Source organism: Kogia breviceps, chromosome 4 (genome assembly GCF_026419965.1).
Source record: "Kogia breviceps isolate mKogBre1 chromosome 4, mKogBre1 haplotype 1, whole genome shotgun sequence".
Taxonomy (NCBI): Eukaryota; Metazoa; Chordata; class Mammalia; order Artiodactyla; family Physeteridae; genus Kogia; species Kogia breviceps.
The window spans coordinates 113,314,360-113,386,448 of NC_081313.1; the positions used below are offsets into that span (position 1 = coordinate 113,314,360).

Here is a 72,089-nt window from a genome sequence, read left to right on the forward strand (position 1 = left end):
AAGGACACCATTAGAGGGTTTCAAGCAGAGGAGTGACAAGGCTGACCTGACATTCTCATAGGAGTCCTCTGGCTACCGTATTAAGAATGCATCGTAGCAGCAAGAGCAGAGGCAGGGAGGCCGTTAGGGGCCACCACATACTCAGGAGGGATGGTGGTGGCTTGGATCAGGATTGTGGCAGTCAAGGGGAGGAGAGGTATTCAGATCCTGGACATGTTTTGAAGTTAGAGCTGAGATTTGTTGACAGATTTTATGGAAAGAAAAGAGAGAATTCTAAAGTTTGGGGCCTTAACTGAAAACATGGTGTTGCTATTTACTGAGATAGGAAAACAGCAAGAGAAGCAGGTTTTGAAGAAGAGGATCTAGAAGTCACTCTGGGCACAAATTTGAGATGACTATCGGAAATCCAAGTCCAAGAGAGAACTGGATATAAAAGTCTGGGGTTCAGGAGAGAGGGGAGGACCGGAGATCTAGACATGGGAGTCAATAACATGTAGATTGAGCTTAAAGTCAGGAGAAGGGGTGATGTCACCAAGAACATCAGCATAAATAGAGAAAAAAGTGCTCCCAGAACTGAGCCGGGGCAGAGGTCCAGGAGCTGGGAGAGGAGGCGGCCAAGGAGAGGAGTGGCCATGTTAATGCAAGTTCACGTGCCCCCCACACAGTGAGGCCAGACAAACTGAAACGTTGGAGTTTGGAGCAGAGAAAGGCTTATGGCAAGGCCATGCAAGGAGAGGAGGCGGCTCATGCCCTGAAAAGCCTCAAGCTCCCCGAAGGGTCAGCAAAGCATTTTTAAAGGCCGGGAGATGGGGGGTGGGGGTCACAGGGTAAGTGATCAGCTTGTGCACAGTTCTCTCATTGGCTGATGGTGAGGCAGCAGGGTGCTGTCAGAGGGGTTAACATGATCAGTGCTTAGGCTCCAGGAGGCCTGGGGCTATGTGCTCCTGGTCTCCAAGTAGTTCTTCCATTTGGTGGTGGTGGTGTGGGGTTTCACATCCACAAAACAACTCGGGAAATTTGCATCAAATACTGTTATCTAGGCACTTCAGAGAAGAGCTAAAGCAAAGGATATGGGGGAAGGCCTGTCCCGGGAGGCCCCATAGGGTCCTGCTCAGTTACAGCCAGAGGAACCAAGGGAAAACCAGAGACTGCATCCATAGTCTTTGCCATGGAATAGGACATAATTAAATAGTGTACTCAAAACATCATTATACATTATTGTCCTATATTTAGAAAAGTGTCTGTGATTTGGGCTGGGAGTAGGACAAACCAAAGCTAAAAGAACAGGCTAATGTGATGTCTTCTGGTCAGAGAAAGGTGACGCCTTCCCATCATGTTTCCTGCTTTACAAGAGGCTGCATACCAAAGTTTAAAATTTGAAGCATTTGTTTTAAAAACTATTTGGGGATTTTTTTTTTTCTGCGTAATTCAGGAGTAAAGTAATTATAATTCTCAACATATTTCTATGGAATATTAGCCAAAAATTTTAAAGTTAAATTTAGGCTATTTGAAAATAGGTTTTATACAATATCCAGAATATAGGGCAATCTGAGTTTGTGAAAAGGAACTTTTACCCAAATCCTTTCCCTTTTATGGATAATGTTCTAACTCTGTGTTGAGAACATTTAGGAAGAGTGCTAGGGATGCCATGAATATTGCATAAGAAATGCTGTGATTTATTAATGTTTTTAGCATAATTTTCTAGGTAGTTAATTCAAGGAAATGCAACTGAATTATACTCAGAAGTCAGTGAAGTAGTTGCACATCATCACTGTCACTTGTCAAAGGTAACCTATATATGGCATTCTACAAGCTTGATATTTGTTATTTTTTCTGGATTCAAAATGAAAACTGTTCCAAAGGGAAATACATCAATATAATAAGAGTTTGACTCGGTTCTCCTCTGAAGTACCCATACAATTTTTCTGCTATAAAGAACGAGTCACTTTCAGGATATGATTCAACAGCAACTTGCTCTTAATGAAACACTCTTCATTCAATAGTGGATGCTGTCATGATTTCCTTTCAAAGATTTGAAAAGTTCCCTAAAGGCAAGAAAGTGTGATCGATGTTGATAAAGGAATATGAGTAACAGAATTTTCTCTGAAGAGAAAACGTATTTTATTAAACGTAAGGGCAAAAATGCTCAACAAGGATTTGAGGATCTAAAATATACTTTTTCACTATGATTTGACCCAAACTGAATACATATTCTGTGAATCACCATCAAGGGAAGAAAATAGCTCCAATTCTCACACATGAAATCTGCTGCCCGCTTCTGGAGGAAAATCGTTCCCCCTAAGCCCAAAGCTTTGTGCCTTCTCCAAAGCCTGGACTCCTCCTCAGAGACCATCTCAGAGCGCACACCACGCCACGTGCTGGGTACGCATGTGGTCCGGAAAGTGGTTTCACTTAGATTTTTATTTGACATGTTTTGCACACCTCACCCCATTTTTATAAGGCTCAAATAAGAATACTTAATTGAAAAATTTAAAGATATAACTCTCTCTCTAAGTGTTGAGCTTTATAATTTTACTCAACAGGGGGAGTCCACACAGGGAAATGTAAAAACGGGACATGCTGTGTTCTGTTTGAATGTCTACTGATGCACTAATTTAATTAATACCACCATCTAGGAGCCTTGGTGGTAGGTGTGTGATCAGCAGTGACGTGAGCAGTAGTGAACATTATTGTCGTGAGCATCTGGCTGTGTTGCACAGATGACTGTGTGGCTCAGTTTGTTCTTGCTGTGTTCTCTGTCCTGCACTGGTTACCATCCGTGTGGACTGGTGAACTCTGTTGATGTCTGTGAGCCTGTTTTTTCAGTGTCTCCTTATTACCTTGGTAACAAAGAGCTGCCCTATTTCTGTTTGGGTACTTGATTGGTGTGTTCGCTGCCAGTCTGCTGCTATGCTGTAGCATTTAAAATATTACTTCCCCTAAATATTATAGTATTTTTTCTATTTCCTCTGACAATTGTTCTACTTTTATGATCTAGTGTAATTGACTGGCAATATAGTATATCCCTTATGATAAAGAATAATAGTCATTAAGAAAAAAAAACCCTACTTTGGGGCATTTTCTCTTTTGTTGTTGTTTTTTAAAATTTTATTTATTTATTTTTGGCTGTATTGGGTCTTCGTTTCTGTGCAAGCGCTTTCTCCAGTTGCGGCGAGCGGGGGCTACTCTTCATCGCGGTGCGCTGGCCTCTCACTATCGCGGCCTCTCTTGTTGCGGAGCACAAGCTCCAGACGCGCAGGCTCAGTAGTTGTGGCTCACAGGCCTAGTTGCTCCGCATGTGGGATCTTCTCAGACCAGGGCTCGAACCCGTGTCCCCTGCATTGGCAGGCAGATTCTCAACCACTGGGCCACCAGGGGAAGCCCCTGGAGCATTTTCTTTTTAAAACCAGTAAGTCAGATTAAACTATTGTGTAGTTAATTTCCAATCTTAAGATGTGTTGTTTTTCAAAGATTTTAAATTAACATCGGAAAACGTCATAAACAAGAAAATTTAATACATTGAAAGTGTTTACTGCTCTATATAAGGAAAATATTTCAGCGTTAAATTTTTCCTCTTGTTAAAAAAGCTAAGACATTTTCATTCTTGCTAATGACTACTTTTGAAATGCTCTAGAAATGGCTGATCACCAGGACAGCTATAAAACATGACCTACTAACCTACTTTTATCAAATGATTTGAAATGGCTGACCCTGTTACTCTGTATAATCCCGGATTAGTGCTGACAATCAAATTAATAATATACATTTTGCCTTTCATAAATAAAGTGACTGCATAAAATTATCTCCAAATTAACAAAGTATTTCTATGAAATGTTTAGTTAAACATAGCAATAAATTAGTTTCTTTTTAAAACAAAGTATATTTGCAGAATCATTTTCTTGAGTTACAGCTTTTAAAACCAGGTAATCTACAAAGTTGAACATAATTCAAAGTTATACTTTATTTTAAAGACTTTGCATTATAAAAGCTTGACTAGAAAAGCATTCCTGAAAAGCAACAGGTTCAAAATCATTTTTCTTCTCTGTTTTAAGAAATGATAAGTTCAGATCCATGAGATGGTACAAAACAAGGCTACCTTACAGCAGATAGGACATGGTGTTTATGAAATCTTGAGCTCCATGCAATCCCCTTGATTTTATTCACTTTTCAAAACAGGATAGTGGCTTTGAATGAGTATTGTCAGTGATGACTAAACCTGACCCATTTAGAAATGCTCATTTCATAATTCCCTCTTTTTACAGGGGCTTCATACTGTGTTTGAATACAGTAAAAACAACAGCAAGTTCTTCCACATTTAGGGACACACAAACTGGCATTTCTGATTTTAAAATTAAAAGCCTTACTTTTTTCTTTACTAATTTTACCTTTACTAATTTCCTTTGGGGAAAGCTTAATTTAAAGGAATATGAAGTGAAATCAGAAAGTCTTAACCTATTTAGAAAATAGCTTTAAAAAAAAGAAAATAGCTTATATATCTTTTTAAATATTAAAAACCAAGTTCTTAAAAGGAAGGTAGGATAGATCTTCAGAGTATAATTATATGGATTTTAGGGTTCAATTGGGACAAACTGTAACAAAAACAACTTTTAGAGGGTCTTTTTATATAGATAATGTGTTTGGCAAATGTGACATTGTTTTTTCCCCTCACATTACCAAAAATAAAGACTTTTTATTCAGTAACAACTATTACTTATATAATTCACATATATTTTTCTTTCCAGTAGGATACAGAGACAATTTAATTGTAGAGTTCTGAAATGATGTTGAATCAAATATGATTTAACCCCTGTGTAGTACAGAATTATCCTCACCTGAAGAGAGGTCTGTCTCATCTTCACCCTCAGCTCCCATAATGTGATCTCTAAGTCCTTGGAATATTCTGCCTGATAAGAGTGTCTTTGTTTACGTGGGGCTTTGGGCCACACCAAACAGTCTAACAATGTGATTTATGGTGAGGGCTTTGGGCCATGTGGTATCATCTCTACCTCTGGAGGGGTTGGCGAGTAATCAGTCACACAGGCACTCAACCGTGTCTATGTGACCAAACCCCAATAAAAACTCTGCATACTAAGGCTTGCGTGAGCTTCCCTGGATGGCAATACTCCATATATATTGCCATACATTGTTGCTTGGAGAATTTAGTGTTGTCCATGACTCCACTGGGAGATGACAACTGCTGGCTTGCATGGGGAACTCTCGTGGTCTTTGCCCCATGCATCTCTTCCCTTGGCTGATTTGATCTGTATCCTATCACTAATTAACCATAACCATGAGTATAGCCACTTTCAGTGAGTTCTGTGAGTGTTTATAGCAAATTATCAATCTGAGGGTAGTCTTGAGGACTACTGAATGGTGTCAGAAGCAAGATGGTCTTGGGTATCCTTGATATCTGTAGTTGGTGTCAGAAGTGCCTGCAGTCTTGGGGACAGTCCTTTCCTGAACTTGATAATTCCCCAAAGTGAGACATTCTTTTATCCTCGAAAATATTTTTGGTGACATTTTGGTTGCACAGTTTTACTAATATGACAGTCCTTATGGCTGTTCCCAAATATTCCAGGTTTTTCCTTCTAGATTTGTGATAGAATTGCACTTTTTCACCCACCTAAATTTGAGTGTGGCCATTTTGATGAACTTTGACCAATGAAATGAGAATGGAATTGACGTGAGGTTAGATGCATGAGATACAATTATGCATCCCACTGTCTCGTCCCCTCTGCCACAGACTGATAACTTTCTAGATAGTACCTGTTCCATCATTCTTGGTCCCAGAATGAAGACAAGAGGGAGGGGAGCTCCCAACTGAATTATGAGCGAAACATAGCATGACTGAGAATTAAAACATTGTCGTGTTAAATCCTCATGGTTTGCAGTTATTTGTTATGCAGCATAACCTAGACTATCCTGATTCAAACCACCAGAATCACTATTTGTTCATAGCATGACAGTGACATTCCCTACAAAAGGACTAAACAGAGATGCTCTTTTTTTTTTTTTTTCAGCGCTCAGGCCTCTCACTGCTGTGGCCTCTCCCGTTGCGGAGCACAGGCTCCGGACGCGCAGGCTCAGCAGCCATGGCTCATGGGCCCAGCCACTTCGCGGCACGTGGGATCCTCCCAGACCAGCGTCTGGAGGAACCTGCGTCCCCTGCATCGGCAGGCAGACTCTCAACCACTGTGCCACCAGGGAAGCCCCAGAGATTCTCTTTTTAAAAATTATTATTGGCATAATTCTGTGGTCCTTAGCTTGAAATGAAGGATATCACAATTGTCTGTCCAGCATTATTTTAGATATGGCTGTATCTGTCAAAATCTAATGTAGTTGAACAAATAATTCCATATCTAAGAGGATTATTATTCAGTAATATCTGCAGAAGTGCACTAAGACATGATTTTCATAATAGTAAAAACTAAATTTCAGCAATAGGATAATAGTTAAAGGAATTGTGATTTTTCCATATAAGGGGAACTTCTCACTCATCCACTACAAAATATGATGAGGGGAGATCTCCTATTCCAACCACAATAAACAGGGACTAGATTTACCTTCTATGGAAAAAAAAAAAGTGGAGAGGAGACAAAATATTAGAAACAACAGCTTTCAAGACACAAGTCATCAGAAGCCCTATGAGTGCCCCCATTTTACTTCATCGAGAGCTTCTAGACTGCTATACAGGAAGGGGGAACCCAGGCTGAGTTTAGTGGACTCCCTGAACTTAGGTATTTGTGATATGCCACTAAAGCAGTACTTAGGGGGATAGTTATAGCACTAAATGCCTATATTAGAATAGAAGGAAAGTTCAAAATTAATGAACTCCACTTCCACCTTGAGAAAATAGAAAAAGTATATCAAATTAAACTCAAAGTAAACAAAGGAAATAATGATCAGAATAGAAATCAGGGAAATACAAAACAGAGAAAACAATTCAGAAAATCAATGAAACCAAAAGCTGGTTCTTGGAGAAAAACAATAAAATTGTTAATACTTTAGCCCAACTGAACCAGTGAAAAAAGAGTGTAGAGACAAATTACCAATATCAGGAATGAGAGAAGTGACATCATTACAGATACTACAGACATTAAAAGGATAATAAGAGAATATTATGAACAATATTATGCCAGTCAATTTAACAACTTAGATGAAACAGACAAATTTCTTAAAAAATGCAAACGTCCAAAGCTCACTCAGGAAGAAATAGATAACATGAGTAGCTCTATGTCTACTAAAGTAATTGAATTTGTAGATAGAAACCTTCCCACAAAATAAACTCCAGGCCCAGATGGTTTCACTGGTAAGTTCTACCAAATATTTAGGGATAAATAATCCATTTTAATACAAACTCTTCTAGAATATTGAAGAGGAGGAAGTACTTCCCAACTTGTTCTATGAGGCCAGCATTACTTGTTATCAAAATCTGAGAAGAATACTATAAGCAAAGAAAATTACAAGTCAATATACCCTATGAACATAGATGCAGAAATGCTAAACAAAATTTTAGCAAATTGAATTTAACAATAGATTAAAAGATAATAAATTATGACCAAGTCAAGTTTATCCCGGGAATGCAAATTGGTTTAACATTTGAAAAGGAATAATGTAATTCACCATTTTAACAAATTAAAAAAGAAAACTGTAAGACCGTCTCAATAGATATGTAGAAAGCATTTGACAAAATTGAACATCCCCTATTTATTAAAAAAAGAAGAAGGAAGCTCTCAGCAAAGTAAGAATGGAAGGGAGCTTCCTCAACCGATGAAGTGCATCTGTCAAAAGCCTATAAGTAACAACATACTTACTGATTAAAGATTGAATGCTTTCCCCCTAAGCTCAAGAACCAGCCAAGGGTGTCTGCTCTCACCAGTAATCTTCAACACTGTACTGTAGGTAAAGAGCAATCAGGCAAGGGAAAAAAATTAAAAGCATGTATTTTGGAAAGGAAGAAGTAAAATTGTCTTTATTCACAGACATGATTGTCTATGTAGAAAATCCAGTGGAATGTACTAGATTCCAATGGAAGCTTCTAGAACTAAAAAGTGATTTTTAGCAAGGTTGCAAGATATAAGATCAATGTACACAAATCAATTATATTTCTATATATTGGCAACAAATAATTAGAAATTTAAAATATAAAAAGAAATACTATTTACAACCACATTTTAAAAACTATAAAATACCTAGGGATATCTCTGGAAAAAAATGTGTGCGAGACCTGTATGAAAACTCAAGCACTGCTGGGAGAAATTAAGGAAGAGTTAAATAAGTGGAGTGATATATTGTGTTCATCAGTTTGAAAACCCAATGTTTTTAAGGTATCAGTTCCCACCAAATTGATTTCTAGATTCAATATTATCTCTGGCAAGATCCCAGCAAGATTTTCTGTAGATATTGACAAGCTGAGTCAAATGCAAAGAATATAGAATAGCCAAGACAGTCTTGAAAGAGAACAAGTTGTAGGGCTAAAACTACCTGATTTTAATAATTATTATAAAGTTACAGAAATCAAGACAGTGTGATATTGGCATAAAGATGGGCAAATATATCAATTAAACAGAATAGAGGGTCTAAAAATAGACCCACACATACACGGATAACTGATTTTCCACAAAGATGCAGAGGCAATTCAGTGGAGAAAAACACTAGTCTCTTCAAAAGCTAGTAATGAAATAACTGGATACACATATACAAAAAAAGTGAACTTTGACTCATATATAAAAGTTAACTCAAATGAATCAAACATCTACACGTAAAATCTAAAATTATAAACCATATAGGAGAAAATCTTTGTAAACTTGGCTTAGGCAAAGATTTCTTAGTTTGACATCATGATCCTTAGAAGATCAAATTGATAAACTGAACCTCAGCAAAATGAATATTTCTGCCCTTTTGAAGGAGTGTAGAAAGGCAAGTCACAGACTGGAAAAAAATGGTTATAAGTCATATATCTGAGAGGGAATTTGCATGCAGAATATATGAAGAATTCTCCAAGTTCAATGAGAAAACAGACAACCCAATTAAAATTAGGCAGAAGACTTTAACAGACACATCACCAAGGAAGTTGTACAGATGGCAAATAAGCACATGAAAAAATGCTCAACAGCATTATTCGCTAGGGAAATGTAAGTTAAAACTGCATTGTGATACCTCTAGACATCTATTAGATTAAAAAGTGTGGGTGAGAATGCAGAGGAAATGGAACTGTAATACATTTCTGGTGGGAATATAAAACAGCCTCATTGGAAAAGACATTGGCAGTCTTTTTTAGAAGCTAAACATACATCTATTATACATTGCAGCTCTTCCATACTAGGTGTTCACGCAAGAGAAATGAAAGCATATGTCCATAAAAAGATGTGTAATGTTCATACCAGCATTATTTATAATAACCAAAAACCAAAAACAACCCAAATATCCATCATCAGGTGAATGTATAAACAAACTGCATTATATCCATAAAATGGAATACTACATAGCAATAAAAAGAACTATGATACATGCAGCAACATGGATGAATCTCAAAACAATTATGCTGAGTGCAAATAACCAGACAAAAAAGAGTACACACTCTGATTCAATTTACAAAAAATTCTAGAAAATGCGAACTAATCTATAGTGTCAGAAAGCAGATGCGGGAGGGGTTGAAGGAGGGATTACAGAAGGGCATAAGGAAACTTTCAGGAGAAATTCATATGTTCATTACCTTCACTGCAGCAATGGTTTCAAGGTGTTCAAACTTATCAGATTGTACGTTTTAAGCATGTGCAGTTTATCTTGTCAGTTATACCTCAATAAAGATGTTTGTAAAAAAAAAAAAAAAACAAGAAGGGGGCTTCCCTGGTGGCGCGTGGTTGGGCGTCCGCCTGCCAATGCAGGGGACACGGGTTCCGGCCCTGGTCTGGGAGGATCCCACATGCCGTGGAGCAGCTGGGCCCGTGCACCACGACCACTGAGCCCATGTGACACAACTACTGAGGCCTGCGTGCCTGGAGCCTGTGCTCCGCAGCAAGAGAGGCCACCGCAATGAGAAGCCCCCGGCAACTAGAGAAAGCCCGCGCACAGCCACGGAAGACACAACGCAAACAATAAATAAATAAATAAATAAAATCTATTAAAAAAAAAAGTATGAGGGGCATCTATATGTGTTGATAGAGGACTGTCCCTGGTGTAGTAAGCAAAAGAAGTTCCAGAACATTATATACAATTTGATCTCAGATTTTTTTCAAACTAACAAATGAGTAATAAAATCCTTGCCTCTCACTGGATACTTTTGGGTATGTACCAAAGGTCTAGTAATTTACACAATGAACAGTGGTTATCCCCAGGGAATGAGATGTGGAGCAGGACAAGGAAGTGATATATACATATTTAACACTGAGCTGTTAACACTTTTGATATTTTAAGTTTCAATTATTTGTATACTAATAAAGGGTGCACTTTCCAGGGAGGTTTAAGTTCTAGAAACTGGAATTGCAAATTCACTCCCATTCGGAGAGGCTGGTCGTCAGTTTCAGTGCGCAGGTGGCCACAGCGATTTCGGTGCAGGCAGCGGACAGAAACTTCCCACTAACCAATTAAGGTGGTGCCCCTCGGAACTCCTGCGCAGGTGAGAGCTGGCGCGCACCGGCCTCCCGCGAAAAGTGGAGCTGCGCGCATGCGTGAACGCCGGGGGGCGGGCCTGGGGGGGACGCCCGTGGGCTCCGGGGTCTTCACCCTGCGCCCAGCGCAGCTCGCTCCAGTGTAGCGGCGTCGAGCTGGGACGCGGTGGGCTAGTCCCGCCGCCGCAGCCCGGCCCACGAACACCGGGGCGCGCGCGGAAACACACGCGGTTCTGTGTTGCCAGGTAGCCTTTCCTTCCGGGCGGGCGCGGTGGTCTGCGGGGATTGCGCCTCCGCTGGCTTTGGGAAAGCCGCGGGCCAGAACGCGGGTCCTGACTCGGGCGGGTTGTGGTTTGGGGACCGGGAGGCGCCCCGCCCAGCGCGCTTTCTCCGGGAACGAGGAGGTGTGACCTGGCCTTCGCAGCCGGGGTGCTGCCCACCGGGGGCCGCCCGAGGCGGGGAGAGGGGGGGGCAGCCCCTGGCTAACGACCCCATCCGGCCCCAGGCCAGGCCGCCTTGCCAACCTCCACCCCGCACTTGACTTGCCTTGAGGTCGGGTCTTCCGTCTGGTTTTACAGCCACAGGTGGTAAAGATTCTTCTCGTGATGGTTTTTCTGCAAGGCCCAGCTTGGGACCCAGGTTTTCCGAATTCAATCATTTTTTTCATCTTTGGAGGGTAAGCTCTGAAAGGATTGCATTCGTCTTAACCTCTCTTTCTCTCAAACGCTCATTACATGTTTCCAGTCCATGTAGTTGATGCGAATGCTAAGTGATAACTGATAAACGCGGTTGTTTTTGCATGACTACTTGAAGGGTTTTTCTTTATAGGAGGATCGTGTTAAGAGTTTAAATTTACAACGGCTTGTCTGGGAGAAAAGTAGACTCAAGCCTTTCCTGTGAGTTGGAAGAATCTCTACTCTTTAAGGTGTACTGGTTTTGTTTTTAGCACCTGTGCCCAGAAATTTTACCCAAAGTTGAAAAATTATGATTATTTCCTCAGAAAAATGTTGCAAAATGCCTTCCTGAACTTTTTGTATTAATTGTTGGATCTCTTGTACCCAGCGCTAAGATGGGGCCTTTTCCCACGTCAGAAGGCTTCCCCGTAGAGGGCCTGGCTTCCTGTGCTCGCTCCTTTTTCTCTTCCAGAGTTGGGAGGAGAGATGGGGAAGGTTAAGAGAGGAGAACAGCTGGGCTCCCCTTTCAAGGATTTTTAACAGATAGCTCAGTTCAAGTTCTGTTTAACCCTCTCCTTGCATCTCAAAAGGTGTTTTGAATCAACATGTATTTTGAAAACTTCAGTTTTCATATGAGTCATTTAAAAGCAAACATACCTATTTTAAAGTTAAAAGTTTTCCTGAATAATAAATGTATCTTAATACAACAGAGACTATTGAGAGTGTATAGAAAATTGCTAAATCAATGAATGAAAAAATACAACACCAAAAAGTTGGCAGTTACTGCTTTAGGAAAGATTTGTTTGACATAAATACTAATTATTTTTCTCCTGTTGAAACCTTGATGATATTGTAATTTGACTTTCATACTTTAAGAAATTGTAGGTTTTAGATTTAGAAGGGAACTTAGGGGTCATGTGGGCTGCAAAGAACATACATACTTTTGAAAATATCCCTAAAAAATTGTTTTGTCCTCTGTTTGGGGTATGTTTACTGGGAGGATTTTGCCCCTCAGCACAATTTGCTTCTGTTAGAATGCTGTGTGTTTCAAAGCTATATTTTGGAATAAATCTGCTCTCCTGCCAGGTCATGCCTCCCTGGTCATTGCACTGGTGACTGGGTTTTTAGACCCCTAGCAGAGGCCATGTGCCTGTGGTGGCAGCAACCTGATTTCTCAGTGTACCACCTTAGAAAAGTAGATTAAATAAAGGACATTTGCTCATTATTTCTGTTCATCTTCATCTTGCTGGTTCCAACAGATTTGTCTAACCTTTTAGATAGTTTTGAATTTTTATTCTTTATCTGTAGTATTTACACAATATTTCTACTGTTGCAAGTATTAAAAACTTGAAACTTTTAAAAGTGCCGTCTGTTTATTCATTTCACCAATCTGGAAGAATCTGGTGATGGTGCAGAAGATATGGCTTTGGATGTTTAGTTTTTCATCTAATCTGTCTTTGATTATCTTTTCCTCAAGCAGTATGCTGGTCACACAGCTTCTGTCCCTGCTATATCCCACTTCTCTACAGCTCATGTGTCCTGGGTGTCATCTGAACATTGTCACAGATCATTTGACTTTTTGTTAGAATTGTGCTCCAACTTAAGTAATGTCATGAAATTTATCCAGGAAGATTCACTGGACAATTTAATATAAAAACAATGACTGCAGCATATATTGAGCGCTTATTGTGTCCTGGCACTTAAGATACTTTAATCCTCTCAATAACCTTATGAGATTGGTACTGCAGTTCTCCCTGCTTTTCAGATGAGGAAACTGAGGCTTAAGTTAATTTGCTCAGACAAGATCCCATGGTTGGTTAATGGCAGAGCTGGGACTTACCCAGATCTATGCTTTTAATTATGTTTGACCGGCTCCCAGACCCCCTGGGAGTTCTTAGCACAGTTGCAGTGTGATAGCGAGAATACAGTCATTGACGAGGAATAAACCTGGCACTTACACTGCTTCATTGGACCTTTCCTCCTGGAAGCCTCCCCAACCACACTCCCTCCCACATACAAACTCAAATACATGCCCTTCCCTTAATCTTCCATTGCAACTTGTCCCCATTTCAGTGTTGGCATGTATCACTGTTTTTTGCCGTTTCACCATAGATCTTTGAGAGCAGGTCCCCTACTATTTATCTCTGTATCCCTAGCGCATAGTAGTACCTATCAACGCATGAAAGTGGAAGATTCTTGTCAAAATTGTCTTAAACTGTTTCTCATTTTCTAATGTTGTTATTCCATACAATTAAAACGAAATATATGATGGAAATGTGGGGAAAATGATCACTTAACATTGTTTAATGTTCACAGAATGAAGAGGAACAATTTTTCTGTTGTGAATAAAGTTGTCCAGTCTTCACCAGCAGTGAAACAGCCTAAACTTGGATTCTACTCTTCTCTCAACCAGACTCATACATACACTGTCCTTCTAGACTGGGGGAGTTTGCCTCACTATGTAGTGTTACGCATTTTTCAGTATCTTCCTCTAATGGATCGGGCCCGGGCATCTTCTGTATGTAGGAGATGGAATGAAGTTTTTCATATTCCTGACCTTTGGAGAATGTTTGAGGTTGAACTGAACAAGTCAGCTACTTCATATTTTAACTCCACTCATCCTGATCTCATTCAACAGATCATTAAAAAACATGCTGCCTATCTCCAGTATGTCAGCTTTAAGGTAAGAAAAATAAATATTAAATAAAAACAATGGGGGGCTTCCCTGGTGGCACAGTAGTTGAGAGTCCGCCTGCCCATGCAGGGAACACGGGTTCGTGCCTCGGTCTGGGAAGATCCCACATGCCGTGGAGCGGCTCTGCCCGTGAGCCATGGCCCCAGAGCCTGTGCGTCCGGAGCCTGCGCTCTGCAATGGGAGAGGCCACAACAGTGAGAGGCCTGTGTATCACAAAAAAACCCAAAAAACAAAAAAACAAACAAAAAAATGACTTGGGTTTTGTTGACATTTGTGTATAACTAGATCATTATATTGAAGCAATCAATGAATTTTGCAGAATTTTAATCCCAAACTATTTCCTATTTATCTGTTGTTACTTGCATAGATTTAGGTGTAGCACTTGAGCTATAATTGAATAATTTAAACTTCAGTTTCCTTCATGTAGATGCCATTATTAAAATTCAGGTAATTGTATTTGAAAGTATAAATACAATTTGAAAGTGTAAATAAGATTCGAAAGTTTAAAGTGCTTAGAAAATTCATTTGTCATCATTTTTATTTTTCATTTTTTATCCGAGATAATGTGTATAGAGAAAAAATTCTAATTTATTTTATAGCTTGAAGGGATAAGTATGGTTTTGCAATTGAATTCTGTTAAATAATTACATTGCCAATAACTTTTTGATAAGTTATATTCAGGAAATTAAGATTTTAAATTGTCTTTGTAGGTTGATAGTAGTACTGAATCAGCAGAAGCTGCCTGTGATATACTTTCTCAGCTGGTAAATTGTTCTATCCAGACTTTGGGCTTGATTTCAACGGCCAAGCCAAGTTTTATGAATGTGTCAAAGGTAAAGATGCTAGACATTTTTGTGAGATCTACTAAAATTCTTAAATATTGTCAAACTAGTCAAAAATAATTCTATTCCTAAAAAAAGACCATAACCCTGCTTGCACTCAAATAATTATTTAAAGCCATTTCCTGTTGACTAGCACTTACTTTTGATGAAATAGCTGATGCATGGTTTCATTCTTTAGATATATTCTGTAACTTTAGTAATTGTTTCACAGTAGATGTCATTTATATAAAAGTTAGATGTTATACTTAGAATTTTCAAGTGTCAGTTTACTTAGTTACTTTGAATGTAGTGTGTGTAGGGCCAGTAGTGGGTGTCTTTCCTGTAATTCTGTAGTCTCTCCATTGGAGGTGGAACAATATAATGTTTAACTAAATGTCCTATACTGATTAGGATGATCAGTATAGGATGATTTGTCCTTACAGTACAAATTCTAAAACAGCAGTGGCTTGAAAACATGACTGAGGTTTATTTCTCTTACACTAAAGAAATCCATAGATGCCACAGTCCATAGCTGGTATGAAGTTGTTTGGAACCCACGCCCCTTCTAGGCACTCCATTCTCTCCAAGGTGTTTTCTTCATTTTCATTGCCCAAGATGGCTTTGTCAGTTCCAGCCATCATGTCCTTGTTCTAGAGAGCTGGAGGGAAGAAATGGGGGGAGAAGGGTGTGCCCTCTCCTCTTTCAAGCTGTAAGCACCACAGGACTAGCCGTAAGTACCTCATGGTGCTTCTGTCAGCCAGCTTAGCTCTGTGGCCACACCACATTTCTGGGAGGCTAGGACCGTCTTTTAGCTGGGTGGCAATGTGCCCAGCTAAAAATTGGAACCAGATTACCAAAAAAAAAAAAAAAAGGATGGATGATTCCTAGGAAGCAACTAGCAGTCTCTGCCACAGAAACTGATGACTGTCTTCTCTTCATTCAATCTTCAACTTGAAGGCCATTTCCTCAGGGAGGCCCTCCTTGACCACTTTTGCTAAAACAACGCCCCCTCCTCTAGTTACTCACTACTGTATTACAGTATTTTATTTTCTTTATATCCTTCATCAGGGCTTGAAATCACTTTGTTTATTTAACATGTTTACTCTCTTCTCAGACAGAAAACATCAGCCAACTCCTTGAAGGCAGGGATTCTATTTTGCTTATTTACCATTATAAACCCAGAATTAGAATAGTGCCTGATAGGTAATGAGCACTAAACTATGGTTGTCAGTAAAACTGGCTAATGGAAACCTTCCTATGGAAGAGGACAGAGGAATAGTAGCATCTCCTTTCTCATTAACTGGGTCATGGCTCTCTTCTAGCAAGCATTTCTGCTAGCCTGAAAAGAATGAGTCTTTTGGTGATTCAAGTAATCTAAGTAACCAGATGAAAACTTACTGCTTCTAAATAGTTATTTCCTTGTTTATGAGGTAGGGAATAAGATCATCCTGAAATTCTTAGATTCTGGGCTGTCTCTCATGTTGCACATCAGCTTCCAGGGCTAGCTTCTGGGTTAGCTGATGCAGTCACCAGAGCGGAGCACCAGCGATTAGCAGGCTTCATTTCAAGCTCTGCCTCCACAGCAAAATGAGCTCTGTGGCTTCTGGCAAAGTTGTGGATCTCTCTGAGCCTCAGTTTTTTCATTTGTAAACTGAGGGAAAGTAATGTAAAGATACAGAATTTTGCTAGGCATAAGAAGTACTAAACTAATATATTGTTACTGTAATGAAATATGTACTCTAATGCTTAAATGTGTCCTTCAGTACTAAAAGAGTTGGGTGAGAGTTGATTAAAAGGAACATAAACCTTATATTTCTTAAGGAAAATGAGTGATCTATTTCTATTCCTCTAATAATTTTTGGCACCATAAAATTTAGTAAAGAGGTTTAGCTGTCCACCATTTAAAAATTTGTGTAAATCAGTTTACAATTAGTATAAACCAGTGTTTTCTTATAAATGAATTAAGATGTATAACCAGTTTGGTCATTCTGATAGAGACGATAGAGCCTTTGATAGAATCCAAGTTGATTTTGAAAAAGGAAAAATGATCATGCATGGATTTCGTTTCCAGACTTTCTGTCTGTGTCAAAAAATACTGGATCTGAAAATTTGGAAATTCCATCCATTTTGAAGTCAAACTGTAAATAAGCTTTAGTTTGTCAATCTTCAAAACAGAGAACGTTTTCAAACTGTATCTTTGTTTAGATAATTTGCTAGAAAAAAGTTTGGAAGAATATGACATCATTTATTCATTTATTCATCAACAATAAATTATGACCTTTTACTGTGTGCCAGATACTGTTTCAGGTGCTGGAAATACAGGAGTGAATAAAACAGATAAGATTTCTATTTCTTTTAGGCTAAGGGGTTGAATAGGTCCTGAAAGCACAATTTTAGGTTTTGTGGGTCATATAGTTCTGCTCACCTCTAGCGCTGTAGTGTGAAAGCAGACGAAGCATTACATAAATGAGGCAGCATGGCTGTATTACAGTCAGACTTTAATTATGGACACTGAAAGAGTTTCATATAATTTTCACATATCACAAAATATTACTCCTTAAAAATTTTCTTTCAGCCATTTGAAAATGTAAAAACCACGCTTAACTCATGAGTCATACAGTAACAAGCTGTGGACTGGATTTGGCTGGTGGACCATAACTTGCCAACCTCTATTCTAGGAAACAAATATGATTATATCATTTTAATATTGAAAGACAGATCCTTAAGATTGAAAATAATTGGAAGATGTGTTTATGAAATCTTTGAAATTTCTTCCTTTCTCACCATTCCATTTATTAATGGTAAAAGTATAAAGCTATACTTTGTTATAGAAATGTCTTCTACTGGCTAATGGCGCTGTGAAAAATAGTAATATGTTGATTACTTTTATTATGTTAGTGTAAGCACGTTGATATAAGTAGTTTTAATGAATTACTTAATTGAAGCTGTAGGTGTTTAAATAATGTTTTTGTAATTTTTTCTTATTGCCATGCTAGTCTCATTTTGTTTCAGCACTTAACAGTTGTTTTTGTCAACTCAAAATCATTATCATCAATCAAAATTGAAGACACACCAGTGGATGATTCTTCTTTGAAGATTCCTGTGGCCAATAATAGTGATACTCTAAGACGCCTCAAAATGAGTAGCTGTCCTCATGTTTCATCTGATGGTAGGTTATATTTTTGAAGCTTGCATGATGTTTTCTATTATAGTAGTAGTAATGATGCAATTTCCTATTGAAAGCTACATGCTTATGAGACGTAATTCATTAATCTTTTTTCAAAAGACCTCTTAATGTTACAAGCTATGTATAGTTTAAATTGCTTCTCCTAGGAGTATCTTAGTTATGGATATTTTTTATTACATGTATAATTATATATATCTTGGCATCCATCTCCTCAGAAATCATTACATCTATTTTAACAAATAATGAATAATATCAAATTTAAGTTCACAAAGTGTTATATTAGTATCCATATTCTTTGTGTTTAAGGATTTTTCCCCATTTCCTGCAGGAATCCTTTGTGTAGCTGACCATTGTCAAGGTCTTAGAGAACTGGCATTAAATTATTACATGCTAAGTGATGAACTTCTCCTGGCACTTTCAAGTGAGACCCATGTTAACCTTGAGCATCTTCGAATAGATGTTGTGAGTGAAAATCCTGGACAAATCAAATTTCTTTCTATTAAAAAACAAAGTTGGGATGTACTCATTAAACACTCCCCTGGAGTTAATGTTGTTATGTACTTCTTTTTATATGAAGAGGAATTGGAGACGTTCTTCAAAGAAGAAACCCCTGTTACTCACCTTTATTTTGGTCGTTCCATAAGCAAAGCAATTCTAGGACGCATAGGTCTTAACTGTCCACGACTAATAGAGTTAGTAGTATGTGCTAATGGTCTTCAGGCTCTTGATGATGAACTTATTTGTATTGCTGAACACTGTAAAAACTTAACAGCCTTGGGCCTCAGTGAATGTGAAGTTAGCTGCAGAGCATTCATTGAGTTTGTGAGACTATGTGGGACAAGGCTAACCCAGCTCTCTATCATGGAGGAAGTTTTGATCCCTGACGATGATTATAGCCTAGATGAAATTCATGCTGAAGTCTCCAAATACCTGGGAAGAGTGTGGTTCCCTGATGTCATGCCTCTCTGGTAATTGATTACCAAAGATTCTTAACTTTTTTTTTTAATCTATAAGATTAGCTTCTTTCTGTCTCTGCAAATGTAAATTTTAAGATGCATTGCTGAAATGTCTTAGGTAAAATATTTTATTGTTTGCAAACTGTCTTAATGGATTACAGAAGAAACATTTGAGAAAATAAGAGAAATTTGAATAGGCAGAAACCATATATAGGGCACAGACACTGTATTGTGTATTAGATAGTTGATAGAAACAGTTGGTTTCTAGATAAGTTCCTCAGCCTTCCTTGAAGGTACGTTTTGGCTTGCTAAATACATTTATAATATTGAGCTTTGGATCCCTTAAATTATGTCATTTACAACTTTATATTGTTAATCATTTTTGTTTCATCTTGGTATTGATATATTTTACAAAATATGTAGTATTTAAAACTAAGAGTACAATCAGAATATAGATACAGAGGCTGGCTTAATTGTACTCAATTTTTAGCACTATATAAGATCATATTATGAGTCAATAAATAACTTCTAATTTTCAGTGCACTTTGAATTCTACCTTATTATATTAACTTGGGAGAAAATGGGCATTACACTAAAATTAAATAATGCTAATTCATTTTCTAAAGATACTGTGATTGCTAATTGATTAAATACACTACTGAGATAAAAAGGTAAAATTTTCAGAGGGTGCTTGGGAGGGAATTAGCATTTACTGAATATATTTATTGTGTATCTGACACTATGCCAGAACCTTTGCAGAAGTGACCTTAGAATTTAATTAGTAACACAGCTAAAACTCTTTAACGGCTGTGTATTTGTTGCCTTTAAGGTGAACATATATCCTTAAAATGACCCACAAGACCCTACAAGGTCTGGCTTCTCCCTGCTTCTTTGACCTTGTTTTCTCCTACCAAGTGCCCTTTGCCCTTCTGCTCCCATTCTCTTTCAGTTCCTTTAGACTGCCATGAACCCTCTAGTCAGAGTGCATTTGTGCATATTCTTTCTACTTCAATTATTCTTTTTGTTCCCTCTTTCCTTTAGATGTCATTTCCTCAGGGAAGCCTCCGTGAGTCTCAGTGTTCTGTGATTTCCCTTTGTGGCGCTTATCCCCATTGTAACTTGCTCTTCACTTGTATGATTATTATCTGCTTCAACCAGATAATAAGCTCCATAGTTGCAAGCTCCATAGTTGTAAGCTCCATAGTTGCAAGATCAAGGTTGGGTTTTACTCTCTGTTGTATCCCCCGCATCTAGCATAGTGTTTATTAGCACATAGTAGGCATTCAGCAAGTTTTATATAAGTACTTTCTTTTTTTTTTTTTTTTTTGCGGTATTCGGGCCTCTCACTGTTGTGGCCTCTCCCATTGCGGAGCACAGGCTACAGACGTGCAGGCTCAGCAGCCATGGCTCACGGGCCCAGCCGCTCCGCGGCATGTGGGATCCTCCCGGACCGGGGCACGAACCCGTGTCCCCTGCATCGGCAGGCGGACTCTCAATCACTGCGCCACCAGGGAAGCCCCATAAGTACTTTCTTTTTCAGACTTCTTCCTCTAAGTCCTCTCTCCAATACCTTAAATTTCTAAGAAATCAATTAAACTAAAAAAAAAAAAAATGAAATAAGTTCATATTTTCCAGTTTTGAATATTTTTATAGGAAAAAAATTTTAAATATTCTCATCTATTAAGGAATTAAAATATATTGTTATTTCTAAATGATGATTTTAAAAAGTAGCACAGTTCATATCCCTTTATTTAGAGACTGTCCTTGTGTATACACTCTCACCACTGTACCACGGTCTTTGTTACTGTGACTCTGAGAACAGGCATTTCACTCACCTTTGTGTTTGAAAGTCTCAGAACACACTCAGTAAATGCTTGTGGGACTGATATTTCTGGTTCAAAAATAAAACCCATTTCTTAAAGATAGTTATTACTATTGCAGATCATGTAATTTATACTTTGAGATTTCAGGAGAGTGCAGAAGCAGAATATTATAGGGAACTTAAAGTCTGATTAGAACCACAGGACAAACAACCATAAAGGAAACGGCGTGAGATGGAGAGGTCAGTCTGATTAGAGATCAGAGTAGTGGTGGAAACACTGCAGAGATGAACCTCCAGTCTCACCTGGTGTTACTTTAAGTATCTACCTGAATGGTGAGGTAATAGAATGCCAGTGGTGTTTGCACTAGAGGATAAAAAAGCAAAACAGAGAGGGGCTAGAGAAGGGAGGTGAGCCCACTAGCATAGAGGGAGAATGAGTACCAGTGGCCTCTTTTGCATTGAATGAGCAGTTGCTGCTCTAAATAGTGGTCTTTAGTGGCCCAGTATTGAAACCTAGTTAGCTAAGTGCTATAGTGACTCTTAGAACAAAACTCAGAGTAAAATTGATCAGCTCAGTTAAATGACCCTGGTTGCTCTGGCTTACTTTTGATAAATTGAAGAGCAAAGCTTTTAGGATAGCCAAAAACAAGATGAAATAGAGTATTTTTTTGCTCCGTTGAATGAAAATGTCGCCACTACTTTGGAAGTCCATGAAAAGTACTGCTTACCTAAGAATAGAGGTTTCTAGGTAAATGAGTGAGTTCAATATTAGATGGATTTCAAGCATTAGCCTTTGAAAAATATTTTAGTTCTGTAAGCAAACTTGTTCTTTAAAATTTTTTTTTTTGCATGTATTAGAGGGTTCTGGAAAAGTTAGGATAATTTTGTGGGCAAATTGTAATTGGAGAAATGGGAGAAAAGGTTCTGTTGTAGGTTATGTTGAAGAGACAAAAATAGGATTCTCTTTGTTTTTTTTCCTTCCTTATAAACCTTGCTTGCCTCATTTGTATTTTACTAAATATTGGGGAGATAGGCAGATTTTAAAGTTATATGTATTGTTGTTAATATGCACTAAGTGTGATAAATGTTGTCACAAGGATGTAATAATTCTTCCCTCTCTAGCCTTGGCCTCTTAAATTGGCCACTTATCTTATTCTTACATTAAATTACTTTCTTTCAGAAAACTCAAAACATTTTCTAAATAAAAACGGATTTTATAGTCATTTAAGCTAATATCTGACACCAAAATTTTAAGTATATACTATAAGCACCTTCAGTAAAGGAAATTAAGTTACTCAGGGCTGTTACTTCTCTGTCATTTGAACCTTTACAATACTTTAACACTCAAACCTAAAGGAAAAGGAAATTAAAACAAAAAACAAACAAACAAAAAACCTCTGATATAATGCACCAGAGGGCACTGTATTCTAGTGATTCCTAGGGAAGAAGTCCTTTAGTCTAAAGTTTGCATTTCCATTCAACAGATAATGAGAGTGCTTGTGGAAAGCTAGGCAGCAAGGCAGTGTTCTCACTCTACCTTGGAGAAGCTCTCCGTTCCAGGTAATGAGTCTGGTTTTTAAAACAGTCACTTCAGAAGGTTGATTATTTAGAAGGCTAAGCATATATTTCATTGTTCAAACATGTTAGAGCTCCTTTTAAAATTGCCTTTGAAATCTGTATGCTATTTCCTGTTTTTGTGATCTCAATGGGAACACACACTTTGTCCTTTGAAAACAAATGTAATCTTTGGAAACAATCTAAAGTTATTTGGCACTAAGGAGATGAGTAAGGTAGATGATCAAACCAGACAGTGCTGGTGTTACAGTTTTCTTCTTTTTAACCAAAAATTAAAGTCTTAATTTGCTAGCCTTGTATAAGATGTTATGACACAGTAGAGAATAGTATCTAACTGGATATGAGAAAGTACTATTTGTGTTGTATAGACTCTAAATTGTCTGAGAGCCATCACTGACTCTTTCTTCTTCCTGGACACCCACCTGTAAGTCCTGTTGCCTCCATAACATCTTCTTCATAATAATAAATACTTATGAAATCACCTCCCAACCATAAAACTACAGCATTGATAGTAACTTAAATTTTTGTGTGGTCATTCCCTATCCAGTCCTGAGAATAACTAGTGTTCATTATTTGCTTGATTTCCTTTTTATATATTTTTATCACATATGTATATGTGTTCCTAAAAATTACATTTTGGCTTTAATTGTTTTGACTTTATAAAAAGAGTATCATGCTATATGTGATCCTTTGGGCTTTTTTTTTTTTAAACTCAGAATTATATTGCTGTGATTCATCTATTATGTTTAGCTGAGGTTCACTGTGGTATAATATTCCATCTATAACACAGTTTGTCCATCTTCCTATTGATGAGCGTTTGAGTTGTTCCAGGTTTTGCAATGACAAATAGTGATTCATGAACATTCTTATATGTATGTCCTAGTATACAAATGCAGCCACTTCTCTCCAGTAAAAAAGTTCAATTGCCTGCATTTCCTATAGCATATCTACACTAGGAATGGAGTCATTCTACTGGAGTTTTCTACATTCCAAAGAGTTTAAGCAAAAATTCATGAAGAAAGTTTCCAGAATGATGAATTCACCTTACTCATTTCTTACTGACTGCCTAAAATCTACAGAGCCATATTATTTCTGGTCCTTTAAACATTCATATGGTTTTATTTCTCCTTTGTACCTGTTGTCAGCATAGCCAGGAAAGAATAATAAGGATATACAATGATGTGTAAGAATCAGTAGGCATATGGCTAGATGAGGTTGACTGACTTGGTTCCATGAGATACTTCAGGTTAGGATAGACCTCTTTCTCTTTCTAGTACTCTCTGTAATGCAATCTTTCTGAAATCTAGAATATTCCATATTACCTTGGACTGCTGTCATTCATTACCTGGAAGATCAACTGCTTAGATAGAGCATGGGAATGTGGATATAAAGACCAGCAGACTCTGTCTTATCCGTGGAAACCCCTCACCCTCCAAGTACTTTGACAAACCTAAGACTATTGCTGAAATTCTTTTTTTTTTTTTTTTTTCCCGTGGTATGCGGGCCTCTCACTGCTGTGGCCTCTCCCGTTGCAGAGCACAGGCTACGGACGCGCAGACTTAGCGGCCGTGGCTCACGGGCCCAGCCGCTCCGCGGCATGTGGGATCTTCCCAGACCGGGGCACGAACCCGTGTCCCCTGCATTGGCAGGCAGACTCCCAACCACTGTGCCACCAGGGAAGCCCTGCTGAAATTCTTTACTGTCTTAACTCAAAAGAAGCCTCCAGTTTATTCGCCTAACATTTATCAGTTTTATGTGTCTAGCATTGTACAACATTCTATTCTTGTACCCTAAAAACATTTCAGGCTTTTTCTTATTTTTAAGCAGAGAGCTAGTTTTAGAAGTGTCAAAGATGCCGTCGGGACCAGTTTGAATTCATATGTTTATTTATCTTATGTATTCAGGACTGAGAAATCTTTGAGAGAAAACACACCCCAGATCCCATAGATTACAGATCAGACCTGAGAGATTAATTGACCCTCAAAACATCAACGTGGCAATGAGTTGAAATTAACATGCTTTTTTCTTTCTTGCATTCATCAAGTTTGTATTTGAACACAGGTTTCTTGAAAAGCAGAATATGAAACCAGGTTTTAAGAAGATGGCTCTCTCTTTAGAAGATCTGGTTATTTGTCTTCCATTTATAGGTACACAGTAGGATCACTCAGGTCACAGTTTTCAATGTGTACATGAGATTGTATGCCAGGATAAACTTTCTGCAAGGGCAATAGAGTGCCCAGCTTTTCTCCCTTCTTGATAGAACCTTTATATTTAATTGGCTTAATGTAGAACATTTTAATACAGAAACCTAAAAGAAAAGAAGTAGTAAAATTATTCATTATGTGGGTTTTAGTACCCTTAAATCAGAAATTGTAAAAAAAAATGAATTAAAAAAGACAAAAAGAAAAGAAGGTTGATTAAACTCAATGAGGGAGTAGAAGAAAATGACAAAATCGTATCAGAAATGAAGATTAAAATTACAAGATGCCAAAGGAAGAATAGACTCAGATGAGTATTTTAAAAGGCATTGAAGAATAGCAGAAAAACACCAGGTAACTGAGAAAATTGACCCAGAACAATGTCAACTCCAAGACAGATTCCAATAAAACTATTAGACTTTAAAGACAAAGAAAAATGGAAATAACAGGCACAAGAATACAAATCTTTTTAAATATCAAAAGAAAAATTTAAAACAAAGAACACCCATCAAATAGAGAAATAGAGATAATACCATTGTAATACCATAATTACAACATAAAATATTGACAGTGTTTGGACCAAATATATGAGTTGTATCTATAAATGTTAATTCATATAGTAAAAAGATTTTCCTATTGGCTTGGAAAGCAAAATGCAATTCTATGCTGTGTACAATAAAACAATAATTGAAAAAGGCTAAAAATTCAGGACTGGAAAAGATTTGCTATGTAAATGGAAGGAAAAAGGAAAGCAAGGATTATGATCCTGTTACCAGAGAGTGAAATTCAGGTCAAAAAGCATTGAAACAAGACAAAGGAGGACAATGTATAATGCTAAATCCAATGAAGATATAATTATCCATGCACTAAATAACACAGAAACCATCTATATAAAGGAGAGAATACAGGAGGTACAAGGATAAATAGATAGAAACAGCAGTGACAGAAGACTTCAACACACTTGTATCAGTGAAAACAGGTCAAGTGGACAGAAAACATAAGTAAGGCTATAGAATTGTCCTGTCCAACACAGTAGTTGCTACCCAAATGTGGCTAGTCAGTGCTTGAAATAGCTAATCTGAATTAGATGTGCTTTAAGTATAAGATACACACTGGATTTTGAAGACAGTACTCCCCCAAAAGTGAAATATTACTAATTTATATATTAATTGCATTTTGAAATAATAATTTGGGGGTATTAAGTTAAATATGTTGTTAAAATTAATTTCACTGTGTCTTTTTACTTAATGTGATTACTGAAAAGTAAAGATTGCATATGTGGCTTTTATTATACTTCTGTTGGACAGTACTGCTATAGAAGATCTAAGCAAAATTAATAAGGTGCATTTTATTTACATATATTAAACAAAAATATGTGCAAGACCTCTACATTGATAATAATACGACTCTAATTAAACTACTAATCCAACAGTGTAAGAAGATCTAAATAAATGGAAGATTTAACAAGTTCATTGATTGGATGACTTCCATTACTTTTAAGATATCAGTTCTTCTCAGTTTGATCCTGTATGATGAATGCACACCCAAAGTCCCAGCAAGATTTTTGGTGGACATCGACAAACAGATTCTGTAATTTATTTGGTAATGCAAATAACCCAAGAAATGCCAAGACAATCTGAAAGAAGATCAAAGTTGGAAGATTTATACTATTTATATCAAGATGTATTTTAAAGCTATGGTAATTAAGACAGTGCAGTATTTGTGGAAGATTGACAAACTGGCCAGTGAAACACAATAGAAAGACCATCAACAGACCTATGTATATTCAAACCCTGATCTATGACAAGAGATACTTCAGTGTGGTAAGGAAAAAATAGTCTTGGCAAGTTAATGGTACTGCATCAGATGTCAATATGGGGGAAAATTTTGATCCCTATCTCATTCCTTACACAAAAACCAATTCCAGATGGATTATAAATCTAAGTATGAATGATAAAGCCATAAAGCTTGTACACAGAAACATAGGGACAATACCTTTATGACTAGGGTGGGCAAATGTGTCTTAAACAGGTAATAATGTGTTAACAGTAAAGGAAAATATTACTAAATTGGACTGCATTAAAAATAAGAATTTTCATTTATTAAAAAACATTAGAAAAGTGAAAAGGAACCCATAAAGTGGGAGAAGATATTTATAATACATATATTGGACAAAGGACTCATATCCAAAAGACACAAAAAGCTCCCACATACCAATAAGAAAAAGGCAGAAAAGCCAGGGCAAAATAGGCACTTTGTGAAAGACAATATCCATGTTATCAGTAAATATGAGAAGGGGCTCAATATCATTAGCCATCATGGAAATGCAAATTAAATTTAAGTGAGATACCATTACATACTCATCAGAATGGCTGAAATGAGGAAGGTAGCTAGATAACACCGAGTATTGTGTATGGAGCAACTGGAACTTTCATACACTCCTGTTGGGGCTGTGAATTGGTAACACTGCTTTGGGAAACTGGGTGGCAGTACCTGCTAGCACTGCAGATACATATACCAAGTAACCCAGCAACTCCACTCCTCGAGCGTTCTGCCAGTTGCTGAGTATATTGATTCCAGTTATGCATTCTGGTACCGGCGAAATTACCACAGGGTGGATATGTGGATGCACTAGGTCAACTGTAAGATGGACCCTAGGAAAAAACTATGTTGATCACCTGACCCAAGAAGCCCCTAGTCTGATTGATGGACCACAGCGGCTTTTTGGGTCTTCAGGAATTACTGTCAGTTTTGAGCGAGTGTCTTCTTCCCCAGTATACAATCGTCCTGTTAAAGGCTGCAGGTCCTTTTGGGGATGGCTAGAAGTAAGGGTTACAGCGCAAATTTTTGGCATTGTAATAGGGCCCTTCCTCAGAAGGACTCAGCCTCCCTTTCATTCAAGGGGCTCTGGGACTGTGAACTGGCTCAAGTCTGGGAATTGGTTGATGGTGTTGGGAGGAAGGTTTTGAGACCCAGTATTGTCATGACTGAAGTCAGAATTCTGTTCATCAGACCTAGAGTGTTTCCATTTATACAAATAAGGCTTTAGTAGGCTGCCCATGTATTCAGTTCTGGGTCACCGTGATTAACTAGACAATGCCACAGGTCTCTGCTTCTGATGTATCTGATTACTGCTTCAGCTCTGCTCCCTGTTGGATAACCATGCCAGCCTTGGCTGCTGAGTGGACTCCATTCCATGGCAGTAGTTCCTCTTGTCATTTCAGGCCTAGAGAGGATAGCCACCAGATAGATAGCTCCTCAAGGATGTGGGCTCCCTCACAAAGTGTTTATCACAGCCTTAGTGAGAGGAGTGTCCTCCGGATCCACTCCCAACAGGAATGCTTGTTTATGTTCATGAAAAGAAATGTACAGAAAGTTCATAGCATTTTCATAATCGCCTAAAACTGGATACTGCCCAGATGTCCGTTTAGAGAAGAATGATTAAATAGGTGAAGATATATGCATACAATGGAATGCTCTACATCAATAAGGATGAAGGGACTTAAACTACATGCAAAAACATGAATGAATCTCACAGACCTTACGTGGAGTAAAAGAAGCCCCACTCAAAAGATTGCATGCTGTTTAATTCTATTTAAACCATTTTCAGACACAGGCAAAACTAATATGTGGTGGGATAGTTATCACCCTTGCTGGGAATTATGACTAAAAGGTAGCACAAGGGGTCTTTGGACTGCTGCTGATATTCTTTTTCTTGATCTGGTGTAACCAACAAGCTACACAGCTGTGCTCACTTTGTGACAATTCACGGAGCTGGCCATTTTTGCTTTGTGCACTTTGCTGTGTGTATGTTCTACGTCAATAGAATTAAAACAACCAAACAATAAGCCCAGTACCTGGAGTACCAGGAGACCCAGCTTTACCTAGAACATAGAGCATTTGAAAATAGTTCACATCAGCTCTTGCAGAAATGCCAACATTTTCGAATTGTGGGATTTTGGTGAATGAAAGAGTCTATTCATTACAGTTAATACTGTAATGCTGAAAGTGATTTTGCTTGTAGATTGTTAAGCAAAGCCACATGGGCCTCAGGAAGAAAGCCTTTCAGTCAACTATAGAGTTAGGTGGGGAGTGTGTGCATGAAGAAGATGACTTCAGGGAAAGTGGTGGAACATCTTTGAAAATGCATGGGCTCTTTTAGGTTGGTTCCCTTGTCCTTCAGGTCCTAGGTTTTGTCACTTTGAAGGGAGAATGAAACATCTTTGTATAGAATACACATTAAATAAATAAGCATCAAACATCTCCAGTATGTGCTCCAGGTATATACACCACCCCTTACCTCTTCCAGAGATCCGAACACCATTATTGATGGCATTTCTGTTTTTATAAGGTTTCTCCTGGCCCACAATCATTCCGGTGAAAGGTGCATACACGGTAGATCCGTCCGAGCACAAGACATCCACACCCCGGTGAAGCCTGTGATTTCCAGGATGTAAATAAGAATGAACAGACTGAGGAACTGCCCTGGGAATTTTATTGTCCAGGAACATGGTGTTAGCCCACTGTTCCCAGACCAGGATATCAAAAGTTGAAGTTGCTGGAACGTGTTGGAATGTCCCTGGTTTCCTCACTCTGTTTACCCATTTTTCACCTCCTTCTCTGCGGGTTGTAATAACCATGCTATAAAGGTTAAAACATTTAAGATAGTTAAACACAGGAAGCTTTTAAAAATGTTAGCCGTTATTATTATATGGCATTTTGGGGAAATGAGACAATCTGTGTAAGTAAATTTTATAGATACCTGAATCTTGACCCCTGCAAGACCACTAAGAAAAGAGATGACTTTTTTTTTTTTTTTTTTTTTTTTGCGGTACGCGGGCCTCTCACTGTTGTGGCCTCTCCCGTTGCGGAGCGCAGGCTCCGGACGCGCAGGCTCAGCGGCCATGGCTCACAGGCCCAGCCACTCCACGGCATGTGGGATCTTCCCGGACCGGGGCACGAACCCGTGTCCCCTGCATCGGCAGGCAGACTCTCAACCACTGTGCCACCAGGGAAGCCCAAGGGATGACTTTTTATGGGAACCTATTATAAAAGAATCATATGTTACCCTAGTCTTATTTTTCTCCCAGTGATCCATAAGTCATTATAAACATCATTTATTGTGTATGGTTTTAATATAGTGAGTGTCACCTCCTGCATTTATTAAAGTGTGTGGAGCACAAACACAAAATGATCCCAGGTTGTGAGATTTCTTGTCATCTCCAACAGTCTTCACTGTTGACACTATGCCAGTTCTCCACCATCCTCTTCTCCCTTCTAATAGTCTACCTGAAAGTCAGATTCACTAGGATTGTTAGCATTATGTATAAAGCAACATTGAGCAGATTCCAGGTGAGGAGCCAGTAAGTTATTGTATGAGTCAAGTGCATAAAGTTTAGGGTATGAACTAATTGAGTCTTAATTTTGGCAATTCAGAGGCCACTTTCCCCTATGTCCTGTCTCTTAGCCCTATTCCAGGTATGTGAGGTTGCTTTGTAAGTAGTATCTGTGTGAGTGAGAGTTGTTCTGTGATTAGGATGGAGATCAGTGATACAGTTGGACACATGGCTATTTCATCAGAAAGTGGCACCCCCAAGGTAGTACTGTGCACTGTTGAAAGTTCACAGGTGTGTCTCTCACTGTCTGGAAGAGATTGCCTGCTTAGGGCCAGCCTCTGGTGTTCACCTCCCAGAGCCTGGGTCCGTAACACCATGGTTTGATGGGAAGAGGATCCAAAAGCCTGGATTCTAGTTCAGCCTTCACCACCTCCAACTGTGTTTGGCAAGTCCCTTAACCCTTTGGTGCCCCAGTTCAAGTTCCTCATCTCTAAAATGGTACAGTAATGTTTGGCTTTCACCTTGGAAAAGCCAAGTGAGATGAGTCAACGTGTGAAAACATTGAGAGAAAACACTGCTCTCCTCTCTCTTGCCCTTGTTCAATGCTCTGTTCCTAATTCAGAGCCCAGAGTTGACGCCCTGTTCTTGGAAGTTGCCCCAAACATGGTAATGTAACTGGTTACATCTCTTTATTTTCCTGCTGTTGGAAGGGAGAGGATGGTGAGCACTTGAAGAAACCTCAGGCAAGGACACTAAGCAAAGAGGTTAAGAGCCAAAAGAGGATATGGTTATGTGTGAAACCCTGTTACCTTTGAGCCGTGTACTGGCCACAACCATGGCTGTCACATGTCCTGATCTCATTGGAAGACTTGCCAGCACATACAGTAGCCCATGGCCCAGCCAGTGCTAAAAAGGAGAAACAGGAGAAGCACATTTCCTGACCGTATATTCCCAATCTCTACTCTCCTTGTGTCTCCCAGTAGATTGAAAAATTCTGTTTTCACTATACTTTCTCTCTAATTTTTCTGTAGTTTAAGGGGTGGTCTTCCTTTAACTCCCGATTCAGCTATAAAATGGGCTTTTCCCCTGGTCACAGAAGTCTGTTTTATGACATGTAGAGTATTTGTGTGTTTCTTTATAAGCATTTACCTTTATCATTATAGTTCGTTTCAGATTATTCATTAAACAATGGTATAGATTGCACTTTTCAAATTTTTTTTTGCTCATGACTTGGTATGGGGACCACTATGTTTAGGTTAAGCAAAATAAACAGCGTGGCTCAAACAAATAATTCTAGAAATTCTAAAGTAACTTTGAAATGTTCTTTATTGCTAGTCTTCATAATGAAATCCAAGAAAATGTTTGAATTAAAGCAGAAGCAAACTCTGCACTACCAAAGTTTATTTAACACGAAATAGTATTTATTATTATTTATAATTATTAATAATAATATCTCTTTCATATTTGCAAACATGGAAGAGGAGAGTCTTAAAAATAAGAACATGTCAAACTAATTTGGCCTAGAGTGGAATGAGAAGAGAAAGTGGGGAAGGGAGTAAAACAATTATTTGAAAAATTATGAAGCAGTAAAACATGGAGGAGGGTGCTGGCTCTCTTTGTGTATTTTGTGCAAACTTTGTTTTTAGTGCAACTTCTCTTGAATAGAGTAGGCACTTGATAAATGTTCATTTGAATTAAATTTCCTGGATTTCCAATTGTTAACATTCACAGATGCATTAAGAAACTCGTCCTTTTACTTCAGGACAGACTAACAAAAACAGAAGCAAAAGCAAGAATCTGCTAGTTTGCTTGTTGATTTTATTTAAAGATATTTTGCTATTCATCAATATATGTGCTATGAAGAGAAGCTACAGAATATGGCCATTAAGCATATTCTTGAATATACCTCTAAAAGGTGGGTTTCATAAGTCTTACACCTTGGAGCCAAGCTTCAAATCTCTTTGGCAACTAATATTTATCCTTCAGAATTGAGACATATATTAGACAGTTTATTAATTTATTCATTTTCTCTTCTGCTGTGGCAGTTCACCTTGTCCTAATCCATACTAGTCTCTGTATCAGGAGTTTTATAAGTCAGATTCTTATACAAACTTTTTATTTTCTAATTTTGTTCCGATTAAGTCCTAGACTAAGATGGAAAGACTTTTCTATTTCTCTCATTAAAGAAACAGAACATTCAGTTAGAAATCATTGAGGACCACCCCTCTCCCCCGTGTATCCTTCCTGTTCCACTTTTAATAACCAAATAGACAAGTTTCTGTTGTGATTGTGATCTTAATGACTTTTAAATCTATCCTTGAAATCAGTTTTCAAAAGTCAGCCAAGATTGTAAAATTGTAATTTTGACTTACCAGGTGAAATAAAAACAGCCAGAAGGAGGACTCCTGTGGAAAACATTTGGCTTTGGTCTCCCTTAGGATGCTTTTTCCTCTGATACTTAGGATTGCCCCTACGCTCTCTTTGAAGAATACTCAAGTTTGAATTAGTATTTTCTAGCTATTTAGCCTTAGAATGCTGCATCTCTCATATCTTTAATTTGGTATGAGACACACAAAACAAATATGAGGACAGGGGGAATCAGATTCTAATATTCCATGGATAGCTGTTTGGCTCACATGTAGGACCTATGTAAAAGCTTTTGTTCAAGGAAGCTAACTTTATTGGAAATGCTGACTAAATATTAACAGAAAGTGATAAGGCTGGGTGAAGAGTGACTCTTTCCTGGGCTGTGACTGGTGGGAGAATATCCTGTGAAAAATTGAATGCTTAGTACTATCTTCTAGAAGATCTACCTTTCATTTCCTGGGTAGGACACATTTCAGAAAAGACCATTAATAATGTATGACCCTCTATAACATATTCTTTAGTATATATCCCTTGGGTTTTTTGAGATCATCAGTTCAGTTTCGTCTGTGTAATGTTTGCAAATAATTTTACTATTTTGATAAAATTATATTTTTTTCCTTTAAATATACGATTTTAAATGTTTGCTTGTTTGTAACAATGTAAAATTAACAACATCCAAAGTATCCATAAGTAGAGGAAAAGATGACTTAGGATATCGTCATACAATGGAGTATAATAACATTTGGAATATAATTTAACAGTTCAAATGAAGGCAGTCTGTATGTTTTAAAACAGCTAGATCTACTGTTGAACACTTTTGAATAAACAAGCTACTTTTAAAACGTTATACACAGGATTAAATTTAACCACTTACTAAATTTTGAAAGCAAATGTATTATCTTTGTGAATAGCTGCATGTATAGTAAAAATACAAAAATGTGCACAAACTAACTCTGGGATAATAGCTACCTCTGAGGAGGGAGAGAAATAGAATTGTGAAAGGATATGCGAAGTGCTTAAACTCTAAAATACTTTGTAAAAAAGAAAAAGATCAGAAGCAAATATGTTAAAATGTTAATTTATTAATTATTGAAGGTCAATACTTGGGTATTTGTTATATTATTCTCTTTACTTCTCTGTATATTCCAAACATGTATTAGCACCTCCACCTTTTTATGCTTAATATTGATTGAGGCCCTGGAATTTTCTGTGGAAACATCCCTATTTAAGTAGTTTGTCAGGGTCTGCAGGAGACTGAGATTGTGGTCCTGGTTCTTCACCCCTCCCTGCATCAGTGCCCTTGCTGTGTCTCACTGGGGGCAGAGGAGCTTTCCCGACCTTTGATTTGTAGTTCAATGATATGACTTGCTTTGACCAATAAAACGAAGCAGAAGTGGCATTGTGTCCATAGAGCCTGAGTCCTACAGGGTCTGTGTCTTTCCATTTGCCTTCTTGTGTTCTGCCATTGCTGTGAGGAGAGCGTTCCCAGACTCACCTGCTGGCCTTAGGAAGAGAATGCAGGTCACATGGCACAGTCACCCTAGCCAAGTCAGCCCCCGAAGCCAGCCTAGCACGCCCCACAAATGTGTGAGCAAGAATAACTGGTTGTCATTTGAAGCCGGTGAGTTCTGGGATGGTATGTTAAGTAGCAGTAACTAAACAATACCAGTTAGAGTATATACCACTTTTTACTTCACACACAGTCTCTCAAGGAGGCATCTCATGTATAAAATGCGGACTGCCTGTGTATTTACTATATCAAAGAACTTGAGTCTCTGTACTAGAGGAAAAACAGTGCCAGCAAATCCAAATTGTTTTTTTTCCTTTGGGTTGCGTTCTGTTTGGTTTAAACATGTATGCGTTTTAATCCATTAAAACGTAAAATCAAACACATATTTACATAAAATGTATAAATGCATAGATTTGTGGAACTGTGTCTGGCAACAGTATCACAAACCATAAGGTGATACTATTAAATCCAAATATGCTTTTTTTTTCTTGGGATCTCTAAGAACAAAAGTGAGGAATTAACATATGGAATTGGGCTGGTGTTTTTAACTATAGTGCCATGCAGTGTGTAGTGCAGCGTATGTGTCAGGCACTCTGCTCACTGCTTATCTTATTTCATTCTCACTAGAGCCAGGGACAGAGGAGGGCTGTGTCTCCCAGGAACGGGCCTACCTTAGTATCCTCCCTCCAATGCAGTCATTGGTGGGGAGCAGTCAGATGGAGGCATGGTCTTTGGTGCAAGTGAGGTGTTGGATTTCTAAAAACATCACGATGGGCATTAGCATATTAAACCTGGACTATGTTCCTTAATTTACATTAGAAAATCACCAGCTCTCAGTATTTTTGAACACAATAATTAAACTCCGTTGTGTCTAAGGAAATAATAAGGGAATTAAAGCAGATATAAGCTAGCTAACTGAACATTTGTTCTGAACAAGGCTGGCAAATGTCCATTTTGGAGTAGGATCCCAGGGCCAGAAGGCACTGCCATTGTTCTTTGTGTATAATCAGTGATTGTGAGGAATGATCAGATGGTTGCTATATATTAGAGATCTTTTGACAAAAACAGTTATCTGTTAATACCTTTTAAAATTTATTTATGTTTGGCTGCGTTAGATCTTCGTTGCTGCGCGCAGGCTTTCTCTAGTTGCGGCGAGCGGGGGCAACTCTTTGTTGCCGTGCACGGGCTTCTCGTTGCGGAGCACGGGCTTAGTTGCTCCTTGGCACGTGGGCTCTTCGCGGACCAGGGCTCGAACCCGTGTCCCCTGCATTGGCAGGCGGATTCTTAACCACTGCGCCACCAAGGAAGTCCAGTAGACAGCTTTGAAGGAGACCTTTATCTTCTCTGAGCTATACTTCATAAAGAAATACATGTGGAAGTACAAATTCTTACTGGGCTACAATTACTGACGGGCATTTTAACTCTTGCAAGAAGTAGTCAACTCTCAGCATTGTAAGTTAATCTCACTTTTCTCTCCTACCCACCCCCACCTCCTGCCACCTCCACTGCCCCACCCCAGGCCTCATGCCTTGACCATTTTACTTTTCTTAGCACTTTCACCAAAGGAAGGGAGGCTCAGGATGAGGAGAAATTCAAAACTGGCTATAATTCAAATTTGAAGGCAGTGGTGATAAAACTATTTTTCCTATATTGAGATGTACTAAAAGTTACTTTCAGCACATCATTCTCATCTCTTGTTAGAAAAGCTTGAGATAAAGGAATGTAAGAGCTCACCCAGTTGCAAGGCTCAGTTGTTTCCTCCTGTCTTGTCTCTGCTTCTCTGTAACTGTCTTCTGCTTCCAGCGAGGTAGGTAGTGAACTTGTGCTGAAATATCAAAGTGATAATACTGGCCAAATTGCAGGAGTTTATGAACAAATTGATTCTGGTATGTTAATATTTTGTGTTCATCTTGGTCTGTTCAGGCTGCTGTACAGATCACCAGAGACGGGGTTGCTCATAAGCAGCAGAAATTTCTCTCTTACAGTTCTAGAGTATGGAAGTCCAAGATCATGGTGCCAGCCCAGTCAGTTAGCATATAGATTAAAATCTATTTATCATCCTTGATTGAGGTGAATTTACCTTAATCCAGAGTCTGGCCCTTAGTTTTTTCATTGTCTAAGACAGACTTAGGGAGAGTGATTCAAGTTCCTCAAGTTACAGGAAGCCAAATGCAAACAGAGATAGATAGATGATTTTCAATGGAGATAATTCCTCTCTAATGGGAGGATATGCTCCCTTCTTGGTGTTAAAACCCTTGGGAAAGTGGTTAGATGAATGTGGAATGAGAGCAAAAAGAGGTAAAGAATTTTAAGGGCTTTTCCAACCAACTTTGTGGTCTATCTGAAGTCTCCTTTTCTATGATAAAATGGACTAGAAAATGTTTCTGCCTTCAGTGACACCAAATGGGCCCATAAACATCTTGCTCCTTGATTCCCTTTCTGGCTCCCTCGGCCCATGTTTTTCAACCAGGGGTATCTGGAGGTGGGCCAGGTAACACCAAAAGCCACAGGATAAACATGGTGACACAGGTTGTCAGTATTTCTTTAGGATTTGGAAATGGGGCAAAAGGAAGAGGCATAACAACAGTATACTTTTGTATATATTTATATACATATAAATATAATGTGTGTTTTTATGTCTGCTAACATACTTGATCTTTTTAAAATTGAGATTTCATTCACATATCTTAACATTTACCCTTTTAAAATATATTTCAGTGGTTTTTAGTATATTCACAAAATCATACACTCATTACCACTAATTCTAGAACATTTTCATCACCCCAGAATGAAAACCCTGACACATTAGCAGTCACTCCTCATTCCCTACTTTCCCCAGCCCCTGACAACTCTTAGTCTACTTTTTCACTCTATGGTCATGCCTGTTTTGGACATTTCGTGTAAATGAAATCATAGAATATGTGATCTTTCATGTCTGGCTTCTTTCACTTAGCATACTGTTTTCAAGGTTCATTCATGTTTTCCCATATGTAAGTACTATATTTCTTTTTATGACTGGATGATATTTCATTGAACGAATATACTACATTTTGTTTATCCATTCATCAGTTGATGGACAATTGGATTGTCTCCACTTTGGGCTATTATGAATAATGCTGCTATGAACATTCATGTACAAGTTTTTGTGTGGACATATATTTTCAGTTCTCTTGGGTATATACCTAGGAGTGGGATTGCTGGGTCATATGATATCTCTGTGTTTAACTTTTAGTGGAACTGTTAAATGGTTTTCCAAAGTGGCTACATCAGTTTACATTCCCACCAGCAATGTTTAAATGTTCCAATTTCTCTACATCCTCACCAACACTTGTTATTATCTGTCTTTTTAATTATAGCTATTCTAGTGGATGTAAAGTAGTATCTAATAGTGGTTTTGACTTGCATTTCTCTCATAACCAAGGAAGTCGGACATCTTTTCATGTGCTTATTACCCTTTTGTATATTTTCTTCGTCTGTTAAATGTCTATTTAAATCCTTTGCCCAGTTTTTAATTGGATTGTTTATCTTTCTGTTGTTGAGTTGTAAGAGTTCTTGATATATTCTGGACACAAGATCTTTGTGAGATAGATGATTTGCAAATATTTTTTCCCATATGTGTTGTCTTTTCATTTTCTTGATAGTGTCCTTTGAAGCATAGAAGTTTTTCGTTTTAATGAAGTTAAATGTATCTTTTTTTCCCCCTTTGGCTGCTTGTGCTTTAGATATCATATCTAAGAAACGATTATCTAATCCTAGGTGATGAAGATTTATGCCTATGTTTTATTCTAAGAATGTTATGATTTTATCTCTTACATTTAGGTTTATCCATTTCGAGTTAATTTTTTTATATGGTATGAAGTAGAGGGTCCAAATTCATTTTTCTTTTGTATGTAGATAGTTCTGTCAGCATTATTTATTAAAAAGACAATTATTTCCCCCATTTAATTTTCTTGGAACCCTTGTCAGAATCCATTTGGCCATTCTGGACTCTCAATTCTATTTCGTTGATCTATATGCATATCCTATGGAAGTATCACACAGACTTGATTTGTTGCTTTATAGTAAATATTGAAATCTGGAAGTATGAGTTTTCCAGCTTTTTCTTCTTTTTCAAAATTGTTTTGGTTACTCTGGATCCTTTGCATTTCCATATTAATTTTAGAATTATCTAGTCAGTTTCTGAAAAAAATTGAAAGACAGTTGAAATTTTGAGAGATTGAGTTGAATCTGTAGATCAATTTGGGGATTATTGCCGTTTTAGCATTATAAAGTCTTACAGTCCTTGAACATGGGGTATCTTTCCATTTATTTAGGTCCTCTTTAATTTCTTTGAATAAGTTTTATGGTTTCAGGGTACATGTCTTGCACTTCATTTGTTAAATGTATCACTAAGTATTTTATTCTTTTTGATGCTATTATAAATGAAATTGCTTTCTTAATTTCATTTTCAGATTGTTCATTCCTAATGTATAGAAACACAACTGCTTTTTGTATATATATCTTGTATCCTGTGATCTTGCCAAATAAGTTTATTAGCTCTTACAGGTTTTTTTTTTTTGATGAAGTCCTTAGAATTTTCTATATACAAGGTCATTTAATCTGAAAATAGTGTTTTTATTCATCTATTTACTACCTTTTGTGTTCAGTAAATATTTTCTATTGTACTTTATAATTTCCTTGTCATTTGTTTTACTATATATTTTTGAGTTATTTCCTTAGTGATTCCCCTGGTGATTATAAATTAATTTAAAACAATCTAGTTCAGATTAATACCAAATTAACTGCAGTAGTATACAGAAACTTTGTCCCTATATGGCTTCACTCTTTCCATTCTCCTTTGTGCTTTGTTATATAAATTATATCTTTATACATTGTATGCTCATCAACATACAGATTTGTAATTATTGCTTTCTTTACCTATGTATTGATAGTTACTTTTACCAGTACTCTTTATTTTTTCATGGAGATTCAAGTTACTGTCAGGTGTCTTTTGATTTCAGCCTGAAGGAGTTCCTTTGCATTTCCTGTAGACCAGATCTGCTACCAACAAATTCTCTCAGTTTTTGTTTACCTGGGACTGTCTTAACTTCTCCTTCATTTTTTGAAGGATAATTTTGCCAGATACAGAATACAGATACAGAATTCTTGGTTGGCAGTTTTTGTCTTTCAGTACTTGCAGTATTTTTCTTATATGTCATACCACTGCCTCTGGCTGCCATGATTTCTGATGATAAAATCAGCTGTTAACCTCTTTGAGAATTCCTTGTATGTAAAGAGTTCCTTCTTTCTTATTGCTTTCAAGAATCTATTTTTGGCTTTGTCTTTTGAAAGTTTGATTATGATGTGTCCAATCTTTGAGTTTTTGAGTTTATCTTACCTGGATTTTGTTGAGCTTCTTGGTTGTGTAGATTAATGTTTTTCATCAAATTCGAGAAGTTTTCAGTTATTATTTCTCTTTTAAAATTAATTTATTTTTATTTTTTATTTTTATTTCTTTGGCTGTGCTGGGTCTTTGTTGCTGCGTGCAGGCTTCCTCTAGTTGCGGTGAGCAGGGACTGCTCTTTGTTGCGATGCACAGGCTTCTCATTGTGGTGGCTTCTCTTGTTGCAGAGCATGGGCTCTATGCACATGGGCTTCAGTAGTTCTGGCACGAGGGCTCAGTAGTTGTGGCTCATGGGTTCTAGAGCACAGGCTCAGTAGTTGTGGCGCACTGGCTTTGTTGCTCCTCAGCATGTGGGATCTTCCTGGACCAGGACTCGAACCTGTGTCTCCTGCATTGGCAGGCGAATTCTTAACCACTTCACCACCAGAGAAGTCCCTCAGTTATTATTTCTTTAAATATTCTTTCTGCCCCTTTCTCTCTCTCTCTCCTGTCCTTCTGGGACTTCCATTATGCATATATTGGTATTCTTGAGGGTTTCCCACAGGTCTCTAAGCCTCTATTCATTTTTCTTCATTCTTTTTTCTTTCTGTTTCTTAGATTGAATCATCTCAATCGACATATCTTCAAGTTTCCTGATTCTTTCTTCTCCCTGCTTAAATCCTCTGTTGAGCAGAAGAGAATGTTTTATTTCAGTAATTGTGTTTTCCAACTCTAGAATTCTTATTTGGTTCTTTTACATATAATTTCTGTTCTTTATTGAAATTCTCTGTTTGGTGAAACATTGTTCTCATACTTTACTTTTTTATACATGATTTCCCTTAGTTCTCTGAATGTTTAAAGTAGCTGATTTATAGTCTTTGTCTAGTATGTGCAATGTCTGGTTTTCCTAAGGGACTGTATGTACTGGCTATTCTCTGTGTGTAGTCACTACATGAAATCGTGTGCCTGTATCTGGCCATCAGAACCATGACCCCAGGGGAAATGCTTGTACCTATGTAGGATGTAAACATCCTCTTTCTATCTATTGTGTGCTAAGGGCAGAGGATCAAAAATGAGGAGGCTACTCCTCATAACTCATTAAATTACAGTGTCTGCCTTCTCTGCTTACAACCAGTAATATTTACCTAAGGTAGCTCTCAAGAACACTTGTGAACCAATTGATTCTCTATCTCTTGCAGACCTTTGTAGCTAAAAGAGATTGGTAGTCATCTATACAAAATAAAATAAGATCATTCTAGCCTGTGAGATTTAAATTAGACTTGAACTTTTACTGAAAAAACTGTTCTTTATCTCACTGGGTACAAATATGCAATCAAGGAAGACCTGTTCTTTACTTAAATCCATTCTTTTCAAATGAGAGTCTCTTGGTTTTAAAATCCTGCCAGAGAATTTTGTGTCAGAACTGACCATTAGATTTTAAGGTTCCAGAATGTACTAAGCCCAGTCAATAGACAGTCCTCACTCTATCAGATACTTACAGACCCACAGTGGGCATATTTCCTCACCCAGTTTCACCATCTGCTAGTACTTTGACCAACAGAAAGCAAACATCCCAGGGTTAACTAGGGAAACAAAGGCTTAGATTACCCCAGGCATGGTAAACAGACGTGATTGGCCCACTGAGCTTTGAACCCTGGAATTGCACCACACACAGACATGGTCAGAGCATTGCCAGGGGTTATAACACACACATTCTTGGCGCCATTGTTCGGATTGACTCAGACCAGCTGAACATCTTAAACTGAGTAATAAATGGATTATGATAATGGAAGAAATGATGCTCTCCGGTTCGGGGACTAAATTGTCTCTCTAGCTACTGATACCTCCTAAAAAAGGAACTGTCAACATGAGTGACTGTCAAAGTTACAGTACTGCTTCACTGTTCAGTGACTCAAGTTCATGTTCAGTGAGTAGTTGGTGCAAGGCACTCAACTAAGTGCTGTGAGAATGTGAAGATGAGTAGGGAGGCAAGCAAGCCAGGAAAGACTGAAAACATGGCAGGGGTCAACCCTGAATGTGAGAATGAGGGTGAGTGCAGGCCCAGGAGGAGTGAAACAGGTGTGGGGAGTGTTGATGGTCTTGAAGTTGGCCAAGCCCATGAAGCATTTCAGAGGGCCTTGGAAATCAAGACTGTGTATGTTGACTTCCCACTGTGTTGCTTGTTTCTAACAATAAAGATGGAATTTAAAAATTTCATTTGACCCTAGGGAGATCTGGAACTGCTCCAGGAATACTCATGTTGGATGCTGTGAGAGAGGATAGGGAAGTCATTGTTGGATGTTTAGATATTTGTGCAAAGACTAGATATACTTGTGTTTTTATCTGTTTTCACAGTTTACTTTTAAATTGTTTCATCAGAAGATATATCGGAGATATAAAACTTTTTTTTCTGTCACTGCTAAATAGGAACTATCAAGGAAAGGAACTTGGTTGGACCTGATGGACATAAAAGACAGAGAGCATGACCTTCAGAGTAGATGACTCTAAGGAAACCTTTGCCAGACAACAGGGTAAACTGAACTTTTCAGGGAAAATGTAACAGTGCTAGCCTAGAAGTATCTTTTGTAATTATGAATTCAGAAAATTTGTTTCTGCTGGAGATGTTGTTTTCTCTCTGCAATTAACAAAAGGGTATCCATTTGTATTAGGGTTCTCCAGAGAAAGAGCACTGGTAGGGTGTGTGTGTGTGTGTGTGTGTGTGTATACACAAAATAACTATATTTTTTCTATATAGAATATATATATATATATATATACACAAAGTAACCCTCGGTATACTGTATTCTAAAGAGAGAGAGTATGTTTTATTTTAAGGAATAGGCTTATGCAGTTGTGGAGGCTGGCAACTCCAACAGCTGCAGGTCAGGTGGGCAGGATGGAGACCTAGGGAAGAGTTGATGTTACAGCTTGGAGTCCAAAGGCAGTCTGGGGGCAGGATTCCCTCTTCCTTGGGGGACCTCCCTCTTTTTTCTCTCAAGACCTTGAACTGATTGACTAAGCCTTTCCTACGTTATAGAGAGTAATTGGCTTTACTCAAAGTCTACTGATTTAAGCGTTAATCTAAAAAGTACCTTCACAGAGACATTTATATGGTCTCTGACCAAATACCTGGGTACCATGGCCTATGCAAGTTGATACATAAAATTAACTGTCGCAACATTGTAGCACCGTTGCTTCAGGAATAAAAATTTAACTCTTTGCTTTGACTTCAAGAGTTGAACCAGAACAGAAGCAAAGCTTGGCATGCCGTGGGGGCTTTCATGGGACTTCAGGAAATTTCATTTTGTTGGTTTAATTTATGGACACTTTATATACCCAAGTACAATCTCATTGAAAACTTTCCTTACAGTCTGTTCAATTTAAAACCTTTGATGAGGAGTTAGGGGAGAAATAAGACATAATGAAAATGATGGAGCCAGGGAAGAAAATCCCTAATTCCCACATTTCATTAGCATGTTTTGCATTTTGATAGCACTCTGCACATCTCTTTGTGTTTTACCAGTGCCAAGCCATACAGAAACAGAAGGGCTGTGAGAGAAGAGCAAAGAGTGGGTGCTGTAGAGAGCAAATGGAGAGTCCCACAAGGGAATGTGCATTGAGGTTAGCCTGCAGCCCCCCACGTTTTCAATAGCAAAGAGCAAATGATAAGCTGTTCCAACTTATCATTTAAGAGCAATGTTAGAAGAATTTCTGGCCCTTATTTTTTGAAACAAAAACCTGCTGAATGACTTCGTGTTTTTGTTGATCATTATCAAATATTCTGAAACATTTTTTTTTTTTTTTTTTTTTTTTTTTTTTTTTTTTGCGGTACGCAGGCCTCTCACTGCTGTGGCCTCTCCCGCTGTGGAGCACAGGCTCCGGATGCGCAGGCTCAGCAGCCATGGCTCACGGGCCCAGCCACTCCGCGGTATGTGGGATCTTCCTGGCCCGGGGCACAAACCCGTGTCCCCTGCATCAGCAGGCAGACTCTCAACCACTGCGCCACCAGGGAAGCCCTCTGAAACATCTTTTTATTAGTTAGTTTGTTCCTTTCTTCCCAAAACCTTTTTGTAAAAAAAGAAAGAAAGAAAAGAAAAAACGTATACTGTGCCAAAATTAGAAGGCTTACACATCGATCTTTGTTTCATGATTGAGGGGACTTCATTCCTTGGTGTGTTTCTTTTAAAGAAAACAAAGCACCTTTTTGTTTTCAAGTTTACTGCCTCATTTGTCCCTGCTCCTTGTTTGCGCCAAAACTGAAGCTCAGACGCGTGAAGCGTTGCCTGTCTGACTCCTGAGAAGCTGTCCTGCATCCATTCTCCTATCTCCAAGGATGGTTTCCCTGGGCCATTACTAATCCCGGGTCTCTTGGAATCACAGGAGCCCCAGGACTGAATATGTAGGGTAAATGTTTTCCCTTGTAAGTCTCATATTCACCTAATTCATGGAATGCCCAAAAGGAGAGATAGTTCTCTCTTCTGCAAGAGACAGAAAATGTGGGGAGTTGGGGGACCTAATTATAGTTTTACCTGAGGGTGTGATGTGTGAAGGTGAGGGGGTGGTCTGGGACATGGAAGGAGAATAAGTGGCAATAAAGAAACATTTTCAAGTGGGGACAAGGTATGTTGGAGCCCATGTAGAAGAGCCTCAGTCTTCTGAGATGAGATGCCTAGAAAATGTGAGAGTGGCAAGGAAATGACCTCGAGCTTGAGATTAAGCGTGGTTTGTGCTGGCCATGGGAGCTGATAAATGGGAAATGAAGGAAAGGATTGCCAAGCAGCTGGGACTCAGGAGGCCAGTCTCTGTGATGCTCCAGGAGTGTCCAGCTGCACAGGAGCGGGAGAAGAAGACGCAATAAGCAGAGGGAGGCCCCAGGGTAGCTAAAGCATAGAGTCGACAGGCTTGATCGGAAGGGCTGACCACGACATCTAGGCTGGACAGAGAGGCAAGAAAGAAGCCAGCTGGGAACTGGGAGAGGTTTGAGAAACTAAAGTCATGATAAGATGAGCCGTGACAGGACATGTCCATGGAACGCCTTCCTGCCTCAGCCACCACCCTTCATCCTTGTGCATTTGCCTTTTCTGATCACTTGCCTTTCTTTCTACTTCAGTGCCCTTCCCTTTTTTTATTTTTTTTTTCGGTACGCGGGCCTCTCACTGTTGTGGCCTCTCCCGTTGCGGAGCACAGGTTCCGGACACGCAGGCCCAGTGGCCATGGCTCACGGGCCCAGCCGCTCCGCGGCATGTGGGATCTTCCCAGACCGGGGCACGAACCCGTGTCCCCTGCATTGGCAGGCAGACTCTCAACCATTGCACCACCAGGGAAGCCCCCTTCCCATTCTTTAAGGTTCAGTTCAAGTCCTGTCTGCTCCATGAAGTTCTCCCAGCTCTTTCTAGGTTTGTCAGTGCCCCTTCTTGAGACTCCCTACCAACTTTTTTTCTGGGGCATTTAAGTTATTTCAGAATTATTGTATCCATTGTGTACATCTTACTTCCTTGTGAAGATGTGCGGCCTCGGGATGAGAACTGTCACACGCTGCTTTTATTTTCCTAACGTGGTTAAACACAGTTTGAACACAAATATGCTTAATGTTTCAAGTATAAGTCGATTTCCAGTAAATAAATGGCGTTACTACCATATACTTGAGACTACTTGGTGGATTTTGTTGGATTTTTTATACTGGAGAGTTTGCAATATGCTGTCCTGGTCACTCATGAGAAGTTCAAAATACCTGTCAAATAGTTCTTACTTCCAATATAATTTATCTCTCTGAACCACTTTGATTCCAATAAAATATTCATGGGAGGGGGGATCCCAAGAATATTTGCACAGCTATTAAATTATGACAAAATCAGAAGACCTGACTTTGTCCAGACATTTTATATTTCCTTGGATGAAAGATAGGGCAAGTTTGCCCTTTCTTTTAATATAGTGAGCAGGATCTTGCAACAAATGAATATTAAATGATAGGTTATGATAGAGAACCATTGGTGTGTTGTACAGAAGACAACTTCTCTGGGTGGACCAAAAGGTCAACTCTGTCTCTAGCTAGCTGATGGGCTTGGACAAGACACTTCCTCTTTCTCCTGTTTCCCTGTTCAGGAGTTGCATGGGTGGACTTTGGGCTTAAACAGTATAGAGCTGTTGGAACCCCTGCCATCAACAGGTCTGCATTGCCATAATGTGGTCTTCCACTAGTGGACGCCATGGAGCAGACTTCAGAGCCTCTGCCTTTGCCCCTGGGAGCAGCCTGCATGCCTTTCCCATCTGGACTGACGCATTTGGGTCTGAAATGGAACAGGATTATGAAAGTTATTGGTATAATTCGATTCCATCAGCTCTTCTAAAGGTCTTCCTTGGCCCTCTGCTTTTGAGTCATGCCCATTCTGGAAGCTTTGCAGTTTTGTCACCACAGCCTGTTGCCATTGAAACAGAGTTTATCCTTTGTGGAAAATGCTGATCCTTCTAATGCCTTGCTGTCTTTCTTCATAGGGCAGTTAATCTTTTTCTACACAGTAAAGCTAGGTTTCAGCCTCCCTGGGCTCCTGGATTGATTTTCACAGGCAAAATCTTAGAAGTGACTTAAATTGTAGAAGTTCAGAGCAAAGGGAAACCTTAGGAATCATTCCAGCCAGATCCTCTTGTTTTACAGAAGAATGTCCGGTCCAGAGAGGAGAAGTGATTAGTCCGAAGCCACACAGCCTCTCAGGGAGTGATTCAGGGCTGGAGCCCAGGGATAATTGTGAAGCAGAAGCAGAACCAAAAAGGGACCCTCAACCAGGTGGTTCCCCTTATCTTTCATTAACTGTCCTCTCAGGTGCCTTCAGTGATGTGGAAGGTATGTGAGTTGCAGCTTGCTTTAGTCTGTTTTTGTGTAAATATCCTTCATTTTACCTTTATTGGCAGCTCATTATGTGCCAGGTGCTGGGCTTCAACTTCCAAAATGCAGTATGTCTCATTTAATCTCAGGCTTACAAGGATGGGCTCTGGAGCAAGCAGCCTGGGCTCAAGTCCCAGCTGCACTTCTCAAGGGCCATGTGGGTTAGGACAAGTGATATACCCTACTTGTACCTCACTTTCCTCTGCTGAACTTGGAGGATAATTATAGAACCTGTTTCTATTTGGTGAGATAATGCAAACAAGCCGCTTAGCACAGGACCTGGCCCATAGGAAGTACCCCCAGAAATGGGAGCTATCGTTTTTATCAGTCTTAGGCATTAGTTGTCTTCATATTGACATTCAACATAAGAACCATCTAAATGTTCTATTTCTCATTTATAATGTGAATGAACTGTTGAGTGTTTATAGCTACCAATGTGTTAATAACTGTATTGTTTTCACTTCATCGTACCAATAATGTTTTTGTGAGATGAATACATAAAACCAAAATGATATAATTATCCTTAAAAAAAAATGTATTCTTCAAACACAGCTTATTTTCTCACAATGCCTTTCTTTACCTTCAAATTCTAAAAGAGAAAAACAAAAAGAAGAGAATATTCCAGGTAAAGGGCATCATCACACTTCTTTGTGATAGTTGCTTTTGTTTTTTTCTTTTAAGGATTGGCACTCTGTTTATGGCTCTGAACAAATATCCCTTCTGGCTTTGGGGTTATGTACTTTCTAATCTATAGGAGATAATCGCAGTTAACTTTTTTCTTCATAGAAGAGGACAGCGGAGACTTGGATCCCCCATATTGGTTAATGTGGCAGAATCATGCGTAATGATAGACCCACGTGTTTACAAGTTATGTAAGGCTTTGCCTTGTTGACAGCCATCAAAGTTAACACCTCACAGCTCGAGGATTCTGCTTGATTTCCCCGTGTCAGGCTCAGCATTCAAAGCAATAGCTGTTTGCAGCTTGATGCATTTTAAACCTGAAAACTGGGGTTCTAGATATAAATAGTATGAACAGTTGGACAACAGCGTTACCATCACGGTGAGATCACTTCCAGGAAAACACTGCAATGTAGCAATGGGAATAACATCTGGCCTTTCAACAGTTGCATTTGATTTAGACTTGGACATCCTACATGAAATAGAAGCTGTATTTATTAATGACTTCAGTTTCCGTGCAATCACTCACTTTAACTTGCAAAGCAAGACCTCCACAGCCTATTCGTTAAACCTACTGTGTTAGGGTATGGATGCAAAGTTCACTTGACTTAGTAATTGCTTTGTTGCCTGTTCCTTCCTGCCCCATCCAGTCCCCCTTCATACCACGACAAAGGAATACAGACAGAGGGGATCCTAGGGAGCAAAGGTTGTCTTTTTTTTGGTGGTGATAGGCTGGGACTGGGGCTGGAGGAAATGTCCATTAAATAAGATAAAATGTGAATCTTTTTTCCTCTCTTTATTTCAGCATCTGGATATCATTATAGTTTTCCCTGTGTAACAATGAAACCCTCAATTTTTTTTTGCTGGGTTCTTGGCCAACCAAAATAAAAACTTTATTCCCAGCCTTCTGTGGAACTAGATGTGAAAGTAACTAAGTTCTGGTCAATGAGATATAAGCAGAAATAGTACTTGCAAATTCTAGAAAGTGTTTTTACGAGGACGTTATGAAATCCCTCTTCTTCTTCTTCCTGCATTTGGAATGTGATCCTAATAGCTGGAGTTTCAGCAGCCGTTTTGGACTGAGGCAGCTTCAAAATGGAAAATATATATAGTGGAACAACAAGGTAGAACAAGGCTGGGTTTCTGACACCATGGAGGGTCTTAATCCTAGGTGGAGAACCTCCAGATTATTGTGGAAAGTAGTAAAAAGGAGTAATGTGAATAAAATTTTCAATATAGCTCAATGATTTATCAATAAAGAAAGCTCTATATAATACCACTTGAGGAAAAAAATGTATCTTGCAGTTTGAAGTGTAGAAAGTTTGTCCACTGTGTCAGTTTCCTGATCATGTTGTTTACCTTTCCCGTATTTCTACCGGCATTTTGTCTGCTGCTTCTTTTAGTTACTGAAATTGGTGTGCAATAATTTCCACTACGGGGCTTCCCTGGTGGCGCAGTGGTTGAGAGTCCGCCTGCCGATGCAGGGGACGCGGGTTCGTGCCCCGGTCTGGGAAGATCCCACATGCCGCGGAGCGGCTGGGCCCGTGAGCCATGGCCGCTGAGCCTGCGCGTCCGGAGCCTGTGCTCCGCAGCGGGAGAGGCCACAACAGTGAGAGGCCCGCGTACCACACACACACACACACACAAAAAATTTCCACTACGATTGCACATTTCTATTTCTCTTAGTGTTTGAAGCTTGATTTGTGTGCTAATATTTTGAGCCTATTTTATTAGAGGCCTACAGTTTTAGAATACTTACATTGTTCTCTGAATTAAACTGTTTTTAAAGTGTTTCCCTTTATGTCTGGTAATGCATTCTATTTTGCATTCTACTTTATCTTTAGATATTAATATAGCAAAACCAAATCTATTTAGTGACTTCCATATTATCTTTTTCAATCCTTTCAATCTTTCTGTATCTGTCTGTTTTAGATATAGCTCTTGTAAATGGCATCTGTTAGGGTTTGTAGTTTTAATCGTCTTGTAATCTTGGTCTTTTAATTAGGACATGCAAAACTGTTTTAACCACCCTGAAGAAACAAGGTAGACCCTTACCCAAATTTTGGTTTGGATGTTGAGACGATGACAACATACGTACACACCAAGAGGGTATGAAAAGATTTAATACTTATGTAACTGAGGCTGTCTGGGAGAACAGGTGAGACCTCTCAAGAGGCTTGAAATGGCTTGAGAGCAAGGAAAGGAGACTGTACTTAGGAGACTGGGTTGGGATTGGGATGCCTTCAAGCAACAGGGCTCGTGTGGCTTGAATCTCCCTTGTGTGCCTTAGGAGGAAGTACCCATATTTTTCTTACCAGATGTAGAACAGAAGGGAAGAGGAAGGCAGAAACTGAAGAACTGTCAGCAGTCAAACATCCCCAAACGGAGGCAGACTTTTTACTACCTAGACCAATTCACTTAATGTAAAAACTGATACATTTTCAATTAAATCTACCATCTTACTCAGTGTGTTCTATTTTCCTTGCCTATTGTATATTATTTCTTCCCATTCTTGACCTCTTTTTGACTAATTATTTCTGTATGGCGTTTACCCCTCCATAAACTTGCAAGTTTTATTTGATTTGTAGTCATTCTTTTAATACTTATTCTAGAGATTACAGCATGCATTATCCAAATCCAGTTTTAATTGGTGTTTTTGTTGCTTTCCAGACACTCCAGTGGTTTCATTTAATACTTTAACTCTCTGCTATTGTTTGTATTTTAATATTTTATCTTGTAAACACACACTACATCATTATTATTATATGCAGTTGAATGTCATTTAGATTTATTCACATATTTTCCATTTTCATTGTTCTTTGTTTCTTTCCGCATCTCCAGACTCCCATCTGCGATCATGTTCCTTCTACCTGAAAGAGACGTTTTAATATTTCTTATACTACAAAGTAGTTGGAGAAAAACTTACCTCATTTTTTCTTTGTCTGAATTTTATTATGTCACAATTTCTAAAGAATGTTTTTCGTGGGTATAGAATTCTACGTTACCATTGTATTTTTCAGCCCTCTGGAGATATCATTCCAGTGTCCTTTGACTCCCATTATTTCTCTTTAGAAGTCAGCTTTTGGTCCAGTAGGGACTCCATTGAAGGTCATCTGATTTTATTTGTTTTTGTCTTTGGTTTTCAACAGGTTTATTATGATGTATCTATCTGTGGATTTTCCTTTTTTTAAAACATCTTTACTGGAATATAATTTCTTTACAATGTTATATTAGTTTCTGCTGTATAACAGAGTGAATCAGCTATACGTATACATATATCCCCAAATCCCCTCCCTCTTGTGTCTTCCTCCCACCCTCCATATCCCACCCCTCTAGGTGGTCACAAAGCACCAAGCTGATCTCCCTGTGCTATGCGGCTGCTTCCCACTAGCTATCTATTTAATATCTATCTATTTTATATTTAGTAGTATATATATGTCAGTGCTACTCTCTCATTTTGTCACAGCTTACCCTTCCCCCTCCCCGTGTCCTCAAGTCCATTCTCTACATTTGTGTCTTTATTCCTGTCATGCCCCTAGGTTCATCAAAACCTTTTTTTTTTTTTAGATTCCATATATATGTGCTAGCATACGGTATTTGTTTTTCTCTTTCCGACTTACTTCACTCTGTATGACAGACTCTAGGACCATCCACCTCACTACAAATAACTCAATTTCATTTCCTTTTATGGCTGAGTAATATTCCATTGTATATATGTGCCACATCTTCTTTATCCATTCATTTGTCAGTGGTCACTTAGGTTGCTTCCATGTCCTGGCTATTGTGAATAGTGCTGCGGTGAACATTGTGGCACATGACTCTCTTTGAATCGTGGTTTTCCCAGGATATATGCCCAGTAGTGGGATTGCTGGGTCATATGGTAGTTCTATTTTTAGTTTTTTAATGAACCTCCATAGTGGCTGTATCAATTTACACTCCCACCAACAGTTGAAGAGGGTTCCCTTTTCTCCACACCCTCTCTAGCATTTATTCTTTGTAGATTTTTTGATGATGGCCATTCTGACTGGTGTGAGGTGATACCTCATTGTAGTTTTGATTTGCATTTCTCTAATGACTAGTGATGTTGAGCATCGTTTCATGTGTTTGTTGGCAATCTGTATATGTTCTTTGGAGAAATGTCTATTTAGGTCTTCTGCCCATTTTTGGATTGGGTTGTTTGTTTTTTTGATCTTGAGCTTCATGAGCTGCTTGTATATTTTGGAGATTAATCCTTTGTCAGTTGCTTCATTTGCAAATATTTTCTCCCATTCTGAGGGTTATCTTTTCGTCTTGTTTATGGTTTCCTTTGCTGTGCAAAACCTTTTAAGTTTTATTAGGTCCCATTTGTTTATTTTTGTTTTTATTTCCCTTTCTCTAAGAGATGGGTCAAAAAGAATCTTGCTGTGATTTATGTCATAGAGTCTTCTGCCTATGTTTTCCTCTAAGAGTTTGATAGTGTCTGACCTTACATTTAGGTCTTTAACCCATTTTGAGTTTATTTTTGTGTATGGTGTTACGGAGTGTTCTAATTTTATTCTTTTACATGTAGCTGTTCAGTTTTCCCAGCACCACTTGTTGAAGAGGCTGTCTTTTCTCCATTGTATATGCTTGCTTCCTTTATCAGTGATAAGGTGACCATATGTGCATGGGTTTGTCTCTGGGTTTCTGTCCTGTTCCATTGATCTATATTTCTGTTTTTGTGCCAGTAGTATACTGTCTTGATCACTGTAGCTTTATAGTATAGTCTGAAGTCAGGGAGCCTGATTCCTCCAGCTCTGTTTTTCTTTCTCAAGATTGATTTGGCTATTCGGGTCTTTTGTGTTTCCATACAAATTGTGAAATTTTTTGTTCTAGTTCTGTAAAAAATGCCAGTGGTAGTTTAATAGGGATTGCATTGAATCTGTAGATTGCTTTGGGTAGTATAGTCCATTTTGCAATGTTGATTCTTCCAATCCAAAAACAAGGTATATCTCTCCATCTGTTGGTATCATCTTCAATTTCTTTCATCAGTGTCTTATAGTTTTCTGCATACAGGTCTTCTCTCTCCTTAGGTAGGTTTATTCCTAGGTATTTTAGTCTTTTTGTTGCAATGGTAAATGGGAGTATTTCCTTAATTTCTCTTTCAGATTTTTCACCATTAGTGTATAGGAATGCAAGAGACTTCTGTGCATTAATTTTGTATCCTGCTACTTTTCCAAATTCATTGATTAGCTCTAGTAGCTTTCTGGTAGCATCTTTAGGATTCTCTATGTATAGTATCATGTCATCTGCAAACAGTGACAGTTTTACTTCTTTTCCAATTTGGATTCCTTTTATTTCTTTTTCTTCTCTGATTGCTGTGACTGAAACTTCCAAACTGTTGAATAGTAGTGGTGAGAGTGGACATCCTTGTCTTTTTCCTGATCTTAGAGGAAATGGTTTCAGCTTTTCACCATTGAGAACGATGTTGGCTGTGGATTTGTCATATATGGCCTTTATTATGTTGAGATAAGTTCCCTCTATGCCTACTTTCTGGAGGGTTTTTATCATAAACAGGTGTTGAATCTTGTCGAAAGCTTTTTGTGCGTCTATTGAGATTATAATATGGTTTTATCCTTCAATTTGTTAATATGGTATATCACATTGATTGATTTACGTAAATTGAATCCTTGCATTCCTGGGATAAACTGCACTTGAGCATGGTGTACGTTCCTTTTAATGTGCTGTTGGATTCTGTTTACTAGGATTTTGTTGAGGATCTTTGCATCTATGTTCATCTGTAGTTTTCTTTTTTTGTGACATGTTTGTCTTGTTTTGGTATCAGGGTGATGTGGTCTTGTAGAATGAGTTTGGGAGTGTTCCTCCCTCTGCTATACTTTGGAAGAGTTTGAGAAGGATAGGTGTTAGCTCTTGTCTAAATGTATGATAGAATTTGCCTGTGAATGCATCTGGTCCTGGGCTTTTGTTTGTTGGAAGATTTTTAATCACAGTTTCAATTTCAGTGCTTGTGATTTGTCTGTATGTATTTTCTGTCTCTTCCTGGTTCAGTCTTGGAAGGTTGTGCTTTTCTAAGAATTTGTCCATTTCTTCCATGTTGTCCATTTTATTGGCATATAGTTGCTTGTAGGAATCCCTTATGATTCTTCATATTTCTGCAGTGTCAGTTGTTACTTCTCCTTTTTCATTTCTAAATCTGTCGATTTTAATCTTTTCCCTTTTTTTCTTGGTGAGTCTGGTTAGTGGTTTATCAATTCTGTTTATCTTCTCAAAGAACCATCTTTTAGTTTTATTGATCTTTGCTCTCATTTCCTTCATTTCTTTTTCATTTATTTCTGATCTGATCTTTATGATTTCTTTCCTTCTGCTAACTTTGGGGGTTTTTTCTTCTTTCCCAAATTGCATTAGGTGTAAGGTTAGGTTGTTTATTTGAGATTTTTCTTGTTTCTTAAGGTAGCGTTGTATTGCTATAAAGTTTCCTCTTAGAACTGCTTTTGCTTCATCCTATAGGTTTTGGGTCATTGTGTTTTCATTGTCATTTGTTTCTAGGTATTTTTTTATTTTCTCTTTGATTTCTTCAGTGATCTCTTGGTTATTTAGTAGCATATTGTTTAGCCTCCATGTGTTTGTATTTTTTGCAGTTTTTTTCCTGTAATTGGTATTTAGTCTCATAGCATTGTGGAAAGATACATGATATGATTTCAGTTTTCTTAAATTTACCAAGGTTTGATTTGTAAACGAAGATATGATCTAACCTGGAGAATGTTCCATGAGCACTTGAGAAGAAAGTGTATTCTGTTGGTTTTGGATGGGATGTCCTATATATATCAATTAAGTCCATCTTGTTTAATGTATTATTTAAAGCTTATGTTTCCTTATTTATTTTCATTTTGGATGATCTGTCCATTGGTGAAAGTGGGGTGTTAAAGTCCCTTACTATGATTGTGTTACTGTTGATTTCCCCTTTTATGGCTGTTACCATTTGCCTTATGTATTGAGTTGCTCCTATGTTGGGTGCATAAATATTTACAGTTGTTATATCTTCTTCTTGGATTGATCCCTTGATCATTATGTAGTGTCCTTCTTTGTCTCTTGTAATAGTTTTTATTTTACAGTCTGTTTTGTCTGATATGAGAATTGCTACTCCAGCTTTCTTTTGATTTCCATTTGCATGGAATATCTTTTTCCATCCCCTCACTTTCAGTCTGTATGTGTCTCTAGGTCTGAAGTGGGTCTCTTGTAAACAGCATATATATGGGTCTTGTTTCTGTATCCATTCAGCCAGTCTGTGTCTTTTGGTTAGAGCATTTAATCCATTTACATTTAAAGTAATTATCTATATGTATGTTCCTGTTACCATTTTCTTAATTGTTTTGGGTTTGTTTTTGTAAGATTTTTCCTTCTCTTGTGTTTCCTGCCTAGAGAAGTTCCTTTAGCATTTGTTGTAAAGCTGGTTTTATAGTGCTGAACTCTCTCAGCTTTTGCTTGTCTGTAAAGGTTTTAATTTCTCCATCAAATCTGAATGAGATCCTTGCTGGGTAGAGTAATCTTGCTTGTAGGTTTTTCCCATTCATTACTTTAAATATGTCCTGCTGCTCACTTCTGGCTTGCAGAGTTTCTGCTGAAAGATCAGCTGTTAACCTTATGGGAATTCCCTTGTATGTTATTTGTTGCTTTTCCCTTGCTGCTTTTAATTTTTTTCTTTGTATTTAATTTTTGATAGTTTGATTAATATGTGTCTTGGCATGTTTCTCCTTGGATTTATCCTGTATGGGACTCTCTCCACTTCCTCGACTTGATTGACTATTTCCTTTCCCATGTTAGGGAAGTTTTCAACTATAATCTCTTCACAATATTTTCTCAGTCCCTTTCTTTTTCTCTTTTTCTTCTGGGAACCCTTTAATCCGAATGTTTGTGTATTTAATGTTGCCCCACAAGTCTCTGAGACTGTCCTCATTCTTTTCATTCTTTTTTCTTTATTCTATTTATATAAAATAGTGAAAATAACTACTGCAGAGCAGTAGTTATTTATAACTACTGCTCTGCAGTAGTTATTTTCACTATTTTATCTTCCAGGTCACTTATCTGTTCTTCTGCCTCAGTTATTCTGCTGTTGATTCCTTCTAGAGAATTTTAAATTTCATTTATTGTGTTGTTCATCATTGTTTGCTCTTTAGTTCTTCTGGGTCCTTGTTAAACGTTTCTTGTATTTTCTCCATTCTATTTCCAAGATTTAGGATCATCTTTACTATAATTACTCTGAATTCTTTTTCAGGTAGACTGCCTATTTCCTCTTCATTTGTTTGGTCTGTGGGTTTTTACCTTGCTCCTTCATCTGCTGCATATTTCTCTGTCTTCTCATTTTGTTTAACTTACTGTGTTTGGGGTCTCCTTTTTGCAGGCTGCAGGTTCATAGTTCCCGTTGCTTTTGGTGTCTGCCCCCAGTGGGTGAGGTTGGTTCAGTGTCTTGTGTAGGCTCTATGGTAGAGGGGACTGGTGCCTGTGTTCTGGTGGGTGGAGCTGGATATTGTCTTTCTGGTGGGCAGGGCCGCCTCCAGTGGTGTGTTTTGGGGTGTCTGTGAACTTAGTATGATTTTAGGCGGCCTCTCTGCTAATGGGTGGTGTTGTGTTCCTATCTTGCTAGTTGTTTGGCATGGGGTGTCCAGCACTGGAGCTTGCTGGTCATTGGGTGGAGCTGGGTCTTAAATATGTCCTGGGTCTTAGTGTTGAGACAGAGATTTCTGGAAGAGCTCTTGCCAATTGATATTGCATGGGGCCTGGAGGTCTCTGGTGGTCCAGTGTCCTGTACTTGGCTCTCCCACCTAGAGGCTCAGGCCTTACACCAGCCTGGAGCACCAAGACCCTGTCAGCCAGATGGCTCAGAAGAAAAGGGAGAAAAAAGAAATTAATAAATAGTAATAAATTTTTAAAAATTATTAACATTAAAAAAATAATAACTTTTTAAAAAAGAAGTGAGCAGCCAAACCAGTAGACAAATCTACCAATGATAACAAGCATTAAAAATGATACTAAGATAAACGTAAAAATCAGAAACAAATCAGTTGCTGACAGCAAACCCCAAGTCTACAGTTGCTGCAAAAGTCCATTGCCTCAATTTTTGGATGATTCATTGTCTATTCAGGTATTCCACAGATGCAGGGTACATCAAGTTGGTTGTGGGGACTTAATCCACTGCTCCTGAGGCTACAAGGAGAAATTTCCCTTTCTCTTCTTTGTTCACATAGCTCCTGGGGTTCAGCTTTGGATTTGGCCCTGCCTCCGTGTGTAGGTCGCCCTCAGGCATTTGTTCCCACCCAGACAGGACAGGGTTAAAGCAACGGCTGATTAGGGGGCTCTTGCTCATTCAGGCCAAGGGGAGGAAGAGGTATGGTAGTTATAATAGGAATGTGGGGTGAGCCTGCGGTGGCAGAGGCCAGCATGACGTTGCAGCAACTTGAGGTGCACCATGTCTGTGTGTTCTCCTGGGGAACTTGTCCCTGAATCACGGGACCCTGGCAGTGGCGGGCTGCACAGCCTTCTGGGAGGGTAGTTATGGATAGTGACCTGTGCTTGGACAGGATTCTTGGTGGCTGCAGCAGCAGCGTTAGTGTTTCATGCCTGTCTCTAGGGTTCATGCTGATCCTGCTGATAGCCATGGCTCACGCCCGTCTCTGGAGCTCAGTTTGGCGGTGCTCTGCTTTATGTGGGCAGACGGGGGAGGAATCCCTTCTCTTCGTGCACTCTGAAACAGTGGTCTCTTGACTGTTTGGCAGGTCCAAACTTTTTCCCAGAATCCCTCCCAGCTAGCTGTGGCGCACTAGCCCTCTTCAGGCTGTGTTCACGCAGCCAACCCCAGTCCTCTCCCTGGGATCTGACCTCCGAAGCCTGAGCCTCAGCTCCCAGACCCCACCCACCCTGGCAGGTGAGCAGATGAGCCTCTCAGGCTGGTGAGTGCTGGTTGGCACTGATCCTCTGTGTGGGAATCTCTCTACTTTGCCCTCTGCACCCCTGTTGCTGTGCTCTCCTCTGTGGCTCTGAAGCTTCCCCCATGCCCAACCCCATCTCTGCCAGTGAAGGGGCTCCCTAGTGTGTGGAAACTTTTCCTCCTTCACAGCTCCCTCCCCAAGGTGCAGGTCCCATCCCTATTCTTTTGTCTCTGTTTTTTCTTTTTTCTTTTGCCCTACCCAGGTACACGGGGAGTTTCTTGCCTTGTGGGAGGTCTGAGGTCTTCTGCCAGCCTTCAGTAGGTGTTCTGTAGTAGCTGTTCCACATGTAGATGTATTTTTGATGTATTTGTGGGGAGGAAGGTGATCTCCAGGTCTTACTCCTCCACCATCTTGAAGGTTCCCCCCCCCCATTTGTGGAGTTTCTTTCATTACTGTTCTGGGTCCCTAGAGCTTCTAGAATCTGTGGCTTGATATCTTTTATTAGTTTTAGAAAACTCTTAGCCATGGTCTCGTACAATGTTGTTTCTGATCCATTCTCTCTGTAATCTCCTTTGGAGACTGCAGTTTTTCCTATGTAAGACTTGCATCTCATTGTCTATATTTATTGTCTTTACTCTTCCTCTTACACTCTCTTCTATATTATTTATTTATTTATTTATTGTTCATGCTTCATTCTGAAAATTTTCCTTTTTCTAAATAACACTTCTCAAATTTTAATGTCTACCTGGGGATCTTTTAAAAATATAGATTCTGATTAACTAGGTCTGTAGCGGGGGCTTAGATTCCACACATCTAAAAAAGCTCCCAGACATTAAAAGGATAATAAGTAAAAACTAAGGAAGTATAAATAAAGTATGAGTTTTAGTCAGTAGGAATGTATCATCATGCTGGTTATGAGCAGAACCCAGATTCACGTTCTGGTCTATCTGATTCTAGAGCCCATGTTCTTTCCATCATGCTATAACTTCATTAAATCTGCATTAAGCAAACTAATTACTAAATGGAAAAAAGTAGGAGCATATCAATATTGGTTCATTAATTGTAATGTACCATGTTAGTGTAATATGTTAATAATTGGGTGTGGGTTATATGCAAACTCTGTACTACCATTGCAACTTTTCTGAAATCTAAAACCATTCTAAGATAAAAGTCTACAGGCATACCTCATTTTATTGTACTTCACTTTGTTATGCTTTGCAGATATTGCATTTTTTACAAATTGAAGTTTTGTGGCATTGTCAGATGATGGTTAGAATTTTTTTAATAATAAAGTATTTTTAAACTAAGGTATATACATTATATTTTTAGATATAATGCCATTGCATACTCAGTAGACAACAGTATAGTATAAGCATAACTTCTGTATGCCCTGGGGAACCAAAAATTTGTGTTACTTGCTCGCTTTATTGTGGTGGTCTGGAACTGAACCTGCAATATCTCCAAGGTGTGCCCATATTTTTAAAAAAAACACTCCTAGGTTATGTCAGTGCTGCTGGTCTACAAATCACAATTTAAGTACAGTATTCTAACCTGTCTTACCAATTTTCTTTTCAGTTATATCTAATCTACTGTTAAACCCACTCATTAACTTATTGATTTCAGTTATTGTATGTTTAATTTCCAAAACTTAAATTTGGTTCTTTCATCAAAATAATTTTTAGTTATCCGACAAAAATTCTCAAGCTTGTCTTTTAGCTCTTTGAATATATATAGCAGAGTTACCTTAAAGTTTGTGTGGTAACTCTAACGTCTAAAGCCTTTTCAGGTCTGTTTCTTCTCTTTATTGTTTTTCTCTCATGTTGTCTTTGAGTGGCTCTGGTTGTTTTTAATCTTGTGTTGGACATTGTATTTACAAAATTTTTTTGTGGAAATTGAGTACTAAGATGAGGTTATAATTCCAGAGAGGAATTATGTTTGCTTTTGCTAGATCCCTAAGCATCCCAGCAAGCCAGGATGAGCTTGAAAAAGCTCAGTCCAAGAATGAGGTGCGCTATAGTCCCTGCAAAAGCTTACCTACTTCTCTTTCCCTCTGCTCTTGGGGTGCAGCTTTCCAGTGTCCCAGCCCAAAGCAAGGGGAATCACTTCTATCTTCCTCCAGGCCCTGGATTCCACTGCTTGATCCCCTAGACCGTGAAAAGTTTTTTCACTCTTAAGTGTAAGGCAGTGGGTTGGATTAGTTCCACCAGAGGGCACTGAGAGGAAGGCCCTTCCCTCATTTAAAATGATTCCTCTAATTTTAGCAATACACTCCTCTCCCAAGTCCTCATAATGTAGAAGTTCCTTTATTCTACCCAAGTACCAGTGACTTCAAACAGGAAATTTAAGAACACCATGGGTTTCATTCTACATCCTTCTTCCTCCTTATCCCAAAAAGTCACAAATTCAGATTGAAGAATAAACTTGGAAATGATGTACGCTGTCAAGGCAGAAATTTAAGTTCAGCTTTGTGGTTCTCAAATGTTAGCGGACATCAGAATTCTTGATAAGGTTGTTGACCGTGCGTATGTCTGCGATCTGTCCCCAGAGGGTTCTGAGTCAAAGTGTTTTCCACACACTCTCTGGAGTTGTTTTGATGCAGGTTGTCCCTGGGCCACACCTTGTAAGACCCGTTTGTGATTGTGGACTGAGCAAAGGAGCCCTGAACTGGATGTGATCAGAGTGAGTTCTTTGGCCTCTGGCCCACTCGGAGAGCTTGGGCCACTCACTGTATCTCTCTGTTTCTAAATTAATTAATCAAAAAGTGGCTCATGCCCACTTCCCCAAATGCTCCGTGAAGGAAGGTACGAGGTCAACATGTGCTCCCTATAATGAGTCCAAGAACAGAAATACTTAACTCCTTTGGCCTGCTTATCTGCTCGGCATGTTCTAAGCTGAGATCCTCTGTGATCCCTTCTTGTGCATTAACATCACTTAGGACTGTTTACAGTAATATTCATTATGGCCAGGTGTGGCTTTAAGCTTTCACGTCTCTCACTGTTACTAAGAAGACCTGTATTGTCCCAACACCGTGGCTCCTGAGAAGCAGATGGCTGAGGACAGCACCTTGGGACCTGTTTGCTCGTACTTGGTTTGGAGTTGTGTGACTGCCTCAGGCTGCGCAGGCAGAGAGGACAGTCAGCTCTAGGTGGCATTACTGGAAGAGGGACCTTTGTTGACAAGCTTCTGACCTGGGCCCATTTTGAATTGTCTGTGATCTGGTGTGGGCAAGCGGTCTCATCCTGCTGACAGACAGTTAAAGGTCAGACAGAAATTGTTGTCAATTCGAGATGGCAAATAGACGTTAAGAAATAAGACCCTGTTATTTCTCCTATTCTCTGTTCTAAACATGATTTATCAAGAGAGTCATCTGTAAAAGAAAGCATCTGTCTTCGTTTTTAAATTTTTTTTTACAAAGTCAGCTCTTTGGAGGTAAAATATAAAGGGAGAGAGACAGGCATAACAAAGATAAAACTTGTCTTCTCAGCACTGCTGGCTGTGGAGGTTGAGAAGTTGGTGTATGACTAGGTTAGTGGGTATCAGTTGAGAGAATACACATATTTATCAAGCACCTACTGAGTGCCAGGCCCTGTCCTGGGAGCTAAGGATAAAGAGGTGAATCAAAAGCAGTTCCTCCTCTCGTGGAGCTGATATGCCAGGGGAAGAGCCATAGTCCCAGCAGTGTGATTAGTTCCTTAATGTCTCTCCAAACTGCAGTACGTGCTCTGAAGGAAAAGAACACGGTTCTGTTACAGCAGATAACAAGGGAGCCTGGCCTGGCCTGAGGGTCAGGGCAGGCTTCTATGAGGAAGTAATGCCTGAGCCAAGATCTGGAAGAAGGGCCGGGGATGGGAGGGGGCTGGCGCTGGGGCAACACCAGGGGCAGAGAAGGGAGGGCGCCTGGGTGCAGGGCGTAGCCGGTGCCATGACCCCACACAAAGCTGCCCAGTGTGTCCCAGAGGAGGAAGAGGGGCGCACGGGTGAGAGGAGCCCACGGTGGAGGTGTTGGGGAGGAGCAGGGAAGCCTTTATAGACCACGTGAGAGACTTCGGGTTGTCTTAAACTGTGGGAAGGTTTAAGCAGAGTAGAGCCGTGACGGTGTTTGTGCTTTGAGAAGAGGACCCTGGCTCAATGAGGAGTCTGGTTAGGAGGATGGCCAACAAGGACCCAGGAAGGGCAGGTAGGAGGACGTTGCAGTGTTAGCAGCTGGGCCTTAGCTGGCAGCGGAGGTGGAGAGAAGTGGGCAGATTTCAGAGACGTTGAAGAGGGAATACAGGCAGCAAGGCGACAGTAACACTTGTCTTTCCTGTGCTGTGCTCACCTGCAGTCTCTCTGTCACAGGCCAGCAGGAGGTATCTGCATGGATATCCATAGTCCTGTCGGCCTCTCTGATGAGCCCAACACAGAATCTAGAATGGTCCGTTCCCAGCCAGGGTTTCTGAAGTGACTGCAGGGCAGATATTTCCATTCCGCACAGCTCAGGTGTGTGGAGAAGCTGACAGCTGAGCACGGGCCCTCTGCATGTGGCACCATGGGGTAGCAAGGGGTGGCTGGTGCGTAGCTCCCTCAGTGAGTAGAGAGAAGGCTGTCTCCCATCCTGTCTGTGGGCCACAGCTCTCCTCCTCTCTCCCTGTGTCAGCTAGCTCAATTAAACGTACTTCTCCATCTCCATCTGTTCCATCCTTTCTCATAGGAAGTGATTTTGATTAGAGAAAACATGGAGGCTACCTGAGCTCCGAAAGGCTTAAGTCACCCTAGTACATTTTCTTAGTCACGCTGTGGGTCTCCACCCCTCTCATTCTCCTTATTTTATGCTTCCTCTCTCTTCATCATATTTTTATACTGCTTTTTCTCTGGATTTCCCATCCATGCTGAGAACAAATGACATGCTAACGTGTTCAGTAGGTATCATGTGGTAGCTTTGAAAGAAAGTGCCAAAATGTGTAAGGAAAGTTATAGGGCAGTAGAAAGTATCCATGGCAATGTTACCCTGTTTAGCAAACAAGAAAATTTATGCTGAGATAAAGCATAATTTAGAGATACGCTTTGGCTGGTCCAAATTGAAAACTGGTATTTTCCACTGGTTGACTGCAAAGCAAAAATAATATTCATACACTTTGTGCCTTGAACTTTATAGCAACAGTCAGACAGGATTTCTCACACTGTGGATAATTATGAAACTGTCACGTGACTTTGGGGTGTATCCATGCCTCATAACATCATCAAATTTCATTTAGGACAAGCACACACCTTTTTCCCTGCAGTAAGAGGACCTTTGGTCACCCCTAATTCACCAAATGTTTTTCTTGCGAATTCTGCAAATATGTTAAGATAGAAACCTTTCTATGAAATCCAAAAATGCTTACTTAACACAATCAGTATTTATAAGAAGAAAGTGCGTTGCCATCACTCACCAGGGGTGCATCCCCAGTGCTACTCATTGGAGTCTTTTGGGTTCCAGCCACAGGTGTCTCTGTACACCTCGGTGCCTTTGGAATTACCTGGAGTGGATGTCTCTTGTCTAAACTTGGCCCAAGTAAAAAGATTAAAAGCAATAGCGTGATGCAGTTTTCTGGTGGAAGGTCTGATTTTCGTGTTGGCTTTGAAACTGATGTCAGTTCAGTTTTCTTACACATACAGTATGTCAAAACAAATTAGGTCCTGACATATGGGTTCTCTGGGATTTGAACCATACTTGTCCGCCTAGGAACCATGTACTGCAAAGGAACTATGAAAAAATCTAAGAGGACCTAAGTGTGGGAACTTCCTAAGAGGTAGAAATCTAGAGCAACTATCTTCCAATGGCAAGGGCAGTAAGTGACCAGTCGGTAAAGATTTGTGTCGTCACAGCAACAAATAACATGCTGCCCTTGCTAGTTGTCGATGATTCATTGTTGGGAGGACTTTTTCCTGGTAGCTGGAATTAGACATATCCTGGGTGGTGGTATATATATTTTTATAATGCTGTATAAACATAAAAATAGCCCATTATCCAATTACCCAAAGAGCTGTCACTAACATTTTATATTTTTGAATGTTCTTACAGTGTCTGTGTCCTTTTGTGATTCAAACTACTTTTTTTCATCCAGCAATATATTATAAATACTACACTGTGCTGATGAAAACAACATGGAAATCTGCTTAATTGGGATGTCACATGTCACTGAGCATAAATGCTTAGTACATAGTAAGCATTCCGTAAATATTTGAGGCAATAAAATGACAAGGGCAGCATGGTCTAGCTTCGGTGTGAATTGTAATAGGCATGTGCAAGTCTCTCTATATAAAACAAGTTATTAACATCTACTCTGTTTCTGGTGATCCTTGTAATTACCTTAACCAGAAAAGATTTTCAGTTTTATGGCATTTTTGTCTCTTCCTCTGTCCTTCAGTCTGCCAGGCTGAACCCAGGCTACTCAGGTGGCACAAGGCAGGTGCTGGGTCTGTGGCTGCCTTTCCAACCCCAGGGTCTTCCTGTGAAAACACTAATGGCGAGTCCTCGGCCCCCAGGTGCTCAGTGCAGGGAGAGAGGCACGTTCAGCCACCACCCATCCTGAAACCCCACCGTGCACCCAGGGAGCACGTGGTACGGTCCTCTGCCCACCTACCCCATCTCTCCCCTGAAATCACAGATAGCTGCCCAACTGAGGATGGTGTTTGCAGTTATTCAGAACACCTAACCTAACTTGGGATAAGCAGAGTTAAACCACCTTATTATCAGAAAATCTGAGTCATTGTTTTGAGTGAAGTCATCTTCCAATTTGCTTATCTACCAGACCTCCCATGTTGAACACTGTAGCTTTACCTCTTCATTTTCCAAGTTACAGAAAAAAGTAGAAAATCTGGACTACAGCTCTGTGATGCCCCAGTCAGTAACTTGAAAGGGAGGAATAAAAGCAGGGGAGCCAGAGGCCACATGAAGCGGAACATCACCTATTGCATCTCAGAAGCACAGGAATTTGTCTTCAGAAGGACATGTTGCAACCCTAGAAAATCACGTCTGGAAGATTATTCCAAACAAGGTTCAAAACATAGACTTAAGATGAAACAGACTCAGAGGAGTAAACACCAACAAAACAGGATTTTAAAAATCTTTGAAATGTACACAGCCAAAGAGTTGTTTTCTGTACTTGGTGGGGTTTCAGGTTTAGCTCACATTTATCACTTCCCTCTCAAACAAAAGTTTCTGAGGCTGCAGGGCCATGGAAGGCTACTGTGAAAAGGCCCTAGAACGTCTCCACCAGCCAGCAAGAGGAGAAAGAGCCCGAGACACACTGACAGAGAAAGTACCGTAAAACCTTCTTGCAGTGGCCCAACTCCCCTCCTGCCCGGAAATGCCTGCATACCCCACTGTCTGACTCACCCAAGAGCAGACAATAAGCAATCACATTTGTTGATTAAAAGTCAACCTATCTAGAATATAAATAGTCCTTTCAAGTAGCTACATTACTCTATCTGTGAAACATGTAGGAAGTCTGCTCTGTGTCATTTTTCCATTAAAATGCAGTCTTAACAGAATTCCAGCTACCCAATAACATCTGCTCTAAATTTTCTTATGATTTATATGACCATGTGGCCAACTCCATGTATAAATATAGATTTTGAGAGGGACCTTGTTCTAAATACAAGTGAAAGTAGAAAGATATTTAATGACATCATCAGATTTGTTTTAGATCTTAGAACATCATCATATTGTCAACCAGATGTCCATATATCCATATTTATTATTTCATGTCAGTGAAACATAAGAGTGCTTCAGATGTATATGTTCTTTGTAATTAATTCTGAATATTTTACACAAATTATTTCCATAACAGCTGCAGGCAAGAGAAAGAGCAGATTCTATGTACTCTGCTCTGTGGCTGGTGAAACTCAGTGGTCAGGCAACAATTCAAGAACAGGTCACATCCCATTCTTTTGACTCTCAGATTACTTTTTGGTTGATAGTTTCAACTCAAGATTATTAAAAAAAAATTTTTTTTTAATAAAAGTAAGAAGGAAATACATGGCCATATTTGATTGAGGGTAGAGGGGAGTGACAGTCCCCTTCAAATGTAAGGAAGTTCCTATGTCACGGTGGCCTTCTACTTTGGCGGGGAGTTTTGTTTTGGCTCACTCTGGCCGCTGTGTGGGGAGTGGACCGAACTTTTGGGATGCAAGGGTGGAAGCGGGGAAGCTGTGTCACTCTTATTCCAGGTAAGAGACTATAATCGCTTGGACTTGAGTGCTTGATGCTCACAGTGCAGATGGAGAGCAGGAGGTCAGCTCAAGAGAGATGGAGAAGGCACATCAGAGGGCTTGCTGGATCTTATGGAGGGTGAGGGAGCACATGGGGAGAAGCTCGCCCTCAGGTCCCTGAGTGGATGGTCCCACCACTCGTCACAGGAAGAGGCCAGGGCTCAGATCAGGAGTTTCACTCTTAAACTGGCACGCTGGTGAGACTTCAGGTGGAGGTGGCATCTAGGAAAGCAGGCGGGGTGCTGGGCCTCAGCCCCGCGCACACAGAGTCAGCTCTGCCGTTGTCTAGGTGGTAAGTGAGTGTCCGTGTAAACATTTTTTGGAGGAGGTAGACTGACCACAAAAAAAAACAAACATTGAAAAACACTGCTGTAAGCAGTGGGGAGTCAGTGGAGGATTTTAATCAGGGAAATGAGTTGAATGGATTTGTAGTTGAGTCCACCGGGGAGCAGTAGAGAGGAGCTGGAAGGTTTCAGTCCCCACTGGCCCCTCACCAGCTGTTTGGACTTGGGCTAATTAGGTCAACCCTCTGAGCCCCAGGTTCTCTGACAGCTGAGTGAAGATCGGACTGCTTCCCTTGGAGGGTTGTTATGAGAGTCGGAATGAACATGGATAGTACGCACTTAACACACGTTGTGTCGCTTCTCCGCGACTGAGCACGTCTCCACGTGGTTCAGCAACGGGGTGGCAGGAGGGTAGTTCCAGCAGCGTCCCCAGGAGGGGCAGGTAAGTCCTGGCCTGTGGGAGGAGAGCAAAGTCCAGGCCCTGGGTTGTGGACAGTGGTCAGGGCAGTGCTGATGAGTGTGGGGCTGGGGGCTCTGATGCAAGGGAGTGTCGAGGGATTTGGGCAAAAAGGGGAACATCTGAGGTTTGGTCAGGTGGTGGCGTCGACCACCCGGCAGCCCTGTGTGTAAACAGGCCCTGTGTCCCCCCACCCCCCAGCACTAGCCAGCAGAGCTGTCTCCCCTTCCTTTCCTCCAGTGCCTCTCTTCCCCTTTCCATCTCTGCTGCTGCTTGTGGCCACGGCTGAGCTTACAGCCTCTTCCTTCCTCTTCCTGCCTCCTAGCTCCCTGGCTCCCAAGCCTCTCTGCTCTTCACTCCACCTTTCCCACAGCACTAGCCCTTGAGCACACTCTCTTTCTTTTCCTACCTCAGAACTTGGTTTCCAGTTCTTTACAGTCAGTGTGCTAGTTGCGAGCTCTTTCCTACCAAACAAGGGATTGCTTTCTTTCTCTCTGGCTCTCTCCAGGGCTGGAGCCCTGCTGTTTTTTTCCTCCCATTCCAGCTGCTGCCCTTGCCAAGCCTCATCTTGCGGGAGGTGTCCTGAGTGACAGCAGGAAAAAGGGGTCGTGGCTGGCTATCCAAAGGCCACATGAGACAGCATGACCCGGGCAGTGGCCCTCTGGCACTTGGTGCAGACAGGGATGCCTTTCTTTGGTGGGAAGCCCTATGCCCCTTTCCAGGACCCGGATCCTTTGCAAGTCAGACTATAACCAGGCTAGTGTCTGGGGAGTGTGGATTCAAAGCAGAGGGGGTGGAGCTGGTCCCCAGAGCTTTTCCCTTGGGGCAGGGTGAGGCCTCTGCAAGAGCCCTGCCCCGCTGCACCACATGGGGAGAGCTGTGGGGAGGACAGATGCCCTTTGAACCTCCAAATCCAGGCCTCTCTTGCTGAACACATGCCCTTTTTTGTCCTCCTCTCCCTCTCCTTCTGGGCTTCCATTGCTGAGCAATGCCTCTTTAAGTTGGTTAACTCACCATTTAAGCAACACTTTGCTGTCAGCCTAGGAGCTCATCTATGTGGGAGAGACACCTTTATCCATGTTCTAGGGACTGGTGCCTGAACAGGCATCTGTAGGCGTTTTCCTAGGCTTCCTCTTTACAAGTCATGTGCAGATCTCCACTTCCGAAAGGTATGTCCTGTGATGTGTCCAACAAAGTCTGAGTTGACTCGGAATATACAAGGAATTTTTTAAAGTCAACTTTGAGGCATAATTTGACTTAAAATGCATCCATTTTAAGTATACAGTTTGATGAGTTTTGGCAAATCTATACATTCATGTAGCTACCACCACAATCAAGATACAGAACATTCCCATCACCCTAAATAGTTCCCTTGTGCCTCTTTGCTACTCTCCCCCGACCCCTGCCCCCAGCACCCACTTATCTGCTTTCTGTCAATATAGATTCGCCTTGCTCTTTCTAGGTTTTTATATAAATAAATAATATAGTATTATTATAAATAGTATAGCATAATATTTTTGAGATTCATCCACATGATAGCATGTTGTTTATAATTTATTCCCTTTTTAAATCTGAGCGGTATTCCATTGAATGGCAATAAAAATTTATTAATCTCTTCACCCGATGATAGGTATTTGGGTTGTTTCCAGTTAGCTATGACTACAAATGCCTTTTCCGATTCTGGATGTAGCACCTGGAGTGACCTTAGTTATTGCCCTTAGAGAGCTTGAAATCTTGGCAGGAAGAGATTTAAATGATGTGATACTTGTGACGGTTTATTATTGGATGGAGTCAAGTGCAGAAATGCCTTGTATTTGTGCCAGGTGTTATGGAACAGTTGGAGAATGAGAATACAGTGAGCGGAACTCACTGTGGGTGATTTTATTTCACTGGGGGCGGGGCAGGGGAGATATTAAAGACCCGTCAGATGAACAGGGACCAGGGGACAAGGGTCATGCCTCTGGGAGCAGGCTAGGGAAGGGCACAGAGGGTGGCAATCCGGGCAGATAGGACGGGCCATGCAGATACCGTCAGACCTAGATTAGAGAGTCTGTGTTCAGTGAGAGCAAGAGAAAGAGCTGGAAGGCCCTGAATACTGGGATTAGAAGCCCAGAATTGATGTTCCCAGGCAAGAGAATGGAGTTGCTGCTGGTGTTGCAGAAGGGAAGGGCATGAGAGAAAGCAGTGTTTCTGAAAGATTCCCTTGTCCTTAATGTGTGAGATGGTTTGAATGGAGCAAAGACTGCAAGAAAAGAGAGAATGATGGGTGTTGATTTGAGCTTGTTTTCCTGATGCCTTCATGGGTGAAGTCTGATTGCCTTCCCAGCTGCAGAGGCATGCCCAGTGGGTGGTGGAGTTCAGCAGAGAAGCCCCGGGGATGGAAGTTGCAGAACCCGCCAATGCCATGGCATATTAGTGTGCCATTGCTGCGTAACAAATTAGTTCAAACTTAGCGGCTTAAATAATTTTTTTTCAATCTCACAGTTTTCATGGGTCATGCCTAGGTTAGCTGGGTTCTCAGCTCAGGATCTCACCAGGCTGAAATCAAGGTGTTGGCTGGGGTTGTGTTCTCATTTGGAGCTCAGGGTCTTCTTCCAAGCTCGTTCAGGATGTGGGCACAGTTCAGGTCCTGCAGTTGTAGGCCTGAAGTCCCCGTTTACCTTGCTGACTTAAAGGCTGCCCCAGGTCCTAGCCAGGTGGCCCCCTCCATAGGCTGTTCACAGCATGGCTGTTTGCTTTCTTCCAGCCCAGCAGGAGAGTGCCTGTTGCTGCTGCATTCAGATTGCTGAATGACAGGCATTCAGATTGTCAGACCCACCCAGGATAACCTCCCTTTTGGTTAACTCAGGGGATCTTAATTACATCTACAAAATCCTTTTTGCCATGTAAAGTAACATAATCATTAGAGTGATATCCCATCCTGTTTACAGGTCCACTCACCCTCCAGCGGGGAGATTCTGCATTGTGCACACCAGGGGGTGGCAATCTTGGGGGCCGTCTTAGAATTCTGTCTCCCACACGTGGTTGCTCTTTTGACTCCCTGTTTCTCTACCTGTAAAGAGAGGGGCTCTGGGCTAGGTCCTCAGAGGTTCTGCTCTGTGTTTCCCTTATTTTATGATTATGAAGTCAAGTTGGAAGCACTGTTACCAGTCATCTCATCCAAAATGTGACTTGAAGATTGTGGTGCCCAGGTGGGCAGAGATGTCTGAGAATCACTGAGAGGGGCGCAGGCTGCCAGGAGGGACAGCCACGTGACAGGCAGGTGGGTAAGTTGTGGAATGCATCGTTGGGGTAGTTAGGGCGGCTCACACATGTACTCTTTCATTCCCTTCTCTTTCTTCTCCTCCTTTTCTACCAGCACATGGTAGGATTGTACCTCCCCAGCTTCTGGCTGATTCAGCATGGCCCTGTGACTTACTTTAGCCAGTGAAACGTGAGCAGGTGTGATGTACGTCGTTCTGAGCAGAAGGTTTACGAGCCAGTGTGTGTGTTTTGTCTCACTCTCTTTTCCTCTGCCACAGTGACTGGCAAGATTTGAGATGGTGGCTCCATCAGCCTGGGTCCCTGAGTGAGGGGGATCAGAGCAAATCCTAAGCCAACCCACAGTGGGCATGAGAAATAATCCTTTGTTGTTAAAAGCCCCTGAGATTTGGGGTTCTTTGTTACTGCCACATAACCTAGCCTATCCCTGACTGATACAAAGGAGGGTATCACTGTTAATCTTGCTGCCACTTTCTGTCTTTTTAAAATTGAGGTATAATGAACATACAACATTATATTAGTTTCAGGTGTACCACATAATGATTCAATATTTGTGTATATCATGAAATGAGCACCACAATAAGTCTAGATAACATTCGTCATCACACACAGTTACAAATTTTTTTCTTTTGATCAGAACTTTTCAGATCTACTCTCTTAGCAACTTTCAGATATGCAATACAGTATTATTAAGTCTAGTCACCATGTTGTACATTACATCCCCAAGACTTTTTAAAAAAATAACTGGAAGTTTGTACCTTTTGTCTGCCTTCACCCACTTCACCCACCCCCCAACTCCCTGCCTCTGGCAACCACCAGTCTGTTTGGTGTATGTATGAACTTGGTTTTCTTTTTTATTTTTTTAAGATTCCACATGTAAGTGAGATCATAGTATTTGTCATAGTATTTGCCTTTCTCTGTCTGACCTATTTCATTTAGCGTAATGCACCCAACGTCCATCCATGTTGCAAAAATAGCAGGGTTTTCCTCCTTTTTATGGCTGAATAATACTAAATTGTATGTATAGATTACATTTTCCTTTTCCATTCATCTGTTGGTGGACATTCAGGTCGTTTTCATCTTAGCCAGGCTTCTGATCCAGTTTCTGCTGTGAGATATAGCTGAGGACCCAATCCAAAAACCTTCATAAAAAGTGATTGTGGGGCTTCCCTGGTGGCGCAGTGGTTGGGAGTCCGCCTGCTCATGCAGGGGACGCGGGTTCATGCCCCGGTCCGGGAGGATCCCGCATGCAGCGGAGCGGCTGGGCCCGTGAGCCATGGCCGCTGAGCCTGCGCGTCCGTAGCCTGTGCTCCGCAACGGGAGAGGCTACGACAGCGAGAGGCCCGCGTATCGCAAAAAAAAAGAAAAAAAAAAAGTGATTGTGTTGCTCTAATCATGAATTTTCTGTCATTCAAACAGAACTACTACCTACTCACTGAGGGAAGACACTCTCTCAGACCCTAGTACCTCAGCCCTCCTGACAAATAAGCTAATTTATTTGAGAACAAATGAGTGTAATTAGCACATTCAGGGAAAGCTGTCAGTCAAATGCAGCCACACCTGATTTGAAGATGTTTGATGCAGTTTACTTGTCATCTCTTTCCGAAAATCTAAATTACCATGCCATCTGCATCGAATCCTCACTCTCTTCTTTCCCTACATCTCTCATTTGTCTGTCCATCGTGTAAGCATCTTATGATTCTTGTTTTTCCAGACTTTCATGCTGACAATGGCTTTCTCTTAGGGTCTTTTCTGCCACCACCCCCAAAAGGCCACTCAGCAGTTTCCTTTTCCTGTGTATTTTGAAACTGTTCCTTCTCTGATGTCTTCTCAAATCACAGCCACCTTCACACCTATTCAAATGCTCTGTTTGCTCCCCTTCCTCTGGGGACCACGCTACCCACTTCTTTGTAGACTTGCCTTTGAAACCCTCTGCTCTGGGGTTTCTTCTCATCCTCCTCTCCCTTATCTTAGGGCTTTAGGGTGGCACTTCTTTACTGGGATTATCTACAGTCATTCTCTGGCTCTCAAGACTTTTGTCCCTGCTGCACAACTGCCGTATGAGGGAAAACGGTGGGTCGTGCTGGGCTGTCACACAACAATCACATACGATAATCTGGACTCATCCCAAAGACAATATAAATCATTAGTGTCTGCAGGTGGGGACCCCCGTGTGGAACACAGGCAGAGATTACCCTGAAGCAAAGACTGAGAAGAGTTGCTGCTATGAGAAGAAATTATGCATGAAAGACTGTCACCATGTAAATTACGCCACCGTGCAAACAGGAGGGAAGGAAGACACAGAGAATCTGGCAGTTAAAACAGTGACAGTAGCCAGCAGTTAATGAGCACTTATTATGTGCCAAGCACTCTGTAGACACTTCCTGCAGGATCATCTCCTGTAGTCATCCCATTTCCTGTGACATCACACAAGTCTCGTGCCCATCTGCCCGGTGGGGAAACAGAGGCTCAGAGAGTTTAGGTAGCTCGCCGAAGGTAACACAGCCAGTGAGCAGAGAGCTGGGATGTTGAGATCCTGGACAGGACAGTTCCAGAGCCTGTGCTCCTACCCAGGAAAGGAGGGGCCCTACATGCTGGATGGAGACCCCCTGGTGTTTATAATGATTCCCTTGGCTGCAGGGTGGGAGGCCTGCTGCTCCCCGGCCCCTCCACCTTCCTCTCCAGCTCCTTTGCACAAGGCAGACTGAAGAAGCTTTGAACTCCCTTTCCCTGCTGGTCCTAAGAGCCCGGAGCCTCGGGATCCAGACCACGGGTTCCGGGGTTGGCTTGCCTCTGCCCGGCGGGAGTGAGAGGTGAGCGTGGGTTGTAGCTTGGCAGCCACAGGTATCCTGTGGGGTTGCACTGCCTTATCTTTCAGAGACAGGGAGAATTGAATTATTCTTGCACCAACTCCCCTGACACCGGGAAAACTATAGCCTCCCTCCCTCCTTCCTCCGCAGCTTTCCTCTGCTTATAAAATGAAAAGCAGATTGCCCCAGGGGGGCTCAAGTAGGCCCTGCATCCGAGGTGTGTGAGGAGGGGAAGGGCCATCTGCTTCTCATTGACCTCAGCAGAGCCTGCTTAGACAAAGGGCCAGTGTGCAGCCCTCGCCCACCCGAGCAACCACAGCCATGACCCCGGGCCTCCTGCCTGACAGGCTCGGGAGGTGCCCTCCTCCGCCCCGCAGGCCGGGCTTGGAGCGTGTTGCCTAGAGTGAGGGGGTGGTTTCCCCCTCATTTGGCCATTTCTTCTTTCTTTGCTTCCTAGAAGGATGGGTTT

General features: G+C 40.2%; 2 protein-coding genes across 2 annotated transcripts; one reads left to right on the forward strand and one right to left on the reverse strand.

The window, feature by feature from the left end:
- Nucleotides 1-13,601: 13,601 nt before the first annotated feature.
- On the forward strand, nucleotides 13,602-18,959 carry LOC131754888 (F-box/LRR-repeat protein 21-like). The gene is given in 5 exon segments (XM_059060951.1): nucleotides 13,602-13,967; nucleotides 14,690-14,812; nucleotides 17,797-17,814; nucleotides 17,816-17,969; nucleotides 18,316-18,959. Coding segments are annotated over 5 exon segments (1,305 nt in total).
- Nucleotides 18,960-24,481: 5,522 nt separating this feature from the next.
- Nucleotides 24,482-32,292, reverse strand: LECT2 (leukocyte cell derived chemotaxin 2). The gene is made up of 5 exons (XM_059061796.1): nucleotides 32,247-32,292; nucleotides 30,684-30,780; nucleotides 29,387-29,395; nucleotides 28,839-28,975; nucleotides 24,482-24,648 (listed from the first exon to the last, which is right to left on the reverse strand). The coding sequence occupies exons 1-5, from the start codon at nucleotides 32,290-32,292 to the stop codon at nucleotides 24,482-24,484; spliced, it is 456 nt and encodes a 151-aa protein (XP_058917779.1).
- Between the last annotated feature and the right edge of the window lie 39,797 nt (nucleotides 32,293-72,089).

What these genes read in the sequence shown, in the direction of transcription:
- LECT2 (XM_059061796.1), bottom strand. Translation starts at nt 32,292, where the DNA reads ATGTTTTCCACAGGAGTCCTCCTTCTGGCTGTTTTTATTTCACCTG. An exon ending in GGCTGTTTTTATTTCACCTG is followed by an intron (nt 30,781 to 32,246) that starts GTAAGTCAAAAT and finishes TCTCCTTTTTAG; the next exon opens with CACTGGCTGGGCCATGGGCT. An exon ending in TGTTCGGATCTCTGGAAGAG is followed by an intron (nt 24,649 to 28,838) that starts GTAAGGGGTGGT and finishes CTTTTCTTTTAG; the next exon opens with GTTTCTGTATTAAAATGTTC.